Source organism: Callospermophilus lateralis, chromosome 14, assembly GCF_048772815.1.
Source record: "Callospermophilus lateralis isolate mCalLat2 chromosome 14, mCalLat2.hap1, whole genome shotgun sequence".
NCBI classification, from domain to species: domain Eukaryota; kingdom Metazoa; phylum Chordata; class Mammalia; order Rodentia; family Sciuridae; genus Callospermophilus; species Callospermophilus lateralis.
The window spans coordinates 57,455,583-57,527,671 of NC_135318.1; the positions used below are offsets into that span (position 1 = coordinate 57,455,583).

Here is a 72,089-nt window from a genome sequence, read left to right on the forward strand (position 1 = left end):
CAAGAAGAGCTCTGCCCTGGGTCCTGAGCTTCACAGGGACCTTTCTGACTCTTTCTCTGGCCATACTTCCACAAAAGTGGGGTCAGCAAGGCCAAGGGGGCATACCCACCTGGTACTACACCAGTCTCTGGCTGTCCAGGACACCAAAGTCCCTGCCCAAAGAGTCCTACTCCACAGGTTCCCCCCAATGTCCATTTTTTCCAAGGATTTACAGGGTGGTCAGAGGGTGGCTGTCCACAGGAGAGGCATGGACAGAGCCTGCACATGAGGCCTGGTGTTCATCAGTGTTCACACGAGGCCACTGCGGCAAGGGCTGGACGCAGCGTTGGCAAGAGAGGAGTAACGGGCCTCAGGCTAGGGGGTTAGACACCGGATATCAGCTCTCCCCATACTGCCACCTTCCTCTGTGGGACTCCAGTGAGTCTGCGAAGTCCAAATTAGAACCTGGCCTTCCAGCTCATTCATCATGAATATATACTTTTTAAGGGTAAGGGGGCAGAGTGCATTTAATTTGAAATGCTTAGCTGGATTTGATGTTTAGATATACACTATGTGAGCCTCCAATTAAATTCTTAGCCCTCGGCCAAATGCTCAGAGCAGTTCTGTTGGTTGGAGATGAGCTTTGTGGATGCTGAGGTTGTACAAGGCAAAGACCCACCTCTGGAGATGAGGGGCTCCTGCTGCTCATCCTGAAGTCAGGGTGTGTGTGTGTGTGTGTGTGTGTGTTTTCCTGGCAGTTGAACCCAGGGGCACTCCACTATTGAGCTAAATCCCCAATCCTTTTTATTTTTGATTTTGCAATAGGGACTTGCTAAGTTGCTGAGGTTGGCCTGGAATTTATAAACCTCCTGTCTCAGCTTCCTGAGTTGCTGGGATTACAGATGTGTACCACCACACCCAGCATGATATTTTGAGCAGACAAAACAATGTAAACTAAGACCACCAATTTTATCTTAAAGTAAAGGCATTGGTGGGTATGAGTGCGGTTTTTTTTTTGTGTGTGTGTGTGGGGGGGGGGGTCTTCAAATGTGTATGCACATGCATTAATTTTAAGACAGTAGAAGCCAACCTGTAGATGTCCGAAACAGTGAGGTCTTTATGGTGTCTCCCAGGGAATAATAAAAACTTAAAATAATTTTTAAAAATCGTTACCAGATTCTGATCCCCCCATATGGGTTATTTCTCCATCTTACAGACAAGGGATTGATTGTAGCTTAAGTGACTTACCTAAGGGCATAGAGTTCATGAGTCTCAGAGACAGGATTCATCCCAATGTGGCTCTGGAGTCTCCTGTATGGTATCTTGGCCATGAGAACTTACTGAGGTAAACTAGGACCATTATCCAGAGCTGCCCAAAAGTTGGGGACTTAAAAGCCAGGCAGAGTACTAGATATTAGATGATGTTAGAGCTGCTCTGACACGGTCCTCAGAGAGGTTCTGAAGATTTGGATGAGTAAGGAAGCTCACTGCTCATTCATAATCCCATTGCTGGTGACAAAAAAGGGACAAGTGTTAATGAGAGCACTGCTAGGGCCTACCAGACCCCAAATGGAAGAAGTCTAAGATGGCAGAATGAATCGGACATAATTTCATATGTTTGCATGAAAATACATCACGGAGGACCACAAGAATGGGATCCTAATTAGAATAAGTTATACTCCATGTATGTATAATATGTTGAAATACATCCTACTGTTGTGTATATCTAAAAAGAACAAATAGAAACTATTTTTAAAAAAATTCTGGAAGTCTTTCTTGGGACTTTCTGCAAAGTGGTAGCAGAGAAGGGAACTCTTGCCCTCTAGTGGCCATCTTTGGTATGGCAGTGGAAGAGGACCAACTTTGGATATGGGGTGGGTGGCAAGGCAAAGTTATTAACTCATGTCCTGATGGGGTTTGGTAATTATCTCATGGCCACTTGAAAGGAAAGGGAACTCTGCTTATAAGTTATATTTTTGTCTATTTAATATGTATCGCCGCATTATTCAAATCCTGTGGGTGCGTGTGTGCATGCCTACACACATATATTTGTCTACTTGATTGTGAGGGGAAGAGAGGCATATTAAGATCTCATCTATAATTGTGCTTTGTCTATTTTTTCATGCCCCCATTTAGTTCATCTTCATTGGAAAAAAAAGAGATTTCACTGGGCATTAAATTCTAGTTTGCTAAAAGCACTGAAGATGTTATCCACTGATGTTATAACACTGTTTTTTCACTTGCATTATCATTGTCTCCAACAAGAAATTGTGTGTTATCTTTGTTCCTCTGTATATACTCCCTCCTTTTTTGGTTGCTTTAAATTTACTAAGGGAAATTTATTTATGATGCACTTTACTGTAGTTTTCTGCATGGTGTTTGCACTTGTGATTCATTGAGCTTCTTGGGAAATCATTGGATTGGTTTTTATAACATTTATGGAAATGTTGGCCACTTATTTCTTTAAATCATTTTTCTACCTTACCCTCCTCTATTCCAGCAACTCCGTGCACAACTCTAATAGGTTGCTTGATATTGTCCAACAGCCCACTGCTGTTCAGTATTTAAAACCCTCGGTTTCATTTTAGGTAGTTTCTATTGCTGTGTCTTCAAGTTCACTAATCTTTTCTTCAACATCTAATCTGCTATAAATCCCAGTGAGAATTTTCATCTCACATGTAAGTTTTCATCTCTAGGAATTTTGTGTCTTTTTTGATACCTTCTGTGTCTTAACCTTTTGGATGCATGGAAAATAGCTATCATAACTTGTCGAATGATTTTAAGGTCTGAGTTATATGATGGTTTGCTTTTTTCCCCTTCTTTATAAGTCTTGTTTTCATGTCTCTTTGTCTGGTAATTTTATTAGATGTCGGACAGTATGAATTTTCCCTGTTGGGTGCTAGACAATTCTGTACACCTTTGTTTTGGCATGTAGTTAAGTTTTCAAAACAGTTTGATCTTTGAAGGGTCTTGTTTCTAAAATTTCCTAGGCAGGAGCAAATCTGCTTTTTTTCTAGGACTAATTAATCCCCACTACTGAGACACAGTACCCTTCTGTGTACTCTATCCAAATGCCCCATGAATCATGAGATTTTCCTGTCTGAGAAAGAGTGAGAGGCTCCCGACCTGAGTTGGTACCAGCCACCACTTCTGATCCTTTCAGGTATTTATTTCCTTGGCTGTATATCATTTTTTCACATACAGAGGCTGACTGGTATTCTGCTAATACTGCAAGGGAACCTTCTGTGCATCTTGAGTCTTGTCAAAATATACTCTTTCCTTTCCTGGTATTCTATCCAGCAACCTCCAGCTATTTTGGTCCCTCAGGACTCTCAGCTCCATCTCTTTAACTAAGAGCATTTGCCAGGCTCCACTTGGGTTTGCCCTCCCTGCACCGTGACCTAGAAACTTTCTTAGGGCCCTACACTGGGACAACCAGCGGGTTCACTCCATGTATTTTACATCTCTCTGGGATCACTGTCTTTCACGAAGATCATGATTTCATATGTATTTTTCTTTTCTGGGGTTATTTTAGGCAGGGTGGTAAATTGGTCTCTTGTTACTGAACTTCAGCTGGATTTCGACTGATTCATTTTTCATTGCTGTTTCTAATGATTTGGCATCTATATAGTCTTTTAATTAAGACTCTCTTTAAATGTTTACAAATCATCTCTAGGCTCACAACTATTATGAACTGAATGTTTGTCTCCCCCCTAAATTCAAATGTTGAAATGGATTGACTAACACAATTTTATATGTAATGGGATCAGCATTCTTCTAACAATATAAAAAATGAAATAATCTAGTAAATCCCTTTTGTCAGTGAGAAATTTAGTTTTACCTCCTTGCTGCTCCAAATTATTCTTTATTATATTCCAGTAACTACTTTTTAACCACTCACATTTTGTTAAATTAACCATAAACAATTAGACTCAGTTACATGTTTAATTGAATTGCTCACTACCTTATTTCAATTGCACGTCCTTCCCATTGTTATTTATTCATATTAATTTTCCAATCAACAGGATACATGATTGACTAGTTTTTTTCCCTTGCTGATGGATTCTCTCACACCTAAACATATATTTATGTTCTCATTCATGACCAGTAATATTTAACCTGCTATTAACTGTTTATGCCTCATTTGAAAATGTAACTGTGGTTTTTCATCATCTAAAAATATTTTTTTGACTTAAAGTGCTTCTTTTTCATGACTGGCTGATCTTTCCTGATAAGCAGAATACTGGATGTGCCTAACCTTTCTCTTTTTGTAGCAACTTAGATTAATGGAGGGCAGTGTACTATGGTTCTCAGATTGCTCTTCTTTTAAACTACAAAATTGTTACCAAATTATCTTTCTCCGTTATTTTTCTTGACTAAGTGAGATCTCTATCCAGATTGGAGATGGCCCTTGTCCCAGAGGTGTGGCCCCTGTGCAAAAGCAGAGGAAAGAGTTTGACCTCTCAGAGTGGCACTTTGCAGACTGGAGATTGCATTATCTGAGTGGCCATGGTGGAATTCCTAGTAACTTGGCTGAAAGTTTCCTCTTTCATACTTTTTCAGGTAATCAGGACTAACTGGAGCCAAGGCACCATTCCATGACCCTGTCAGGATTCTGGTGCTAAAGCTCCCTCTGACCCTTGTTACTTAACACTCATGCAACAGGGTTCTACCAACACCCTGCTCACTAGTCTTGAGGGCCAGGACTGGCCCTGCCACATTTCCCAGTGTCCCTTGGCCCTCTCTCCCTGCTATCCTCACTGCTTGCTCTGAATGAGAACTGCCCTCCATTCTGGGTCCTTTCCACTTCCTCTCCAGGGACACTTTCATGTGCAGTGATTGTCCATCGGCTGGCAGTGAGTTTAATGACTTCTTCCTGCACTGGAGATATTTCTCAGCATTTCTGGCAAGTAGAGGGCACTCTGCTTCCACATTTGCATCCCTTTAGTCACTTCAGTGAAAGTGGAGGGGGAATAATTCCAGCTGGGGGTTGGTTTGCATCCCCATCTTAAATGGCAGCAAGCTTTACAAAGTGTAGTCAGCACTTTCTGTTGTCTTTGACCCCATCAGTGCACACAGCTGTGAGAAGACAGAGAAGTCGTGCTCCTTGCGGGTGGTTTTCTTGTTGTCTTCAGCAGAGGGGAAACTGAAGACATTGGGGCAGATGAGGGCCTGGGTTCTTTGCTGCTAGGTCCACAGGAGCCTGGGGGAGTTTCAGGGTACCCGGATGTAAGAGCAAGGTGGGGCTCTGACCTTGGGTGCAGGCAGCATGTGGGGAACAGATCTGCCTGGAGCAGGGGCCTGGGATGGAGGACCATTGCTCAGGATGCTCAGGCCATGGGAAGCCGTGGAAAGAGCAAGGGCCGGGTGACCCAGAAGACCTCAGTTTGATTATGGACCTTGCTACTTACTTACTTGCAGCCCAAGAAAGTCTCCTTGTTCCAGAGCCAGCGTCCTCATCTGCAAAGTGAGTCATAATAATAGCACCACCTCTGGGGCTTGTGGGGATTAAAGAGGAGCTATCCTTCAATGGCACCTGGCATCTGCTGTGGGTATACTCCATATTCCAGCAGCAGCTGGAAGGGAGCCAAATAGACTTGGTCCTCTTCTCTCTCTTCCATTCTCCCATCCTAGGAGTAGCTCCATTTGCCTTACCCTCTTACCTCTCCCCAGCCCTCTGATTCTAGCACCATACTCCGTTCCATTCCAGCTCACCAATCTGCCCCGGCAGGGCCATCCCGTTTGTTTTTACAGTCCCCCTCTCAATCCGACTCTGTCAGTCTTCCTCCACTGAGCTGTGACTTGTGCCTTCTCAGAGGATGCTAGTATTTGTGACCTCCCTTCCCATGTCAGCGCTCAATTATATGTGCATTCTGCTTCCCACATGTGAGCAATGGTCACAAGGGTAAAGGTGTCTCACATGGTCACTGTTTCCAGAAATAGACCCCCTTTCTGACGTTTGCTTTCCTGGTATCTTGGAGAACCAAGCAGCCAACAGAGATGGGTCACACACACCGGGAAGCCAAGCACGTTAGATTTACTAGGGTAATATCCGCAGGTGAGATAACAGCACATACATACAGAAATCCACGGGCAGAGATACCACCCCAGCAACACAGTCAGACACCAAAGCAGCAGAAGGGCTCAGGAAGTGGCTTTGGAAAGTTCTCGTGAAAATCCAAGGGCAGCTTTGGTGCTCAGAGATTCAAACAGAAAACTATACAAAACCATCCCATAAATATATTTATATATATATTATATATGTGCATATATATAAAATTGCAAAATAAAAGCCCCAGAGACTAACCGTCCATCTGCACGTTGGTGGCTCAATATACGTGTTAGCACACAGAAAGGCAAAACCGTTTGTGGGAAAGGTGCGTGACCCAGGGGGCTGGCATTTCAGTAGCAGAGAGAGTATTTACATGGAACCCCTATTTGAAACCTCACAATACTAGGAAAAGCTAAACACAGACAATGTATGTACAAGGGAAGACAGTAAGTAGTACTCCCTAGTGACGATTGTCAGACACAGACAACTCACTGAAACCATCCACAGCTTTAAACAACACTGCACTCCCTACCTAGGCTGGGTTCCTGCTGCCCTGCGCCCCAGCCGGGCCACCCCAGGCTCCCGACTGCTTGTTCTTCCCACTTCTCAAACACTGGGACTCAGTCGTTAAGAGCAGATCATGGGAATTTAAAGGTGGGCACAGTCCCAGGGGGTCAAATCATCACCCACAAAGCAAGACCATCACCACAAAGCAAGACTGTATTTTAGGGAATCCCCTCCTTAAAATATATTCTCCTCCCATTGTATATAAGGGGCTGGGATGTTTTCCTAGTGAGGCCCCTGTGTCCTTGGTCTGACTCTCATCATCTTTCTGATTAATTTTAAAAGGGACGATCTGGTCTTTGGGCTTTTAAAATGGAGAGGAGAAGCATTCCGGGTCTTCCTAGAGCTATTCTACCACCACCCTGTAAACCCTGGCAATCACCCTACTTGGTGTTAAGGGAAGTGCCCCCATCATGGCCTGCCTCGTCCCGATGCCTGGGAAAAAGTGGGTGGGAAGGGAGCTGAAGACCAGAGGCTACCAGGAGGACCTCCAGAGCCTTCCCAGGCTGAGGCCGATTCCAGCTGCCCCAGAATCCCTCCCTGCTCAGTCGCCAACTCCCTCCTCCACCTTCCGGCCTGTCTCTCATACTGATGACCCAACTTTGGGGGGAAATCTTGAAGGCAAGTGGCACCAAACACCTATCTGGTAAAACCTACAACCACCTAAGAATGCAAACCTTTACTTCCATAATTTTACTTCCACCAACTGGAGGTTCTTCCTAATTGCTCCTAAGATGCCCACCTTCTCCAGGGAACTGCCTATATAAATACAAGGAAAGCCCCTTTCTCAGCCAAAGGATCCCCTACCTGAAATCCCCACTCTGACCCCTGGGTGAGCGTGGCTTCTCACTGCAGACGTGTCTTGATGGCAGAGCCCTACCGAGTCTCTCCTTCCTGACAAAAATTATACCTCATCCACGGAGATCAGCCGGTTGGACAGGACTTTGGGGAATAATTATGTTAATGGTGTATAAGCTTTTTCAGGTTGTGGTGCACGAAGAAGTGGGCACTGATGGCAACTCATGAGCTTGTATTAAATCACCCCTTTCAATGTGGGACAGATATGATGTCCTATCAGGTTTAGAGCCTGGATGCCCTGTCCTTTCTATGGGTGTGGAGAACACAGACTTATCTTCTCAGACTCCTTGAATTTTATGGTCTTAGATCAAGGGTTTATTTGGGCTCAGTGATGAGAGAAGATATAAGAAGACCTGTTTCCTCCATGCTCAGAGTCAACCGCCGCAGTGCCAACCAATGGAGGGCCTCTGCAGACCCACGTGGGTAAAATGAGTGAGGGGAAAACATTTCCTCACCTGTTGAATAGTCAACAAGGGCTTTCTCTTGACCTAGAATGTAAAATTCACACTGATGAAAAAGCTTGGTGTCCTGGCCTGTGATAGGCTGTGTCTCCTTCTGTCTCCAAGCATGGCATCCTGGAAATATCAAACTTATTTCTAATCTTTTGACTTTCAGAAATTAATCGTGCCATGGGGTAAATGGTTCTTTTAGATCCACAGCAACCAAAGAAGTGGATCGATAGCATTTCTTCCCACGTTGACAAGAGCCATGCCCCTCTGAATAACCACCCTGGCACGTCACCATGGGTGAGGGACAGAATTATCCAGCAGAGGACAGGATCTGACGCTTGGCCTATGTGATTGGTGGTGTAGGGCAGGGCTATATGGTGGGCTTACTACTATAAGAACCTGCAACCCCTCATCCAAATCCTCCCAAGTCCTTTCGACTCAGAGGAATAAACTCATGTTACTCGTAGGAGTTTCAATGGGGGTTACTTTCATGTAGCTGAAGTCGGGCAGTAACTTGGGTCAGCTGTGGGCCAGGAGGCTCTGGTGAAGCCCAGATCTGGGCTGCAGCAGGGTCAAGGAGTCTCTCGGCGGTACCTTTTGCAGTTTGGGAGGAGGTCACATGGTACGGATGGTTCTCCCACACCACAATTGGCTACCAGCTACCAGTGCACAGAGGCATTGGACCCAAGCTTGTCCCTCTGTGACCACTGACCCCTCTTCCTCTCTGCCCCAGCTCCTGCCTGCCTTCCCACGGAAACAGGCTCAGACGCTTCTCTGCTGCTCAGACCAGCCACTCACAGTGAAGCAAACTGGTGCACATTTTCTTATCCCTTTTCTGTGTCCTATCTGAGCACAAGGGCTCAATTAGAAACTAATCCATTGTCTGTAAGCTTGGAGCTCATGAATATTCATTTTCTCAAGTCAGATACCAAACTTTCAGATGACTCTTATGCAGAGCCAAATAAAATACTCTCTCACCCTCGTGGCCTGCGGGTTTGTCTGGACTGCCTGGCTGATTCTACAGCACTCGGCGCTGGCCCTCCAGCCTGCGGTGGCATGGACCGCATCCTTCACAGGCGAGGGGAGAAAAAAAACTGTCAGGATGGTGCAACCCTTTTCCAGCAGACGCACACCGAGATGAAACAGAACCATGAACTGAGAAGGGGACATAAGCTCTTCCTTCCTTATCAAAAATCTCAAAGGGACTCTGGGCTGGAAACTCACTATTTGCTATAGAAGATAATGTGGCGTGGGCAGGCCAGCAAATGCATTTCAGTGCTGACGTCTCAGACAAGCCTCCCTTCGTCTCCCACGCCTCCGCACCTTCTGTGCTCGGTCACCAGAGGCGTTCTAAGGTGTTAGTCGGAAGAGGACTCTCGCCTGACCAAAGAGCACACAGTGGTTCCTGACTCCTGGCGTAACAGGGTCTATAATCTCCACACTTCGTACATCTCCTTATGAACTGGCCCTGCCTCCCTGTGTTCTGGCAATACCCTACTGACCAGTGGAACTCCATGGAGCTTCATGGATCCTCGCTTCTGTGCAGAGTCTGCCCTCATTTGGCAATAGGAAACCCTTGTCTCTCTGGGAAGTTCTTCTTTGTTTTGAAAACCTAACTCCGCCATCATCACTTTCAGGAATGTTCCCCTGGCCCCAAGTGTTGCTTCCTTATGCCACCTCTCTGCACTCGCCTGTTCTGTATTGGTCTGTGGGCCTCCTACTGTGAGTTTCTTGTGGTAGGAGCTCTGTCCTCCCTTCACACCGGCACCAGGACCCAAGCTCAGTGCAGGTTTTCTAAATACACAAGGAATGAACAGATTGGCCAATATGAGGTGACACAAATCCCACGGATGATGCTCCAGCAAGGCTCCGACATTTTCACATAAATGAGGGCTTGCTAAGGTAAAGGGAATACAGTTTGCTAAGTACGGAGCCATCCACAGACCAACGATGACTCTCACACGTCCACTCCTCCCTTCTCTCAACATTACCTGCCGCCTTTTGTTCTAGTAACCATGACTGCTTTCTTTAAACGTCAGCATCATGTGTGATTCTGAGCAGCCGCTCGACAAATTCTAGGAAAGGATGAATGAGTAAACGGGAACCTAGTTTTTAAAGAAGGCATCAGAGGATTGGCTTTTAAAGGCATTTCCCATATGACAGATTTTTTTTTTTTCTGAGATGTCAGTGCCCCGTTGGGTTGTCCATCCTAAGAGGGGACCCAACCAGGAAGCAGAGGGGCCCTAGGTTTTCAGCATTGGGTTTTCCTTGGCCATGTCAGTTTCCTTCCTTTTCAAGAAATAGCCAATTGTGGATGGTGTTTCCTGCCCCAACCGGAAGGCTCCTGTCTTGTCAGAGGACCACATTCACAGGCCACCAGGAGTTGAACATGCATCAGTAAAAGTGGACATAGGTAGTTTCCTACCTTCATTTCAAGTGCTAACATTATGCAGTGGACACTAGTCTCAGAAATGGTTCATGGACTAAATCATCTTCAAGGATTAAAGTTGTCCATTCACCAGAGATGCTAAGAGCAAGGGCTCAGGACTCAGACTGACCTGGGTTCAAATCTAGACTTTAGGTTTTTCTTTTGGGAGTTCAGTTTCCTGATGATCAAATGGGAATCATCGTATCCAACTCACAGGATTGTTGTGAGGCTTATAGGGTGTCATGTATGTGAAGCCTGCACAGTGTCCCTGGACTTGAAAATGCTCAAAAATGGAAAACTATGGTTCTATGGTTAAGAACTTCTGAAAATATTTTTACAATAGTAGGGACAAAAAAAAGAAATTTTCTTTGAAGACACTGTGCTTTAAAGAGAATGGATTGTCTAGGAGTCAACAATGTTCATGAATCAATGCCCCACAGAAGATCATGAAAAAATAGTGTTGGTATTTAAAACAATAGCTGTAGCTATGACCAGGCCCCAGGATAGACAGAGTGACAGGGCTGGGGACACCCAAGCATTTCTCTGAGCGCTGGTCCAAGAGGATTAATCCTGAAAGACACATTTCTGTTTCTCCTCTGCTGGACCCAGAGTAACTTGGATCTGGAACCCCAAGGAAGCTAAAACTAAGATGCCAGTTCTCTGGTCTGTGAGCAAGTGCTCTGGGTTTGAGGGAAGGCCAGGGGACACCTGGCTGCTGGACAAGAATGAGGCAGGTACAGTGCATTGCTGGGTGTGTCATGCAAAGCTAGAGAGGCAGCATCTCCTGTGCCACCTTGATCCTCTTTATACAACGCAAAGCCAACAGAGGACTTAAATTTCCCTACTTTTCTGCCCTGAGCATGAGATAACATTTTCTTATGCTAAGTTTGGTTTTAGTTTTGAAGCACTTGAGATGCACAATACAAACAGGTCAAGTTCCTGGCTTCTGATACTGATTAGACCATCCCTGATCGTCAGGCTGACTTGGCTTGCCCTCACATCTGCCAACACTTACAGCTCTTCTATTCATCGTTCAAATGGTTCCATGAAGACAGCTCAGGGGTAGTGTTCGGGGAAGTGCAAGCTAAGCCATCAGCCTTGGGAAGAAAGGTTAACTTCTATTGGCGGGGACAGGTCAACTTGTCTCATTACTTTGAGCAACAGGGTAGGGACCCAAAATGGACAAGAGAAGCAAGATTTCTCAACGTGGCCATATCTCCATTGCAGGAGATGGGCTTTCTGGGAAGAAATGGACCTTACTCAGGGGAAGTCTCGACCTGTTTGATTTAGTCTGAGCCTATGAGAGCTCATAGCCCATTTCTTGCCTTCCTGCCCTGGGCTCAGATTGGTGGGCAACGTCCTGACAAAGGTGGCCCACAACTAGGCAGTGTTGTGAAGTGGAAAGAGCACTAGACTGGGGGTCCGAAGACCTGAATTCTAGTGCGGACTCTGCCGCTAACTATCTGTGTGACCTTGGGCAGTCACCTGATTTCTCTGGTGTAACTGTAAAATGAGGGGTTGGTCGGGTGATCTCAAGTTCCCCCTCTGAGTGTGATCCCGGGTCCTATTCTATCCCTCCTTGGCCCTGTGCTTCCAGGGACAGAATTGGGAGAAGGGGAGGGGAGAAGGGAGAAAGATACAAATGGGAGTCCGTGGGTGCCACCGATCAGGACTCCACTTTCTCCTTCTTTTTGCTCTTTTTCAGGAAGGAGGGGGTTCGGAATTTCTTTTTCTTCTTGGAGGGAGACTTGGAGGGTGAGCCCTCTGGGGACATGGGGCCGCTGGTGACTGACTCGGTTTTGTCCTTGGAGGTATCGACGTCCGTGTCGGCGTTGGTGGTCATCTGGCTCAAGCCTCTGCTGAGGATTTCCTCTGCAGTCTGCTCTTCCTCCCTCCCGTTGACCACCACCCCTTCTGGCTGGGCTGTTTCGGGCTCAGTGGTGGCTTTGCTTGTTTCTGTCTCCTTAACATCTTCTAAAAAAAGAACAAAAGACATGACCGTAAGATTTCATTCAGATGAGAGTGTCCACCTGGGAAAAAAACACTTCCGGTTAAGTCTAGAACAATGGTTGGGGAGGCAGACTGACATGGGGATGCGGAACAGGGCTCTCAGGCAAATGGGAGGACAGGGCTGTCATCCGAACACTGCACCCCTTTCTACAAGGCCTGCTCCTACATCCTAGGTAGGACCGTGACTCTGGACTCTTGTCACACACTGAACAGACATGGAGGTTAGAACATGGCAGGAACACCAGCAGAGACTCAGCTCAGGACATTTCTAGGCACAGAGCTAGGGTCATACACGAGGGAGGAGAGAAGCTGATGGAAGGAGGGAACGTATCCTGGACATCTCAGGGGAGGCATCTGAGAATCGCTGAAGGCAGAGCGGTTTCACTAATAAAACCATGGAGGTTGCATGTTTGTTTTACTTCTTACACCAGGCGAGCTGCTTAGGAAAATATGGAAAGTATCTTCCCAAGAGGAAGAGAGGAGAAGGCTGGGAGGATGGAATTCCCTGAGTGGTGTGGACCCTGCATTTCTATGATATAAAGGTTAATCATAAGGGATCCATCCATCTAATGGCACCCGGGGATGGCCAGGTGCCATGTGCAAGGGCAGACCTGCTCAGACCCCAGGAACTAAACCTTCCAGTGACCCTTCCTCCCCTCCCCACCCACATCCCACCCTCCTTCCATGCAAGCTTTGGAATGCCGGCTCAAGAGGGAGGAGGGGAAATGTAAAACCACAGACTTTGAGAAGTAGAAGGCACTGTACAGGTCATCTGGCTCCCTCCTTGTTTCGTAACTAAAAACTGAGCAAAGCTGTAAAACAGTGGGTCAGCCTCGGTTCACTGACTTCTAGTCCAGTGTTGCTCTCACCCCGAGCTCAGAGGAGCATCCGTGTGTGGCATGTGTGTGAGCTCATGGGAGTGTGTGAGTACGTGTGGTGTGAGGGTTAAAGTGAGCTGCATGTGTGTGGGGAGTGTGGAGTCAAGTGTGAGTGTGTGTGGAGGACGTGGCAGGTGTGGTGAGTGTGTTATCACAAGAAGTCAGCCCCGCAGGCTCCTCCATGTGGGAATGTGGGCTCTGGGGGAAGGGATAGCCAGAGTCACGGAAATGGGTGGAGAAAGCGTTCCAGAGAAGCGTGGGGTTCTGATGGGTGAACAGGGGACACGTGTGGTTATGTGGAGGGTTACATGGAAGATGGGCTGGAAGGGGGACCTTAGGACAGTTAGGATGGGCTGGATTAACTGCTTGGGCAAGATCTCCTTGTAATGAGGGCTTTTGTAACTTCTGAAACTGACAAGTCGAAGCCTTCTCCCAGACGCCTTCCGGAAGACTCCCTCCTGGCACCAGAGACTTTGGTCACTGGCTCCCATTCTTTATACTGCCCAGCCCACGTCCTCTCATCATCCAGCTGCCCAGTTCTCCAGCTCCTGATTCCTATGGCCCTTGCCCAGTCCCCTCACCTCTGCCAGGAATTCCTGTGGCCATCACCTAGCATGCTCCTGAATGCCATCCATCAGTCTGGACACAACCTTCTGTCTATCAGTTGTCCCCACTGTACCTGCCATTTAGCCTCCTCAGCCTCTCAGCCCCTGCTGCCACCCCAGCCTGTTCTCTGCTGTCTGGAGGGCCCTTCTCTCCCCTCTCTGTGTCCACAACCTTCACCTCATGCAGTGAGTCAGCTTGAATGTTTCATCTTCCTTAAGGTCCTTCCCGATCCCCATTTCCACTTCTGGGTAGAATTGACCATGGTCTTTGCTGCCTCCACTACAAGAATTTTTAATCACCATGATTATAAAACTAGTAGACCTGGGTGATTTGTTTATGCCTATCTCTTCCTCTTCTGAACTGAAATAAATTTGGGCAAGACTGTCTAATTATCTATGTAACTAGCTCCTAGAAGATACTGGGAAAATGGCTGTGGGAGTCCATGAATAATTGAACGCCTGAGCAAATAATGAACGTGAATGGATTTATGCTACCCAAGGCAATGCCACCCCCTCATTATATTTCCTGTCTACTTCACCCTGAGCTTTCTAAGGATCCATCGTGTAATGCCACCCAGGTGCTACACTTCCTGACCCTCATCATCTTTATTCCCAATTGTCCTGGACCCTCCTCATCTTCATTCCCAATTGTCCACCCCCACCCCATGGCTCTGCAACTTAAATCCAGAGACCCACGACAGGTGCCCACTTGAATGACACTTAAGGATATATTCTCAAGCTTGACGCTTGGTGCTCTTCAAAATGACTTTGGGACTTGTTTTTTAGCTTCACAAATACAACTGTGGATCAGAGGGGCTTCCACTTTCTGTTCTAGTGTCATTTCCTGCCTGGCGATGATGAGGATCCTTGCTCTTCCTGTGCCCTTCATGCATTCCCCATCCATTTCCCTTCCCACACCTGCTCTGCCATCCACCTCAGCTACAACCTTGGCCCCTAGTGAGAGTCTTGGTTCACACCCACGTTCTTCTCACCATGTAGAAAACAAGAGCCACACCCAGTGTACCCACTCTGACCTCAGACAGCTCTCTGATGGTGAATTGTTTTGGTGGGTCGTGGCAAATGGGAGTGTGGAGCTGGAGGAGCCAAACTGAGGTCGCCGCTCCCTCAACTACTGGGATAGAGACCACTTGAGAGTTCTGTCACCAAGAAATGAAGCAGTGGTACAGGACTCCAAAAACATGTATGGGTCCCTGGAAAGGAATAGCTCTGAGAGTCTAGACCCTTCCTCTGTTAGTGACTCAGGGAGTTAAGTTGGAGAGTAGGCTGGGAGGGACCCTGAGAACTAGGTGCAGGTGGGAGTTTACCTTCCAGCATCCGCTAAAAAGCATAGACTTTCTCTCCTGAGTGGGATGCTTGGGACTCTGGGAATAGGGGATGGTGGGGGAGGCAGAGGGTGGAAAACTGAGAGCTATATCTAAGGATGGTGACAAGGTAGCTGGAGAGAACAAGGAGGAACTGAGATAGCACATGACTGGGAGCAAGACTAGACTCGGAGACCAGGTCTACTCCCAGACCCCACAGGGCTGCAGGACGGAGGGCTGAAAGACTTCAGATTCTGAAAGAGAAGGCAGGCTTCTGTAGGGAGGTGCAGAGCTTCCTAGATGCCCTACTTCTCAGACTTGATTTCTCACTATCCCATAGTCTCCATCCACTCACTGCCTCTTGGTCCACCAGTGTCCCTTTGATGATTAATTCTACACATCCACTTGACTGAGTTAAGGAATGCCCACATAGCCAATAAAACAATCCTTGTGGGTATGTCTGTGAAGGTGTTTCTGGAAGAGATCAGCACTTGAATCGGTAGACTGAGTAAAGAAGTTGTACCCTCGTCAAATAAGGTTGGGCATCATCCAATCTGTTGAGGGTCCAAATATAACAAGAAGGTGGAGGAAGGTGAACTCTCCTCTTGAGCTGGGACATCCATCTTCTCCTTCCTTCACACAGTGGAGATCCTGGTTCTCAGGCCTTCAGACTGAGGGTGAATAAAGCCACTGACTTTCCTAGTTTGCCAGCTTGCAGACACTCAATCATGAAGCCTGTCAGCCTCCAAAATCATTCCCTAGTAAATCTTCTTTTATATGTCTACATATGCCCTATTAATTCCGTTTCTCTGGAGAACCCTTATACAGTCACCTCCCAAGAATGTCCTTTCTCCCTGCCTCCTGGCTACCATCTCTGGACAGCCTACCCCACTACTATCTGCGAATCCAAGTATATATGTCCCCAAAGTCTGGCTCAGGACAGCTTGTGCATCTGCCTGGTTTTTGACAATGATCTTGCCCTCTTCTAAACCTACTGTTCACATAATCATTTTGCACTTGCACGCATCACTCTTCTTTTTAAAGACCTCATTTATCACCCCAGTAGACCATTCAGGACAGAGACTGTCTTACTTATCTGGCAGCCATCATCATCCAGCTCAGTGATAACATGTTCAAGCCTTTTTACAGGTGAGGCCAGATGAAGGTCAACAGAGGATACCTTGCTTCTCCTCAGCAGCCAAATCTTCTGTGCCCACGCACTGGAGTGAGGACATGGGGAAGGACAGAGGCCTCGCCTAACTACAGGAGCAAGGATGCCTTTCCTCGCTGGCCTAATGAACCTGGCCTTCTAACATCTCAGGGTCAAATTCCATGACCCCTGGCCCCAGCCCCACAATTAGAATGGCCCTGTCTCTGCAGGAGGGTGGACACCAGAGGAAGGGCCCTGAAGCAGAATTTTCTGATTTGCTTCTAAACTCGGGGTCAACCAGACAGATCATCAACTGTATCCAAAATGCATAGAAAGTTGGTGACTGCCATCTGCTGTTTTTGTTTTCCTGCTGAGAGAAAGCTCTTCTTCTGTATAAAGAACCAAAAGAAAGGTTCATAAAAACCTTGAAATAAACATCTGGGGTCTATGCCAACACAGAGCTGATTGTGTGGCAGCAATCAAAATATCCCACAGGGTGCTCAAGGGACAGAGCAGGGGAGCCAAAGACCAACAGCCAGAACTGCCCCATGGCGGATCAATAAATTGGATGCTGTCCACACAGATAGGTTTGCAATCATGTTTCTGCCCTGGTTTCAATTTTTTTAAAAAAAACATCAGTGAAAGAATTGCAGAGAGCCTATGAAAATACAACTTCCCTGTATTGTCTCCATGATAAGATTCTGAAACAGATGGTGGGCCAAGAAATTTACATTTTTTAACAAATCCTCAGATAATTCTAATGCAAAAGACCCATGGGTCACACAGTGGGAAACGTGGGTTTAGAATGGCATAGCCCATAACCCCAAAGGGCTGAGACAGCACCACTGATAGGAGAAAAAGTAGAGCTTCTTATAACCAGGGTCTCTGTGACTGCCACGCGCGCTCCACAGCCAGGGCACAGAAGCTCCCCTGGACACCCAAATATACTCTCAGTTTGTGGTCCAGCTGGTGTGCAAACACGGCCCCTGTGAGTGATGCCTCCAGGGATTCACGTGCTTATGTAGACCCCGTCCTCCCTGAGTCGAGGCTGGCCCCATGGCTCACCATAACCACTAGAAGACAGACAAAGTGCTGCAAAGCTAGCCTCATGCCAAAGACTAAAGTAGGACTAGAAACTGCTGCTTTTATAGTTTTGTATAAAGTCCAACGACCCTGAGGGAAACATACAGAAAGGCCACATGGAGAAGCCCTGAAACCACATGGCTTGGGAGGAGGGAGAAAGAAAGAAAGGGTGTGTGTGTGTGTGTGTGTGTGTGTGTGTTAGGAAGAGGGAGGAAGGGGGAAAGAGACCCAGACACACCAGTGTCCCAGCTGAGTCCAGTTTTCTCTTGGCCTCTGCCAAGGTACCAGACATGAGTGCACCAGCAGGTAAGTTCCAGCCTAGTCAAGCTCCCAGCCACATGCAGCCCCAGCCAATGTCATATGCAGCAGAAGAACCATCAAGCTAAGTCCGTCAATCCACAGGAGAACTAATTTCCATAAAACCAGTTCCTATTATGTGCCATGATTTAATAACTATCTAGTGCTACCCCAAAACTTAGAGGCTTAAAAGTCAAGTGATGTATTAGTTCTCACAATTCAGAGAACATGGTACATAATAAGACCTAATTTATGTAAATACCTTACATAAATAAAAACCTAAGGACTTTTATATTCCTTAGGTTCTTTTATCCTGGCAACAGCGCCATGAGTTAGGAAGAGCAAGCATTTGTGTTGTTCCCCCATCTGCAGTGTTTTTAAGCGACATATTTAAGATGACTAAATTATTTAGTAGCAGAGCTGATGGTATGATGTCAAATACAGGATTGAGTCTTTGCTGGCCCAGTCAGTGGCCCTGAGGGGTTGCTGGAGGATGGAGTTGGCAGTTGTCAGTCAGTCAAGAGCCAAAGAGAAGACAGCTCAGATGGCCAGATGTAAAAGAAGAGGATTTGAAAAGAGTCTCCTTCAGAGAAGCTGATGGAGTAGGAATCTGGGACACAGATAAGGAATAACACTATGGTAACTCATGGGGATTTAAGAGCACGGTGAAAAATAGTTGTAAAAAACCACCCCTGATCTGACTGGCTAGCTAAATACGAGAGTGCAGATGCCAGCCTGTCTTCCCTGAGGGACTGGCCACCCACTTCACACTGGTCACCCCACCCAACCGAAGCTCATGCCTTCATCATGCAGGGTCTGCTCCCAGGTAGCCATGCTTCTCAACTCTGTCAGTGGCACAAGATGTGTCTTCAGAGAGACTGTGACTCTTCTAACAACTTGACCTCAGTGTGCCCTTCAGGGGCATGGATTTGGACCAGAGAGAACGAGGAGTCCCGCCACAGTGGGTATGATGTCAGGGGTTGGGTAAACAGTTGCCCCATCCCATCACACACCCTCCTGCCTTCCATCCCTTCCAGGAGCTGATAACAAAGTGCTACTCTTTGTCCCATTCCTACCATGAGCCTCTTCTCCAGCCTCAGATTTCCTTCCTACAACTGGTACACACGTCCTCATAGGTGCTGAGGGCTCTAATCAGGCCCAGCCCCCTGTGTCTCCCCATGAGGCAGCTCCCCTGGGGCACTCAGGCTCTGGTCCACAGCCCTAGAGGAGGTCGCCAGCTTCTCAGAGGTACTCATGCATTAGAACAGAGGCGGAGGTGAGCTCCTGAGGGCCACGAGCACTCTGCCCCACAGCCCTCACCGCGGATGCTTGTTGCTTCTGGGTGTGTGTGCTCTGTGTGTACATCTGTGTCTCCCTCGGGGAAGCCTAGTCTATGCATAGTGCAGGTGGAACTGGTCATGAATTTTATATCCAGAAAAACCGAGGAAGGCGGGGGTGTGAGTTGCAAAAGAAAAAACTGGGAGAAATCTATTTCTTTTGAAAAACTCCTCCCTCCCCCATTGCCAGTGTCGCCGTGAGTTAGTAAACAGCCTTTCTATACTTACTACAGAGACAAGTATTCAGAATCGGAGGAAACTCCTTTGATGAAGGCACAAATGGGAAGAGAAAGGAAGACGTTGTGGAGACAGGTTGACAACACGACACCATGATGAGACACAATGAATACAGACCACTGGGGACATCCACTTGGGGCTCTGGCCTCAAGCAGATGGGTTTCCTCTGACAATTCTGGGCCTGTGCTCGAGACAGCGACTGGCTTAGTGGGGCACTCAGGGGTGGGATGGGGAGAGGATTCTATCTGAGTCCACATGTGTGGCCATCTACCCAGGACAGAGAAGATCCCAGCTGCCACCCTGCTCTCCGGATGGCAGGGCAGCCTGTCTGGTGGTGTCTCTGGGAGACTCAGGGGACCCAGGGAGGAGCGTTCATATCCTGGAGTGATTCCAGGAGCTCATTAATGACACTTTTATGATTTAGGGACTTTAACAGTATCAGTGTTTACCATATGGATATTCTTATTCATAACATGACTAGAGCTTACATTTAAAGCATGCTTTTATTCTTTCAAAGTATGTCTTCATCTATACTTCCTTTATGCATGCAAGAACCTTAAATAGGGAGAAAATAATAGTAGCTCCATTTGGCGGACAAGGACATGGGGAACAGAGAGGTTATCTGATTTGGTAAAATTAACAGCTTAGATGTTATGAGTTAGCAATTCAGATGGTTCTGGAACTGGGTTCTCAAAACTACTGTCTCTCTAATGAAGTGGTTCTCAACCTAGTCTACATTCTAGATCCCCCCGGAGAGCTCTTACAACTCCTGGCTCCAGGTCCTCCCATGCCCCACCCCACCCAGGTCCTCTAATTCATAGCTGCTGTGGGTGGGATCTAAGCCCAGTGAAGGCTGAGAATGATATCATCAGCCTCACCCTGGGAAATGCAGAGTCTCAGACCCAACGGATCAGAGTCTTCATTTGAACAAGATTCCCAGGTAGTCCCTATGCACATTAAAGCCTGAGAACTGGGCTTAGCCCATCTGCAAAATTCCATCAGCCAGCTGCATCTCCACTGCAGGTGAGGAGACTACGGGTCAGTCTTTCATTCAGCTTTACTTGGCAGGGCTTAAGCTGCAAGGTGTGCTGTCAGAGTTTATGAATGAAACAAACTGAAAATTATTCAGATTTCCTAGAAATAGCAGAGGGGAAAGTTTTTCAAATGGTATGTGTTGCGGGGGGTGGGGGTATTACACCTGTTGAAAGGCAGGTGCCCAGTGTGCCTAGCTGTCCTGCCATCCACGCAGGCACCTCTCCCAGCTTGTGGATGCTCCCCCCACCCCCCACCTGCTCATCTCCACTCACCCTCTGCAGACTTGGAAGGAGAGACCACAGGGCTCTTTGTCTCTGCCTTCACTGGGCTCTGTGCTGGAGAAGCAGGTGCCAACTTTTCAGGTGAGCCTGGCTCTTCTGTGGCAGCCTCCTTCTCTCCTGAAAACACAGAAAAGTACCTTAGCACCAGGATCAAATACTGGCCAGAAGGGCGGAGAGAGAGGATGTTAGCCACGCTGCCATTTTCTAATTGGTCATCATTCCTGCTGGCAGAAAATGAACCTCCTGGTTGAGGTCAGCCAGAAGCTCCTGCTCCTGCTAAGCTTTTATTTCTGCTGTTTCCTTGGGGAGGAAAATGGGAGAAGAGTGATCTTGTTTCTTTCATCAAAGCTTATGTACCAGTGCAACAGGTCATTCCTGAGTGGACAGCCGAATGCCCCCTCCTCTCTGTCCTATCTCTGAGGAGGACCAGCCAGAAAGACACATCCATGGGCAAGCGCCAGCCCCAAACAAGCACTGACTCCCTTTAAAAACACCCGTGATTTGTTTGTGTGTAGCTACTTTGTTAACTCAGCTAATTTTACATGTCCTGTCCAAACAATCCCTAGGGATAACAAGCACCATATTTTTCTGTTCTTCCAGTTGGTCCACGAGAACTGCAAGCCAGCCAGGTAAGCTTCCATTTTGTGCTTTGGAAGAAGGCGGACCCTGGGTGAGAAGAGGTGGTGGAGGCAGACGCTGCCCTGATGAATGACAGCTTACCCTAGTGGACACTGCCAAGGGCTGAAGTATGTCTCAGATTCCGGGTGTTCTTAAAGCAAAAAAAAAGGGACTGCTCAATTTGGCTGGAGTGGGGAGGGTGGCGGGGAGGCCTTCTTGGCTGGAGGGGGATTTGAGAGGGAGCTGGCAGTATTGATGACTTTAGATCAGGCTAGCAAGAAGGGAAACAGTGCCAGGAGGGTCACAGGCATGGACCAGGGCACGCATCCTATCACAAGGGAGAACATCTGGGAGTCAATATGGAGAGACAGGTTTGAGTGAAGACTCTGAAATAAAGGAGGAGTTAGAAAAGATATAAAGGTGCCAGGCTCAAAGGCTTATATCAGACCTGACAGGTCATTAATGATAATTATGACTCTTATTCCGGCTAACGTTAAGCTGGTGTTTGCCAACCTAAGCCATATTTACAGGCTTAGAATAGTGCTTAGAATAGCACTTTACACAAGCTAACTCTTTATACGGAGGTGAAAGGGCAAATGAGGTCATGCAGCCACCATGTAACTGTGAAGCACAGAGCAACAGAGGCATTACTGGGATTAATAAATAAATGGAATATTATTTGGTGATGGGGCAAGAAGTCCTCCCTGGGTGGTCCTGAGCTCTGTCCTCTCCCCTGGGAGATTTCCAAGCCATGGTGCCCCGGGGTTACTTACCATCCAGTTCTAGTTTCTTCCTCTCCACCTCTTTCTTGTACTCCTCCAGCTCCTGGTCGGTGAGTTGGCTGAAGGGGTTGGGCACCGTCTCCTCTGAATCATCTTTGGTATCCGCGTCACCCTTGGACATCAGCTGGCTCTCTGTCGACTGAAAGTTAACCACAGAGTGTGTGTTGCTCTCTGAACGCTGCAGATGGGGCCCGAGCCAGGGCCTCCTTTCACACTCAGGTGGCTGCCAGCAGTCTTGCTAGCCATAGCGTGGCATGCAGCTCCTTGGAAACAGCTCAGGGCCTCGTGGTAGGGCTTGTTCATTCCTCCCCACTGCTACCTCATCACCAGACCCAGATTTTGCAACTGCCTGGATGAATAATACAGGGAGGCCACTCTTTGCCCCTGAAATAAAATCAAAGGATGCTCCCAAGCAGGAGGAAGACGCACCTTTATTGCAATCCCTTCTATGGACACTTCCAAGCCATTACTATGTAAATGTACAGTCAGTGGCCCAAAGTCAGTAGGCAAGCCCAAGCCTAGCAGGCAGAGTGTTGGCTTGAGCAAGCTTCATGCCAGCCATTCCCCATCAGAGCCCCTGCCCACCCCCCAACAGCAGTGCAAACCCAACACACAGCAGTAAACACAGCAAACACAGCAGCCGCAGCATTCTCAGTCCAAGCCATGAGTTCTGTTTTGCGCATGGTCATAGGTTACAAAGGGGCAAAGGTCCTGAGTCTTGGATTTCCAACCTGCAGGTACCTTCAGGGACACTGGCAAAATCGCTCCATTTCACCACCCCTGTGGGACCCTTGGCTCTAGGGAGCTGATCAACCAGACACCGTGAACCTCAGGAATCCTTTGGCTGCTCTTGCCCAAAATAGGGACTAAAATCTAGATTCCATTGCCCTTTGTCCTCAATTGAGCATCCTCATCGTGGCCTTTAAGAATGCAGTGCTCTGGAGCAAAAGAAAGTGAAGCCCAGGGGCACTGAACCCAGAAAAGAGGCCCAGGGGGCTCCTTCCCAAAGGGAGGCAGAGGTAGGCCTATTGCAGGAATCAGAATCAAAGGAGCCAGATTCTAAGATGAGGGACTCAAAGGAGAGCCCCTGGTATAAATGGCAGAGTTGTTTTTCAGCAATTTTGCTTGCTGTATTGACCTTTCACCTCCCCCAGAATCATAGGCTATTTCCATCCTTGACCCTGTGGCATGCTCAGTGTTCTTCATGTGGCTGAATTTGGGTGGGTGGGAGTTGGATGTAAGGATGTAACATTCACACTTCTCCTTGCAGTGAACCCCCACCTCGTGGGCTGCTGCCTGATTTGAAACCGTCACATCATCTCAATTTTCTTTGTAGAGAACATTTTCTGGACTTCCCCACTTTTTACTAAAGAAAATGCCAGGCCCATTGCTGTCTTGCCTTGAGCAGCAATGACTTCAAACAAGCCAGAATTATGAACTTTACCCCCTGGTTTGCTAAACGCTAGACAAGAAAGACGTCATTCTAGCTCAAGCACTCAAGCACCAAAAAAATGACTTTGCCAGGCACTGTGGCACATGCCTGTAATCCCAGCAGCTTGGGAGGCTGAGGCAGGAGGATTGCAAGTTCAAAGCCAGTTGCAACTTACTGAGGCCCTTTCTCAAAATAAAAAATAATAATAATACTGAAAAGGGCTGAGGATGTGGCTCAGTGGTTATGCACCCCTGGTACAAAAAAATAAAAACAAAAAACACCAAAACAAAACAATGACTTTATGCTTTTAAGTGGGGTTGTGTGGGCAACTGACTGCCCTTCCTTCCCTTCAGGAGCACACACCCTATGTCCACACCCTCTGGGGGACAGGAGCATCTTCCCAGAACTCTGGCCAGATGATGCCATATCCACACACAGAGGTCAGAAACACTCAGGGCCAGGCAAGCCTGCTGCACCTGAGAGCCACCAGCCCTCCACAGGTACTAACAGAGGCCTGAGCAGGATACCAGGGTGGAAGGTAGGGAGCTGGCCAGCAGCACTCCCAAGAACAAGATGGACAGTGGTTTCCCTGCCCAGTGCCTGCAGAGGGCGGGTAGACACTGTCCTCCCAGGACCTCACAGCCCCCATGAGCAGACTTCCATTCTGCAGCAAGAGCATGGGTGCCCAAGAGCACAGAGGAGGATGGGCATGGGGACTCAGAGGTCCTGCTGCCCAGCCCCAGGCACCAAAGCCCCAGAAGGCAAACGTGTCTCCCCTCCAGCCAGGGGCGGACTCTGCTGTACCGGGCTTCGGCTCTTCTCAGCAATGACGCTGGCCAGGAGCTGGGACTGAGGCCCTGCCGACTTCACATCTTGCCGATTTTGTTCTCGAATCTATGTGGAAAGGAGAGAAGGAGGGTGCGGCATCAGAGTGTGGAGCTTGTCAGGGGGGCCTGCTGGGATCCAGTGTCATCTGTGACTGGAATCTAGAAGGGCCCTGCAGGGTGAGGGAGCCTGTCCCCTGTAAGAGAAAGTCCCCAGGTCTGTTCCAGAGTGAATTCACAGTTCATGTAAACACCAAGTTCATTAACTCGGAGAAGCAGCTGTGAGGACAAGAAGAGGGAAGGGAACACAGACGGAGGGTCTCAAATTTAAATATTCCTAAGAAGCCCATGAGAGGGAGTGAGAGGGAAGGTAACTTAATACAAGAGACATGTATTTTAAATATAGATTCCTGGCCCTCCCCATAATACACCTACTGAGTCTGAATCTTGATGGGGAGGTGGGGTGCAGTGACCCAGGAATCAGACAAATGCTGCAGGGAGATTCGGCCACAGGCTGAACACTATTCTGGGCTCTACTGGCCCATGGGCAACCAGATTCTCCAGTTTTAAAGTAACATTAGAAATATGAGTGAATTATCAGGTGAAGGTCCAGAAATAAACATCAAGGTTCTCAAAGTCTTAAAAATAAGACAGATGGCATAAAATGTATAAAAACTCATGTAGTGGGTGGGTCTTGCAGACATACCCAGTGAGCAATGCCCTCAGCCCACTGTGGGAGGGACTATCTAGGACTCTCTTGGCTATCTTGGCATGGTGCCCACAACATTGTCCATATATGGTAGCTTCTTTCTTCTGTGGCACATCTGGGGTGCTAGTAAGGTGGGCATGTCTGGGAACTCAGCCTGTGTTTGCAGGACTGAGGTCCCCTTGCGGGAGGGGAGAGAACAAGGCCAGCAGCCTCCACCTTACCTTGTTCCTCATGTCCAGCACTTCTTGGGGGTCGGTGTAGAGAGGCACAAATTGGTTGGGGTTTTCAATCCGGATTGGCATGCCACTGCTGGATTTCTCCACCTCATCAGCCTTCATCCACTGCACGAGGCAAGGCCAGGTGGGTAAGATCGAGGAACAGGGCCCAAAGACCCTCCCCAGTGACCCGCCCCTTGTGATCTGGTCCCACCAGCCTACGCAGAAGTTCAGAATTATTCATAGATGTTCTCTCTTCTTGGGCCTCTTTGATGCTGTGACAGATGACTTGGCTGCCAAAGAAGCCCTTAGGTCATAACAAACACTGGAGGGTAGGGATCAGAACCTTGGTAACCAGCTTAGACAGGCGACCACTTGGGTTTCAGCATTAAATAACTCAATTTGAGTTTCAAGGGCTTGGTGGAGAGCTATTCTATATGGCTGCCAGCTACTTTGATGTAAACAAAAAATCAAATTGAGAGTCTGTGTGTCTGCGAGAGAGGAAGACGGGGAGTGAGAGGGAAGGTAACTTGATACAAGAGACAAGCCCCCTGACCTCCTGGCTTTGCCTCAAATTTACAATTGAAATGTTGGATATTCATCCCTGGTATTTTCCAGCAGCCCCCTCTGGACATGAGACCAAGAAGTAAAAAAATCAATTGTTCCAGGGGAGAGTAGCCTAGTCCAGCTGCCCTCTAGAGAAATCTACCCCTCAGACCAAAAATTTAGCACAGAGATACAAGAAAAAGGTGGTCAGGCCAGGGGTGGGAAGTGTTCCCAGAGGCCCCACAAGAAGCCCTGAGAGGCAGCTGCACAACCTTGGGCACTGGGGCCATTTGTTCTGCTCCCTTATAAAACTGTTAACCCCCACAAATGCAGCAGCCTGTCCTGGCTTCCCCCTTACTGTGGTCTTGGGCCGGGGACTGCCCATGCTCCTCTGGACCTCGTCAGCCACATTGACCCGCAGGTAGGTATTGGGCGTGTTGAGCCAACGCGTCTTCTCCTTCTGCTGCTTCTGGGCATGCTGTCGCAGGGCGGGGACAGGGGCACCATCCTCCTCAAACACAAAGGCAGTGACTGTGGCTGGGATCTCCACCTCACTTTTGTGTTTGGTTTTCTCTTGAACAAAGGGGTGGCGGTACGGGTAGCCTGTTCTGTAGCCCTAGAAAGGACAAAAATAGAACCACTCATTGTAGAGGAGGAAGATCAGAATATGCACTTGTGTTTGTGAACACACACACACACACACACACACACACGCACACACACACACACGCGCGCACACGCGCACACTTTGCCCCATTCCATTTATAGACTGTTTCAACTCAAGTTTCCGTAAGACAACCTAGGTGCGGCCATTCTCCTAAGGTATTTCAGAATTGTTTGCTCCTAAAGGTCTCCAATCAGGACTGAGAAAATTCCTAGGACCTTGTGGTCCTCGGAGTATGGACACATAGCCACACAGAGTCCCCAGCTTCATCCACTCTGGTGATTCTCAACCCTGGCTGCACACTGGTCTCACGGAGGGGCTTCAAAAAATACTTGTATCTGGGGCCCTAATGCAGAGCTGTGGACTTGACGGGCCGATGGCCTGGCCTCGACCACAGAAGCGTTGAAAGCTTCTCAGCTTATTCTAAGTCACCCCTCCCTTCCTCAACTCTGAAGCTTCTGAACTCCTCCTGGAGCCCTGAGATTGAACTCAAGAACATTTTTGTCTCCTTAAGCAAGACCACGTCCCCACAGGCAGAACTGACCACAGATCAGTGGGAACAAACACTCTGGAAATTTGGCATCTGCCAGAGTGATATTTGGCTCCCCTTGTCTTCTTCTTCTACTACTTTTTAAAATTAAAATGACATTAAGGTATTTTCCTGATTATAAAGAAAATATGGGCCCATGTAAAAAAAATTAAGCAATATTTTAAAAATGAGGAAAAATGCGAATTTCACAAAAGATAACCACAAAATTTTTTTTTCTGGTCTTCTCTGTATACATATGTGGGTATGTGTACATTTGATTATTAGTAAAATTGAATAGTTTTCATTACATATATTGGCCACTTGAAGCCTTCCTTTATAAATCATTATGTTCCCAGCTCATTTCCTGTTGAGCTGGTTTTCCTTTTCACACTGATACACCTCTTTTAACACTAAGAGTATTGATCTTTGGCTGTCAGCTAATGTCACAAACATCCTCCCCCTTCATTTGGTGTTCAGCTTTGTCTATGGCAGGGGAATGATTTATCAAACTACAAGTTTTTAATTGTCTCATGGAATCATACCTGTCAATATTTACTCTTACAATTTCAGACTCTTGCCATGCTTGACAAGGTCTTTCCCAATGTTTTTAATACCTCTGTGAATTCACTTTTGTATTTAAATTTTTGATAACTTGGGATTTTATCTTATTGAAAGTAATGAAGTAGCCATGTTCCTTCCCACATGGCCAGAAATCTACCTTTTTCTCAGTGATTTGTACAATGCCTGCTACCTCTGTGAATTTTCATGTATTTTGGGTCTATTTCTGGATTCTCTAAGCTGTCACGTGAGTTTGCTTGTCCAAACTGTTTAGAAACTGCTCAGTTACTAAAGCTTTATCCTACTTTACCATGGGGTGGAGCTAGTGTCCCTAATTATTTCTTTTTATAGCATTTTCCTAGTCATTCTGAATTTCACATTGAAAGTATTTTTTACGTTCTTTTACCTTCCCTAGTTTTTGACAGAATCACATTCAGTTTGTATTTTGATCTTGGGGTTGTGATCTCTTTACCTATGAACAAGCATAAGTTATATTTTTTTTCATTGATTTCAACTTTTCTGATGTCTACTGTTAAAGTTTTGTGGTTTCCTTTAAATGAGGTTTGCTTAATGTTTATGATTTTTGTTGCCTTTGAGAATACGATTTTTCTATTATATCATTAGCTATTTTGTGCGTGTGTGCGCGCGCGCGCGCGCATGTGTGGTGCTAGGGATCAAACCCAGGGCCTTTACATCACACATGCTAGGCAAGTGCTCTATCACTAAGTTACATCCCTAGCCCCCATTATATTTTCCAAGTAGTTAACATGAAGATACAAAAATTAATGATTTTATATATATTTTCAAAACTGACCACCTTAAAATACCCTCCTTATTTCTAATTTTTAGTTGATTTTGGGGGAACTCTCTAAGCAGATAAGCATATTATCTGTTCCAAATAGTCATCTTATTTCCTTTACAATATTTATGCCTCTTATTCTCATATCTCACTGCCTGGGATTGAGTTCAATATTATTTCAGAATAATATTAAGTAATTGTGCTAAAAGTGGGAATCATTGTTTTATTTCAAAGTTCCTTGGAATACTTCTATGGTTTTACCATAATATTGGCTCTTGTTTTGAGAAAAATCATTTTAATCATGTTAAATAAGTATCTTCCAGTTCTAACTGGTAGATAATATTTTTATAAATTGATATTAAATTTTTATCCATTTTTTTTATATTTATTAAGATCTTCAAAAAGGTTTAATCCTTTGGCCCTTCAATATTAGGAAATATATTTAAAGTCTTATAATATTCAACCATCCTTGAATTCTGGGAATCAGCCCTTACTTAATTAATGTGTGTTATTATTCTAACGTTATGTTCCATACCACTTGCTAGTTTTCAGGCAATATTTTTCATCCATATTCAAAGTAAATTAGTCTGAATGTAATTGTTATGGCTTAGTATCTCTTATGAATATTAGGTGTCCTCCAAAAGCTCATGTATGAGAAATGCAAAAAGGCTTAGAGGTGAAATGATTGGGTTATAGGAGCCCTAACCCATGCCTTAACCCCAGGCCTTTGGGGCATATATTTTATATCTGGTGAGTGAGTCTCTCTGCTTCCTGGCCATATCCTGAGCCATTTTCCTCTGCCATATTTTTCTGCCATGATGTTCTACTTTACTTCAAGCCCTTAGAAATGTAGTCAGCCATCTATGATCGAAGGCCTCTGAAATCATGAGCCGCCCAAAGAAACTTTTCCTCCTATAATTGTTCTTGTCAGGTCTTTTAGCCACAGCAGTGAAAAAGGTGACTAAAACAGTATCCTCCTTTCACTCTTCTTTGACACCATTTAAATAGCATGAGAATCGTCCGTTTCCAAAAGGTTTGAAAGAATTCCTGTACAAAAACCATCTAGTCCTGATACTTTAATTAGATGGAGATTGCTCAGTGCACAAATGGCAGAAAGAACTGCATTTTCATTGTGGACTGGACCTTTCATCATTACAAAGTGACCCTCTTGATCAATCTGGTAATAAGGTAAAGATGACTTGGAGAAAATGAAGGCAAGAAGAAGAGATTTAATTATCACAATGGTCTTGACATGATAAAGGGGGCCTGAGGAGGTAACAGAGGGAACAGGGAAAATGAACCAGATGGAAGTGCTAGGAGGACAGATTTCATCTTTTCCGTCTCTGAGCAATCGAAGAGGTTATTGTCTCCTGCAGCATTTAACCCCTCATTTTAAGTGCTTTCCTCTTGTTCTTAAATTTTCTCCTGTTCGTCAACTAAATTGTTAGTCTCTAGAAGAAAGAAGAATGTCTAAAATTTTTTTGTATCCTTTAACGAAGCAGACCGCTCCTAGACACATACCAGTTTAATTCCTCACATGATCGATTCCTCACTGCCACAGAATATTCTTATAAAGGATAAGGAAATTAATAATATTATGTGCTTTCTGCATTGAAGTCATAAGATTAGACAGGCAGGACTAACTACTTAAGAGGGGTGAACTACACCCCAATACGACAGCAGCTCTGACTGTAAGAAGACGTGCTCTGATTTTTGCTGGATTACTATTTCTTATAGTAATGTGCAGATATGACATCCACAGCACTTAGTAGGGAGTGGCAAAAGCCATCACTGAAGAAAACTCAACTATTTTTAGAAGGGCCACAAATGCCAAGTTAAACTGCCCATCAGTGAAGCCCTCAATGACTTGAAGGTGATGTTGGCAGTTTCTGTGCCACCTCATGCCTTGCACTGCCTGGTTCCAGAGGTGAAGATTCCATACACTGGCCTGGAAGGGCAATGGCAGGGGACTCACCAGGTTGTCCAGCATCCTCATGAGGGCTTCAAACTCGTGCTCCCCCAGCCGGCTCTTCTGCATGGGCCCAAAAGTACTCCCAGCCCACTGCACAGAGCCGACCTCGTGGGGCCGGTGCTTCTCCTGCTCCAGGAGGATGAGGTTCTCCACTCCCCCAGCGCTGGACAGAGCTGACACCTGCAGCAGAAGCAAAGAACCCTCAACCCATGTGCATATAGGGGCCCCCACACTTGCCTACGCTTCTGCATGAAATAGGACATTGAGGGCCACAGAGGTGAACTCAGAACTAGAAATATCAGGGAAACCGAGGAAAAGCCACTCAAAACTCACTGGACATGCAACTATTTCCGGGGAATGAGATATTAGTAATTACTTTGCTAATTTCAGTTTTTAGAGACTGCAAAGAAGAAGCAAGAAATAGCAAGTGTTAAACCTTAGGAATAAAATAATACAGAGAACTGAAAATTTATCTGGGATACAGACCAATTTAGAATTGTCATTATTTCTGAGGAGGCAGGATGAGATTGGAAATGGCTGTAAAGGGAACTTCAATTCTTGTCTGTAATAATTTATTTCTTCAAGAGTTAAATATTTGAATCAAAAATGTTATTAATATTTGTTAAATCTGCCAGGTACAGTGGTACATGCCTGTAATCCTAGCAACTTGGGAGGCTGAGGCAGGAAGATCACAAGTTCAAAGCCAGTCTCAGCAACTTAGCTGTCTTAAAAAGTCAAAAGGGCTGGGGATGTCATTCCGTGGGACAGTGCTGTGCCTCTGGATTCAGACCCTAGTACAGTCTGAGTGGCAGATGTCTATTGTTATTCTCTTTATTTTTCTGTATTTAAACACTTTCTCTGTTTCTGTCTGTCTGTCTCTGTGTGTGTGTGTGTGTGTGTGTGCGCACGCGCGCACGTATATGTGAATCAAGTCATTTGAAAAAAAATAGTGTAGCTTTTAGACCAACCAGGAGAAAATTGGTCTAAAAGTGTAACCTGAAGGGAAGAGTTAATGGTCTAAATAAAGAATGCATCCTCCATGATAGGGTTGGCCAGTCAAAGAAATCCCCAAAAAGAAGACAGGTGAAGTGTCACTATATGGCCAGGTATGGTGCATGGGGCCAAACAGCTTTCATTTATGGACTTGTAGTATTTGTCTCACCATCAAAGCTCTATGGGGAGGGGATGATGCAGGTGGTTGCAGGTCATGGATGTGGAGTATTGGGAGAAGAAGTATGTGTATAAAGCAGGCAGTTTTAGAATAATCCTAAAAAAAAAAATTTACTTACTAAACTAATCTTCTTTTCCAATTCCATGCTTATCTGACTGTTATATTCTATGGACTCCCACATACCTACCACTCAGATATAGCGGGTCAGGATTTGGATGGATCAGTCTGGTTGCAGAGATGGAGAGTGGCTTCTGAGTAATCTCACTAGTGAGTCAGTGTCCCATGCTACCCATTAATAAATGTATCTACATCTTGAGGAAGACTGGATACCACACGTCAGCCTGTTTACTACAGGGGAGCTGCCCCAAGCACATAAACTTGCAGTGTGCTGGCATTTTGTGACTATATTTTTTTACTGAAAATGAAAGGATTCATTTACCCTGCTGATAAATAAATGCAAGCCTATAAACCCATGAGGGTCTGGACAGCCTGAGAGTGTGTGACATTCCAGGGTTATCTGCGGTCCCTGTGCTACTTCTTGAAGCTCAGCCAGGTAGGTTTACCAGGTGAACCCCATCTCCCTGGGAAGAGCCAGAAGTAAGAACATATTCCACACTCATTTCACCCAAGACACACGCCCATATGCCCATGTGATGGTTCCCACTGACCCTTACCGCCCTGGAAAGGCAGTGCAGGGTAGTATTTGAGGGCACGGAGTTGGATGCCAGGTTGCCTGCATTTGAATCCCTGTCACTTCCTTGTTGTGTGACTTTGGGCAGCTATTTGTCATCTTTGTGCCTCAGTATTCTCATCTGTTAAATGAAAACAGCAATGCCTACCTTGTGAGGAATCTTTAAGGCAATGATTGTAAAGCACTTAGAATAGCCCCTGGTCCCTAAGGAGTGCCACATGAATGTTGCTGATATATGAATTCTGAGATGCAACATCCCCTCGGACTGGTCATTAATGGAGGAGGAGGGAGGGAAAGAATGGCCCATAACCTTGCAAGGGCTGCCTCCTCCCACCTCCCTCTTCCTCCACCAGTTTCCATGGTGATGGGTAGCAGATGGAGAAGAACTGCCTAGGCATCTTCCCATCTGCCTGTCAGCAGAGCAGGGAACTGCCTCTCTCAGCTAGGGATGACCCAGTTTTCTGGAACCCCAAACTGATAGGGAGTAAAGAGTTCCCAGGAGAGCTGAACAGGCACTCAGCCTTTAACTATAAACATGACCACAGCCACGTCTGCTTGTTTACCAATGTGACTGAGGGAGAAAACAAGGCCCAGGGTGGAAACTGCCCGCTCTACCTCACATGACCCCAGTACAATCCCCGTAGCAGATCGCTGCTACCTGTGCTTTCCCGTGTCCTAATCCACCACCTTCTGCTCTAATCATCTCTGGGTTTCTTCCACTTCTTCTGGCTCCATGCTTTAGAAGCCTCTCTGCCCCAACAGCTGGGAAAAAGCCCCTGGAGCTTCTCTGGGGGTTGTTAGCCACACCGCCTAAGGTACTTTAACAAGGTCACATCAAACCAGTCTTGAACAGAAAGTGACAGCAGCCATGGGGGGGCTGTCAGGGAGGGTGGCCAGCAGCACTGTCCTTTGATCACACATGACCATTCTGCCTTTGGTTAAGTTGCCCAGTGGCCACTTCCAGGATCCAGGGTCTGGAAGACACATACTTCATTGTGCAGGGCGGGACTCATAGGCATCTGTCTCCATCCATTTTTAGGGCTGAGCTGTCTTTGTGAGGATGAGGAGTTTCCGTGTGCTATTTTCTCAGGGAAGCCTCTTTCTTCTCCAGAGGCAAGATGGGGGAGCCCCTGAGTGTTCAGGTGTGGGGAAGGGCCAGTGGCTTCCCTTTCTAATGAGGTTCTGTTGGTACTGACACCAGCCAACAGTCAGAACTCAGGGCCAGTATCCTTGGTTGGGGGAAGGGTGCCACACCAGGGAGGCACCATCAGGGCTCTGCCCACCTCCCCTGGGTTTCTGGTTCTGGCTATTTGGGGGAAGGGAGGTGGTCTCACATCATTTCCCATAAAACCTCTTTATTATTGGCTACACAGCTTTCTTTTCAAAAAAAAGATAGTCTTCTAAAAACTATTGATAGGACCCCACTAGCAATTCTTCTGGATTCTTCTGGACTGATCTCCTTCCTGCCAGAGTAATGCCTCAGAGAGAGGTAGAGCCTTACACTGAGCTCTGCTCTGCTGGGCTAGCCAGAAGGGGCAAACAGGACACCAAAACCACCCTTCACGCTAGGCACAGCTAGGTGCCACAGGTGCACCCAGGTAACGTGAGCATGGCATACTCATGATGACAGTCTCTCCCTCTTTTAGCTGAAGAGTCCAAACAGCTCCCTGTCCTGGGCTTGACCCCCCAAAAGCTGGGTGGCCAGACAGTGGTGATCCGTTTTGCCAACTCACAGAACTGACTCTAAATGTGAATTTTCAGAAGTGTGAGATGGGGGATTATGATGCCATGATGAGAAATCAGACAAGAGTGTCACAAGGCCAGGTGCAAAGGACTCCCCAACTCACAGCCAGCAGGGCCACTGCCTTCCCCCACAGGCACCCATCAGAGCCAATCCTAGGCCCACTTCCCAGAGGGATGCGCTCACCTGTATCTCACAGGCAGCCTGCAGGTGGAAGATCTTATAAAATGCCTCCTCTACGGTGTCTCCTAGAGCGACCATGCCATGGTTTCTTAGCACCAGGATCTGTGGAGGAGGAAAAAGCCAATTAAACCTCAAGCCTTCAAAACTTAAGAGGGAGAGATTTTTTACTTTACATAGAGCACTTTCTATAGCCCTTCCCAGAGCCCCTCCCCCAGCTCCTTATTCATTCTCCCTAATCAAACATCCCAATGCCACCTTGCATTGAAATTAAAATTGAAAAGGCTTTTTTGGGGGGGTGGGGTACTGGGGATTAAACTCAGGGTACTTAAATTTGGGGGGACAATGCCTGGATTTTTCGGTGTCAGAGAACTCAGAAATCAGAAAAACTGGGTGTATGTATGTGTGTGTGTGTGTAAATGAATGAATTTTTTGATGTCTAATACAAGGGTTCAACCTCAAAAGCATCTCTTGCTCCTGTGAATTAGTTGACTTGGGACCAAAACCCAAGAGGACAGTTCTTTGAGGTGGCTCTGCAAAAACGGGTAAGTGGCATCCCCTCTCTGGGCCTTAATTTTTCACTCCATAAACTCAGTGAGGCCCTGGCAGCTCCAGGATCCCACAGTTCTGTGAAGGAGGCTACACTGGTCTCCCAAATTGATTTTATAGATGTGGAAATAGAAATCTTAAGAAACAGAAAGTCTCCCAGCTAATTAGAGGCAAAAATGTGAACTTGAACCCTGAGGTTCTCACTATTGGTCCAATTTTTCAGACTTGGCTGGGAGCAGGTGGATAGAGGAGGAGACAGAAATGAATTTACACCAAGAGTACCCATCCCCAAGGGCAAAGCCTATCTTCCCTGCCAGAAAGTTTACTTGGTTGGTTTTTCCCTTGAGAACTCTCTGAAGCCAGACAGGGCCCACATGGGAGCTGAGACACAGGTCCATGGGTCGGATCTGTCCTGGCAGAGCCTGGGCTGAGGCCTTGAGGCTCTCAACAGCACACCCTCTCTTGCTTAAAACAGCTGCAGATCCTTTCTCTCAAGTCCAGAGAGATGGAGACAATGACTCTGGCCCACAAAAGACTGCAAACAGTGGACACCCTCTCTCTCAATTTCTTGTAGCACTTTGAAGTGTAAAGACCTCATCCCTGTCCTGGCACTGCTAATGATACTCTGGAAGATGTTGGGAGAGAAAGGTAGGACTTCTCACCTGAGTTAGAGACAGGGAGGCAGGGACTCGGGAAATAGACAGTGAGTGCCTTGCCAGGATGGTGGCAAGCAACCTCCAACCCAGGCTGTTTCCAAGCTCAAGTGTGTGCTATTGTATGTTAGGGCTTTAAACCTCACCCAAGCAATAATGGAGTTCCACTTTTCTCTATCAGATTGAAAATGAATGAATGAATGAATGAATGAGATAACACTCAAGTTTGGGGAGACTGCAGGGAAATAACATCCTCTATATTAGACATGGGGAAGGAGAGAAGAGTTGTTAGGGTGAGGCAACTGATCAATATGAAGCAAGAGTTATAAAATGTGCATCTAGAAATTTGTCCTCAGGAAATTATCTCAAGCATAGGAAGATTTAATCAAAAGGATTTTGATCCCAATGTTGTTTATATGAAGAGAAAATTTGAGAGGGTGAAGACAAGCCTTCTGATGTTCTACCCTAGAGGACTGTTCAACTGTTCAGCTAATGGCAGTCAGCTATTCATATAAGGCATAATTTAATAATTTAAAATAGTGACAGAAAATGTTTAATGATAATACAATATTTTGCTAAGGGCAAAAAAGAGAACATATTTTATGATCCCAATTTTGTAGGTATATATGAGAACACTTAGGGTGTACACCAAAATCTGAGTAGTGTGAAACCTATCTGCAACCTCTAAACATTCTCCAATGAATAAATGTCACTTTCGTGATGTCGGTTTTGACAATGCCACTCCAGAGCACCTTCCCAGAAGAGCTGAGCAAACCTTGCAGGTGGGGCCAAGGCACTTCTGCAGGTTGATGCGATCGGCTTCCTGCTCCATTTCCCCGTTGAAGTCATAATAGGCCATGTCCCCCACCAGCAGGGCATTGTGGGAGACAGGCAGGAGGCCACACTTCATGGCTGAGACCTGTAGGGAGATAATGGAATGGTTGGCACCTGCTGCCCCCAGTTCTACTGGCCTTTTCCACAGCCCAGCACAGTCCAGTTTTGCTCTGGGGCAGGCAGGGGCAGGGGAGCAGCTACAGAGAAAGGCCTGGGTCTCCTCCTCCACCAGCTGGGATCTGCACTCATGCTTCTGGCTCTAATGTCAGTTTTCACACCAATACTCCAGCTGTTAGAAATGCTGGGTACAATGATTCAAGAGAGCTATTGCTTTCCTGCCCCAGCCCGGCTGTGGTCCTATGACTCCAGGCAGGAGGGATGGGAGTTTGTACTAGGTGGAGCAGGCTCAAGATCCCCAGGATGGGGTGGAGAAAACACTCGGCTTTGGTTTCAGTGCAGAAACCGACACGTCTCTGCAAGGAAGACCAATGAGAAACCATTTTATGGCTCTGGGGCTGCAGAAATGCCAGGAACCAGTGGTAAAGCACAGGTAGTGACCCTGACTCCCACCTCTTATGAAAAGCAAGGAGCATAGAGGGAACCCTCACTCTACTCCGTGAGTTGGCCTTGGGTTCTCCAGACACACATGCTTGGCACAACTCCATCATCAAGTCCTAGTCCAGATTCTGGGAGGTCTGACTGCCCATAACCACTGTGCTTCACTGAGAAAAGAACAGGCCGGCCACAAGTCTGCTCCATCCTGGTGAATGCATGGTCCTCTGGAGGTCAGTAGGATGGGGTGAAGCTTAAAGCAACTGGTTTTCTACTCTCTCTCCAAGTGACATCACAGTGTCTTAGATCCATATGGACAAATGACCAGAGGCCCTTGGGGGCAACTTGATCCTTGAGGTTATTCTTCCTATTCTCCCTGAGTTGGGTTGCACCTGGCCCCAGCTCTCAGCTACCCCAGGCTATGGAAAAGTGGGGGCAGTCTAGGTTCTCATCTATCCTCTGTCAAGATATCTCCTCCCAGAGCCTCAGCTGTGGTGGGGGCAGGTGCAGCCCCAGGCCTCACAAGACTGACCTGTGCAGAAAGTCAGGAGAGACAGCCCTGGGATACATGGTCCTGGCTCATGCAAGTAGTAGAGTGGAGGATGCCATGGAATGGACATTCCACATCTTCACCTTATACCAGGACTTTGGCAGTTAGAAATAGGGACAGAATGAAGGTTCCTAAGCTGGGTTCTCTCCTCACCTTGGCCTGAGTTCCAGATCTTTCTAGAACTGTTTTAGATGATGAGATTGCTACTACCTCAGATAGCTTATGTCATGCCTCAGGGAGAATCCTACAGAAGCAGGTGCCCTGGGTCTGGCTGCTGTGCAGGGAGGTGACAGTGGATGAGGACCTCAGAGTGCCAGGAAAGCACCACTCACCGCTGCCGTGGCTGGCGTATGCAGGTGGATGACGCACCGAACATCAGGCCTGGCTGCATAGATGGCCGAGTGCAGACAGAAGCCCGAGGTGTCCACCGGGAAGCAGCTGCTGCCCTTCTCCACCACCTCTCCCAGGATGTTCACCTTGATCTGTGCCAGAGAAGAGTCTCAGAGTAACAGCATGGGCGGGGCCTTTCCTCCTCCCCCAGGAGGTGAGCCCTGCGCTCACCAACCCCTCTATTACCTATTCCAGACCCCAGGAGCAATGGCTGAGCTTGGGGTTGAAGGACAAGGACCCAGGTCCTGCCCTCAGAGAATGAACAATCTTAAGGGATCACAAGATGATATCATTCAGCAGGGGAAATGCTAGAACAGAGTTCCTTAGACTTTTCTGTGCATGTGAATCCCCTGTCAAAATGCAAATTCTGCATTTCTAGCACCTTCCTAAGTGATACCCATGCTGTGGGTCACGAACCCCACTTTGAGTTACAAGAAGTTAGTCATTCACAGAATTCTCTAGAACTAGGTAGAAGGAGTCTTTAATCCCAGCAAAACAGGAGGATCAGAGGAAATCATGTCTAAATTGAGTCTTTTTATTTTTAAATTGAAAAATCATACACAAAGGTAAAGAGACTGAACACCCATTTACCAACCACCCAGAAGGCAAAGTTTAAAAATGAGTAGAAAGAAGTCACTGGCTTTATAATCTACTTTTGACTCTAAGGGGTCAGTAGGTATCACAGCTTAAAAAAAAAGAAAAAAAATCACTTTTTTTTTTTTTTTGGTGTGTGTGTGTGTGTGTGTGTGTGTCCTTCTCTTGCATGAGGAAACAAGAGGGAGAGAACAAGCTGTGGCTGGCCACGGTATCCCTTACTTAACATAGACAATTTCACAAAACGCCAACATCAGAGAAGGTCACTTTGTAACTGACACAACAAGACAAATGACCACTCCTTAAGCATATATAAACAGACTGACTCAGACAACATAGTGCAAGTACAAAATCGGCCAACACCCCCCTCTCCTGGCTCACGGGAGGAACTGCTGCTTCTTTACCAAAGTGCTAAAGCCTCACTCCAAGCCAGGGGGCCCCTGGATAGCAACTGGGAAAACATCCAATCTTTGAATTCCCGCAACAACCCTACAGCAAAGGCTCCGAGGCCACATCCCCACATCAGCCAACTCCAACCCAAATCCTGAAAGAGGTCCTCCTAACACTTGCACTGAAAACTCGCCCTGTTCCCCAGTGCAATTTCCCTCTTGTTGGTAGTTAATCTACTTATTGATTACGGATGTCCCCTGGACATTACTGAGCTAGATTAGAGCTTCTAAAAAGTATGACCTGGGCTTTTCAAGCTGAAGCAGCAGAGCCATCTTCAGTGTAGCCTACAAGGCAGTCCTATAAACTGCCTGCATCTCCATCCCTGAAAGCCCCAGCAGAAGGGGACTAAAGGAAGGAGACAGACCCTGGTGTGGGGGAAGGGACAGGCTACTGACATCATCTGCTTAAGCAGAAGCATCAGTAAGAGGTCCAGTAAATCCCCTCTTACGAAACTTTTCTTTAAGTGAATTTTACAAAATGAATGTGACTTCAACACTTGGAAGTGCAGCAACTCTCCCCTTCAGACACTGTGAACCTGAGTGTCCTGTGATAACTTCGGGTTTCCTTCATCCTAGTTCCCTGCTTGCTCAGATGTGTGCTGAGTTCAGAATTCCCACTCTGGGCTGGCCCCTCTTTGAGTTCATGTGTTTCTTGCCTCGTCCTTGGATGTGTGACCTGTTATCACTCAAGAATCTCCACAGCCAATAAGACAACCACCAACCCATGAGGTGCCTTTGCACAAATGAATAAACAAATATTCCCTCTGAGGGTAGCCCCAGGGGTGCAGGGCTTGGCACATGGATGTTGCTTCTATGCTAATTTGAAGAAACCAAGTGCTTGGATGCATTAGTGAGTGGCACACAGGCTGAATTTCACCCTCTCCAATCTTCCTTGCCAGCCAGGCTCCCTTGTGCAGTATACAAACTGTACAACCATACATTGTAGCCCTAAGACTAAACAGACTCCCTGAGTAACACATGCTCATGACTCTCAAGCCTCTATCTCAAGATTAGGTCTCTTCTAAACCTAGAATACTCAGATGTCAAATGACTTGTCCTCCTGAGTGTCCCACCAGCTCCTCAAACTCAAATCTCAATCCAGTTGATCGCCAGGCCCCAAAAGCCCACAGAACCAAAATGTTCTGCCCGGCTTACTGTAACAGCACTAACCAGTTGTCCTGATGTCAGCTGGCCTCCACATCATGGTCAGTGACCTTTACACAATGGAAACCTGATTGCACCACTCACAGTACTTCAGTACACTTCGTTAAGTGAGGTTTCCAAAATGAACGTGAGTTCCACACTTTGAAGTGGCAGCAACTCTCCCCCTCAGGCCCTTGGAACCTGAGTGTCCAGTGATAACTTCTGGCTTCCTTCAGGCTACTTCCCTGCTTGCTCAGAGGCGTGCTGAGTACTCTAAGTGCTTATAGTATGTCAGTAGCTCTGAAATTCCAGCAGAATAAAGCCAAAATGCTGCAACAAGTTCTTCCAGACGTCTTATCATCTGGTCCCCACCCCGTTTCCAGCCTCACCTCTAGATTCTGAACATCTACGCCAGACTCGCCACCTGCCTGTTCTCCCTGGTATAACGGGACCCATGAATATCAGAGCTTGGGGCACGCTGCGCTCTTGCCAAGGTCAGGACACCTCTGCCAGCCCTCTCCCTGCTGGCCTGGTAAGTCTGCTTATCCTGTGGACTCACCAGGACTCCCTTCTGCACCACTGTTTCAATTAGAAGGCTCTTCCCTCCATGCCTCCACCTCCTGGGGCTGTTGGCAGAGCATGGTGCCCCTCCCTGGGCTCCCAAAGCTCTCCCGGAGTACTCTACACTCCGAGCTGTCATCAGTGACTACCTCGCCTGTCTCCCCCAACCAGACAATAAAGCCTTTAAAAACAGAGCCTGTGTTGCTCCTGTTTCTGTGATTCCAGTTCTCAACCTGGCCGTCACCTCCTTGGGTCACGTACCCTCTGTGAGCACCAGTGTCCTTTTCTGCGTATAACATGGCCTTGGCCAACCTTGAAGTCCTGCTCTGTCTGAATGTTCAGTGGTTCTGTCAGCCTGGACTTTTGACCGAGTACCTGGACTCCATAGTTGGACATGACTCAAGCGTCCAGGTGGTGTCCTCCCCTCCCAGCTGCAAGGAATGGCAGCCTGTGTCTCTGAGAAGCACTGGCTCTTCTGCTTTCGAGACAGTCCTTTCTACTGCTCTCTCCCTTCTACCCAGAAATCTTTCCTGGTCTGTACCACCTTCTGGATGCCGCCTCCCATCCCACCTAAAAGGAGCAGCCTGGGAGGGACCCAGAAGCAACCTCCAAGAGCCCCAGCATCCGTTAGGTCTTGCGTTTCTGTGCTTCTCATTCCAATGTGTCCGCCCCCCTCCCATCCTCCCATTTCTCCACTTGGAGGACTCCAGCTCATCCTTCTCCCTCTTCCCCCCTGCTGTGGAGGAGCCCTCGAGATGCCAAGGGTACTCACCAGGCTGGATGCCGTGACTTCACTGCAGGAAACTCCCTTGGGGCTAATCAGGAAGTGGTCCTGCTCCTTGCTGACTCTCAGCTGCAGGAAAAACACACATTTTTAGGGGCAAATAGGGAAATGGGACATTTCCAAGGACACGTGAATCTCTTCCTTCCTGAATCCACTTTAATGAACTCTTGCCTCTCCCCCAACCATTAAGAGATGAAGAGGACTCAGCTGTACATGGAGCTGGGGAAACAGAGCGAGAAGCGGAATCTCACAATGTTCAAGAACAGCCTCAGGTGATCCTGGTCCCCACCCCAAAATGTCCACTGGGTAGGTTATCTATTTTAGTAATCAGAGTTCCCCTTTTGGCTCTTGTGGGGGCTACATGCAATGTCCCACCCTGCTCCAGGTGCTTTTCTCACCGTAACATAGGTGTCACTCAGCTGGGCCCAGCCATAGAGGTCTAGGAGTCGGTAGACACTGCTGATCTTGCAGCGCATGCGCCGCTCCCCCTTGGCCAGGTTCAGGGTGTCAGTAGTGTGGAGGTCATTGATGGGCGTCATCATGGAAAAGTCTGCAGGGGACAGCAGTAGGGATAGGACAGCTCTCAGGGTCAGGAGCTCCCGTCAGCTCAACCCTCCTATTCCTGCACTAAGCCTCTTCAAATTCTTACAGCTATACAAGAAACATCCCTAGGCAGGTAATCAATATTCTTTAATCTTCACCCAGGGGGAGAAAGTCCATAGAATGGGTTATTTGTACCCCCATAAAGTCCTCTGCTCATGTAATTAAACATGGCGTTGTTTTTGATTTAAAAAAAAAATGGTAACACTCAGATCACAGAATAAAGTGTTCTCAGAATGCCAAGATTACCATAAACCCCTAAAAATGGACATCGAGTAAAACCAAGAATACCCAAATCTTCATCTCATCAGATTAGGCCCTGACTTCCTTAACAAGACTCCTAAAGCACAAGAAATAAAATCAAGAATTAACAAGTGGAATGTACTTAAAAATAAAAAGCTTCTTCTCAGCAAAAGAAATAATCAATGTGGTGAAGAAAGAGCCTACATCCTGGGAGCAAAGTTTTGCCACACACACATCAGATAGAGCACTAATCTCCAGGATACATAAAGAACTCAAAAAACTTAACACCAAAATAACAAACAACCCAATCAATAAATGGGCTAAGGAGCTGAACAGACACTTCTCAGAAGATTATACAATCAATTGACAAATATGTGAAAAAATATTCAACATCTCTAGTAATTAGAGAAATGCAAATCAAAACTACTCTAAGATTTCATCGCATACCAATTAGAGTGGCAGTTATGGCAGTTATCAAGAATACAGACAACAATAAATGTTGGTGAGGATGTGGAGGAAAAGGCACACTCAGACACATTGCTGGTGGGACTGCAAATTGGTGCAACTAATCTGGAAAGCAGTATGAAAATTCCTTAGTAAACTTGAAATTAAACCACCATTTGACCCTGCTATCCCATTCCTTGGTCTATACCTCATGGACTTGGAAAAAATGGATGAAGTTTGATGGGGCAGAGGGGAGGTAGGGGGTATGGGGGCAGGAAAGATAGTGGAATGAGATGGACATCATTTACCCTAGATACATGTATGACTGCACATATGGAGCGACACTACATCATATACAACCAGAGAAATGAAAAGTTGTGCTGCAATTGTGTACAATGAATAAAAATTTATTCTGTTGTTGTATACATCTAATTAAAATAAGTAAATTAATTAATAAAAAATAAGAAGTGAAGTACAGTATTAACATGCTATAACATGAATGGACCTTGAAACATTCTGTGTGAAAGGATCCAGATGAGAAAGGCCACATATGATATGATTCCAATTATATAAGATATCCAGAATATGAAAATAATACAGATCAAAAGTTAATGAGTGACTGCCCAGGAGAAGGAGGACAGGGAATGGGGAGTGTTTGCTAAAGGCATGGGGTTTCTTTTGGTGTTAATGACACTATTCTGGGATTAAATAGTAAAAAAAAAAAAAAAATCAGCATACTATAGTGATGCATCCACAACAATATTTATAGCAGATCAATTCACAATAGCTAAGCTGTGGAAGCAACCTAGATGTCCTTCAATAAATGAATGGATAAAGAACCTGTGGTATATATACACAATGAAACATTACTCAGCATTAAAAGAGAATAAAATTATGGCATTTGCAAGTAAATGGATGGAGTTGGAGAATATCATGCTAAGTGAAGTAAGTCATCCCAAAAACCAAGGCCAAATGTTCTCTCTGATAAGTGGATACTGATCTATAATGGGAAGTAGAGGCATGGGGAAAATGGAGGAACTCTAATTGGGCAAAGGGAGGGAGGGGTGGGGAGGGGCCATGGGGGCCGGAAAGATAGTGGAATGAGATGGACATCATTACCCTAGATACACGTACATATGGTGCAACACTCCATCATATACTACCAGAAAAATGAAAAGTTGTGCTGAAATTATATACAACGAATCAAAATTTATTCTGATGTCATACATACCTAATTATAATTAATTTATTAATAAAAAAACAAGAATAAATTTCTGAGTGGAAATAAAGGTCTATTTCATCAGTTAGCTCTAATGAAGAAGTTACTAGTCATTAGATCTGATATTATCATGCTGTTTTAACTATATCATGTAACAGAATTTTTTTTTTTTTTGTAATTTAGAAAGCCAAGTCAGTTGGGAAATTAATTCCTTGACTTTCCTGAGTCATTCTCAGGAGTCATAAACCCCTGAAGTCAAGGCTGACAAAGGGTTTGAGGCTGCCATCAGGACTTGTCTGTTCCTCTCTGCACACACAGACTCTTGTTTATGTGATGGTTCCTTCTGGAAAATTTCTGGAGAAGGTGCAAGAGACTTGGAAAGAGGCCTAGAAGGTTTGACAGTGTCATCCTCAGGGCACCGAGAGGGGTCTCGGAGTTGATGTCCAGTAATTCCATTAATCATGATGACAGTGCCTCACTCGGGGATGCAGAAGAAGGCATCTGAATACCCTGCACTTGGATGACTCAGTGTCTAGGAACCCATAAGAGAATCAATAAGCAAGGTTCTAGCTTACAATGATGTCTGCCTGAGAGTCTCTCAAAGCTGCCTCTCCCAGCTCCCCACTAAAACTCTAATGGATTAAAAGGCTCTTTGGAAACTTTTATCATATCTGTAACTCCCACCTCAACTACAATGTAATGTATTTCCCGTTCATATTTGCCATTAGTTAAAATGAGAAGGTCTGAAGATGTGAGGGTGGGAGGGTGCTGCTGGGCCACCACACACAAAGGGCCTGTATAAACCATATGAGATGCCCCCCCTCCCCCCCCTCCCCGGGACATGTGTCCACTGAATGCAGCATTGCTAGGGACACCAGTGTTCTAGTTAGATGAGCAAGAGCAATGACAAAACTCCAAAGTCAAGGATTTCTAATACAAAATTGACTAGTCTTAGATCCCTTCCTGTAGGTGGGTTTCCCACACAAGAAACTACCTCTTTGCTTCATCCCTAGCAGCAAAAGGGAAGGACATTAGGTCTTAGGCAAAGCCAGGCAAGTGGGCCTACTGGAGAGAGGGTTCATATCCCCGTTCTTTCAATCCTCTCTTACAAAGAACTGTGGAGTTCTAGGGTGGCCAAGAGGCCAAAACAGGCCTGAAAACTCTCACTCTGTCACATCTTCTGTATCTGGTCTCAAACAAAATTCCCTTCCCTGACTCTGAGGAGTTTCAACTGTGAGGATTCCTCCACCCACAGGACCCAGGGGCAGGAGGTGAGAACAGCAGGGCTTACAAGAGTTCCCACACCTCTGCTCTCAGATCTTAATGTACAGGATGACTACTCTGACCAGCTCCATAAGTGAGTCTGGTTGAACACCATGTTTATGACACAGGTCTAACTGGGCCAGATGGAAACTCAGTGACCTCCCTGAAAGACAATAATGAAGAGCACACTAATGAAAAAAAAATCTAAGACAAATGGAGCTACACAGAGAATAACTCATGACACTGACAACTTCTTCTCTCCACACCCACCTCTGGACATGTACTCATTGTATTTTCAGGCATCCATCTTTCTCCCTAGCAGATGCTAATTGATGAGGCAATGGGAATACCGGTCAGCCCTATTTGTCTCTCAAAAGTAAAAGTGCAGGGACAGAGACGTAAAGACAATGATGGAGTATAGACAGACAGACGTGGGAGACAAAAACCAGAGACAAAGACCAGAAAGCCTGTGTTTAGACAATTAGTATTGATATAATAGAAGAAAAATTTTCTAAACTGAAATAAAGGTTTATGTATACAGATTGTAAGACCTTACTATAATTTAGACCAAAAAAGTCCATAAAAATTATATGTTTACAGATAACATTTATGAACTACATAGATTAGGGGGAAAATCTAGAAACATCTTTAAAAAAAAAAAAAGAAGAAGAAGAAGAAAACTTTTGGTTAGCTCCAAAGGAACAACAACAACAAAAAAATCTGTCTCAAGTTTCTCTATTATTGCCATAGAAAGCCAGAAGACAATGCTTCTATAGAAGGTTAAAAAAAAAAAAAGGCTAAAAACATTGAAGTGATCCAAAACAGGTAAAAATAAAAGGAAGATCCAAAGCTCATCAGGCAAATAAAAACAGAAATAAACAGAGGTCATAACATTAACATCAAAATACAACAATATTCTCTTGGGCAAAGAGAACCATTTTGCAGGTCATTTTATATGGATTAAAGGTATAATCCATAATAAAACTATAGCTATAATGAATAATTGTGCTTTGGACATTTCATTAAGATATAGAAAGGGAAAACTATCATAAATACAAAGAGAAATTAACAGAAATCAAATACAGTGGAAGATAATACAACTTCCATTTTATACAAAAAATCAAATGGAAATGGAAATATGGGTTAAATGTTATGCCCTGAGATCTCCTGTAACTATACATCATTTGAAAACATTAGGCCACACCCACAGGAAAAAAATCTCAATAAATCCTTGACACGGAAATTAAATAGGCCATGTTTTCCAAACATAATGCAATAAAATCCAATATTGTTAACACATTTTTAAAAGAACATGGATTCAACCAATTAGAAAGGAGAAAACACAATCTCTGATACCTCTTAGAATAAGAAGAAAGGAGACTGGCAATGTAGCTCAGTGGTTGAGAACATGCTTAGCATGTCTGAGGGCCTGAGTTCAGCCCCTAGCACCACCAAAAGATAAAGTCAAAATAGCAACTGATAATTTTGAAAAGATCCAGGAAGTAAATAATTTTACATGAAATATATGACAAAAATTCACTCAATAAGCAGCAAAAATAAAGATAAAACTGAGGGGAAAGTGTCAAAATAATCTCCAAAACGTTTTCAGATCTGGATGGCTTTATAAATGAGTAATGAACTTTAAGGAACAAAGACTTCCTATTGCATTCAAAATCCATCAGGGCAAAAAGAAAGGTAAGCACACCCTGGATCATGTTAGGAAACCACAGCCTGAATCCCAATACTGGATTAAGACCACCCCAAAAGTGAACTGTTGAGCAGTCTCACATGTGAAGACGTATACAAAAGATCCTGAATAAAATTTCATCAAATCAAATCCAAAGTATTTTGAAAAGAATATATCAAGACCAGGAATGCTTTATTTCAGGAATGAAAAGAGTTCAGTATTCAGAAATATATAACTTATCACAACAACTGACCAAGGAAACAAAAAATCAATAAATGTCCTCAAATGTAGCAACAACCACTTCTGAAGAAGACCTATAATGAATTAGATTAAAAATATATTTCCTCGGCATGAGAAAGAATAATTACCTCAAACTGTGTGGCAAAAGAATTTCCATTAAAGTCAGAAACAAGACATGGATGATTACTCTCTAATCTATTATTAACATTGTTCTGAAAGTTCTAGTGGATGAAATGAAAAAACTGGAATAATAAGCCAAAGGGTACATTTGTTCCCTGGGATGATAAAACATGGGAAGGTGTTGGAATGATAAAGGCAAAAATATACATTATTTGCAGATATGTGATGTTCTATACACAAACCCCAAGATAATTCATATCTATCTATCTATTCATCTATCTCCCTTCTTAAGTGAGAGCTATAACCAAAAAGAAAACTGAATACAGAAAGATTCATTTAAAGTGACAAAGTGACAAAGTTTCAGGGATTAACATCAGTAGGGACCATATGAAAATAGCCCTTAAATATATGGTGAAAATACCCCTCATATCTGAAAAGATTTAATCAATTCATGCAAATAGTTTTAAAGAGGCTCCTGTGTGCCCAATGCTATTTTTAAGTCTAGGACACTATTCTAGAATACAATATTCTAGAACCAAACATACAATTTTTCCCCATGGAGATTATATTTTAATGTAAATTACACACTTATAATTTCTCTACCAAATCAATCTGTTCATCTAATCCCAGGAAAAATTCTAAAATGAATTGTTTAAGGTAGATGAGGCGTACAGGGCAGAGCTTGACAAAATAATTCTGAAGGCATTTTAAAGAATAAACACATGTTTGAGAAAAAAATGACAAGTGAATAATTAAGGGAATTTGTTCCCTGGGATGATAAAACATGGGAAGGTTTTTGTAAGCATGCAAACAAAAACAGAATACACAAAGGAAAACAGCAATGGATTCAACCACATGAAAATTAAAGAATTCTAGAGATGAAAAATATCATGAAAGAATTTATTAGCAAGGAAAAGTGGAAAAACTTGCAATGTATTTAGTAGATAGCAGGGAAATAGAATTCATTATAAAGATTCCAGGTTCTGTAAGAAAAAATATGCTAATAGGAATATCAGCAAAGAATGCAAATAGGCAACTTACTACAAAAAGAAAATCACATCCAATATATATTAAAATGCATAATATATCTACTCACTAGTAATAAAATAAGTGCATATTAAAATGCAAAGTACTATTTATCACTGTCAAATCAGAATGATAAAATTAATGCTAAGATATATTACAGATCAGGGTGAAGAAATGAGCACTCTGTCGCATTGCCACTGGAAACATAAGTTGATTTTATCTTTCTTTCTCCAGAATGGAGAAAGTATAAAATTTGCCAACATGCACAAAGGTCTTAAAATGTGGATATGCTTTGATCCAGCAAATCAACATTTTGTAACTTTAAGAGAAAATAGTCAAGTATACATTTTAAGATTTTTTTAATCAGGATAATTACTGTATTTTTTTATAATAGCAAAGCACTGAAAATAATCTAAAAGTCCAATAACAGAAAATTGATTAAATAGCATACATCCACCAAAAAATTACATTGCAGAACCAAATTCTATGCATATGAGTTACTGACACACCCTACCACTCTACCACTGAGCTATATCCTCAGCCCTTTTAATTTTTTATTGTAAGATAGGTTCTTGCCAAATTGCCCAGTCTGACCTCCTCCAACTTGCAATCCTCCTGCCTCAGCCTCCAGAGTAGGTGGGATTACAGGAGTGCACCACTGTGTCTAACCAGAACCATATTTTATTATGTAAAATATTAGTTAGAATATATTATTATAATGATATATATAATGTGATTATATTTTTACTTGCATAATATATATGCTAAGAGAAAAGGTAAAAAGATGTACATCAAAATATTTACAGTCATCATTTTCAGGTTTCAAGAACACAGTACAATAATCTTTCTTGATTATTTTCCTGTCAACCATCATCCTATATTTGATGTTTTGTTTTTTAAAGTCATGGTCAGAGCTTCATACACACCCCAGGAAGGTGAGTTCATGTTTAGCCCTGGCTCCTCTGGTTCATCTATCGGGTTCAGTTGGCCTGTCTAATGCAGCATAGAGACAATGGCTTCGATGGCTGCCTCTCATCCCCTGAAGTTACCTCTACCACTCCCATTTCTGTCATCAGGGATAATTCTTCTGTGAGTCTTTAATTGCAGCAATATCAAAAACAGAGCCAGGCACCTCCCTGGCTTCTGCTGATCTCCCCCAGGCCTGCTAATGCAATTGCAAGCTGGTGCTGTCGCCTGGCAACCAAGCTGCTTCTCTTCTCCATGCTCCTTCCTCTCTTCCCCATCACACCCCTCCTCCTCTGCTCCTGGCAGCTCCCCAGACACCCACGTACTCATGGAAGATGTTGGGAAGACTGCATGGGAGGTGCTGGCCATGAAGTCCGCGATCTGCCGCAGGGCCCAGATGTTGGAGGAGTTGTTGCCCTTCTTCATCTGCTCCTGGATGAGGCCTTCCAGCTCCTCCCTGAAAGACTGAAGCAGACCCCAAGGTGCTGGTCCTCCCAGAGTCTCTCTCATGTGAGACCGAGGGCCCTTTCACCCCAGGTACTCTTCACTCATTGAGCTCTGTCAAGTACCCACTCCCAGCCCCTAGGTCAGCCAAGCAGGGATCATGCTTGGGATTCCTGGGTCCCAGGGGCAATTCCAGTGGCCCTCGGAAGTCTCCCTGGATTGCTCTGTGGGGAGCACCAAGGAGATGCTGGGAATGAACTCCGCGTTCTCTTTGCCCTGTGGGCAGTGATCCTGATTTCCATTAGCTATGCCTATGGCTCTTCTGGATCTCAGTGTCCTCGTAAACTTAATAACAATAATAAAAAAAAAAAAATAGAAGGAAGGGCTGAAGGATCTGATGACCTCTGAGGTCACTTCCACTTCTGATACACTCCCCTAAGCCTAGCTTCTCAGACAACAAGGCCATAAACTTGGCATCTTGCCCACTAGGTGGCAGCAGGAAACACTTGAGGTTGGCAATTCTACAAAATCCCAGAAAGAAGCAGAATTCCTCCAGTTCATCTCCTGCTGGAGGTCCAGAAACCAGGTCTGGTGCTACTGACTCTGCCACCCCTTATAGTCATACTCTGGGGATCTCCCCAGGAACTCCTCATGCCAATGCTCTTGGCACCTGCTATCTTCCACCAGGCTCCCCACACAATTCTGCTAAGACCTCAGATCCATTGTCTCCATGCTCATCTGTGGGGTGTGAGCATTCACTGTTCTTCCCTCACCGTGGTGGCATACAGACCACATAGGTGCCCTGGCTCCCTGAAACCCACTTAGGACTGAGGAAGAGCTGGGCACAGGCTTCTGTGTCCATCTTGCCAAGCACCTGGAGATTCCACTCCACCCAGAAGTCCCCAACACTCAGTGTCCATGGGTGTTTCCTAAGGAGCCCCATGTTCTACTTTCCCAGACTCCTCCTTGCCTCCCTCCACTCTGCTCCTGCCCCCACCCAGCTGAACGGCCCCCACTTCAGTCATCCATCAGACCAGCTGTCCTCAGGCACTACCTGCCTCAAGGATGAATTCTATGGTGGTGCCTTCCCCGTGGTGCCCCCTGCTGGCCACCTGGTGATGTGGATTTGTCTGTTCGAGGTTACAGTTCTCAGTAGAGAGGGGAAGGAAAACTGGAAACTGAGGCTCAGAAGGGTCACAGGAAACCGGGCAGGGCTCCTGTCTGTCTCCCACTTTCTGAGCCACATTGCCCGAACACACTCAGCTTTGGCCACATACCGGTGATCAGGGAGAGAATCAAATACACACGTGTCTTGCTTAGCGGGTCTAACTTCCTACAACCCTGGGCACCGGAAGAGGAGTGACTGATCTATTGGGTCCCCTGGAGAATCAACCCTCCCCTCCCCTCCCCTCCCCACCTCCTCTTCCATCTCCCTGACCCGCTGCATCAGACTCCACTCACCGGACTCTGCAGGATCATGGTGACGCGCTTCTTCTGCTCCATCAGGTTGAAGTCCTGGCGCAGGTCGGCCGCTTGGTTGCGAAGGCGCATGTACTCAGGGTCTTCCTCGGAGAAGCGGTCAAAGTAATGCGACCCCTGCGGGGGCGGCGGGGAGGTGGCCTCGGGGACCGTCTCTTCACTCATTTTCCTGCTGGGGCTGTGATCTGCTCCTGGAACCCTGTAGAAGAGACGGGGTAAGCATGATGTTAGTTCCGATTGAGACACACACTTCCTAAGGCAGAGGGTTGGGTTTGGTAGGCTTCACAGTGGAATGCAGCTAGTCTTGGCGGGGGTGTAAGCTGCACTTAGAGGGCAGGACCCTGCCAGGTGTGCTGATGGATAGGGGGCACTAATGCAGCATTGAGCCAAGTGAAAACATGGACCCAGCTTAACTGGGTACACTGGGGTTGAAGTAGATAGTTCCCAGTGGAATCACGACCTGCAAATCTTTTTGAACATTTCTATAATGCATACCCACATAGTAGAAGCTATTTACTGGGACTCAGTATTTTATCTAAAATGTAAGTAAGCCTCTTATGGGGGTGGAGTGTAGCTCAGTGGTAGGGCATTTGCTCAGTATGTGGGAGGCCTGATTAGATCCAAAGCAACACACAAAATAAATAAATGTAAATCCTTTTTATAAGCCTCCTAAAAATTATGGTGGGGAAATCCACAAAAGAACACTAAAAGATGGGAGACACTTTGCTTGGTGCTCTCCCTTCTGGGAAGGAATCACTGTTTTAGTAAAAGGTGTCTTAATGCAGAATCAGATCCTCTTTCCAAGTTTAAAAGAGGTATGTGATTTTATTAAAGGAAAATTTATTCTCTCCCAAACCCCACTAAGTATATATCAAGAAAAAAGAATAAATACTGTTTGAAGGGAGCCATGTTGTGCCCAGAATCCCACATACTGAGGCTTGATCCCTGCATTGAGAACGAGGGCAACCACTGTATTTTATCTACTCAAGCACTTTTTTAAATGCATGAATGAAGAACTAGGACGTGCCTTTTCTTGCTATAATGGAGCCCTTCTGAGGAATAAGGCTACAGGTCTAGCCTTCACTTCCCAGCTGTGCAACTTTGGCTAAGCTGATCTCCCTCCGTGCGTCAGCTCTACTGGCCCTTCAGTCTGGGTCAGGCCATTTTAACACACAGTGCTTTAGCCTTCTGCCTGAGGCCTGATTCCCTTCTCAGCAGAAGGAGGCATGCACCTTGACTCACCCATAGTTAGGTTTTGAACACATGTGTGAGATACAAAGAACATTAACTGGGATTAAAATCCTAGGTTCTCATCCGTAACCTCTCACTCCCTTGCTCTTCCTCTTTGTGGAGATGGAGTGTTCTCCTCTTCTCTGGGAGAACCCTCCTGGCCTCCAAGTCCTGATCTACACTTGACCTCCAGCCTTGCTTCAGCAGTCCTGTGTGTCCCAGCCTTAACCTTCATTCCAGCCAGCAGCTCATTCATTACAAAGGAAGCCGTGCTGATGGTCAGTGGGGCATATTCTTGTTGTCCCTGAGCTGCCTGTGGCCTCTCTTCCCTCTTCTGCCAGGACTCTTACCCTCATCCCTTGCAGTGTCTCCAGGAGAGGTGGGTGGAGGGCGATGCTATAAGTAAGCCCAGGGAGAACAGTGGGAGCCCATCCCATCAACAGAGAACACCCAGATGTTTTGGTATTGTTGTTTGCGTGCTTCCTTTAGGGAAAGGTGGGTAGCAAGTTCAAGGGAAAGCACATGGGCAGAGTCCCTCAAGGGCTGGATGATGACCTGAGCCCTTACCTGGAGCTGTGGTTCTCAACCTTGGTTGCACATTGGAATCGCCAGGGGAACTTTAAAAACTACTGATGCCAGAGATTCTAATATAATTAGTCTTGAGTGTGACCTGGACATCAGGATTTTTAAAAGCTCCCTGGGTAATTCTAATAAGCAGTCAGGGGTGAATTATTACAGGCTCTATGTTAATGATTGTAACATGTAATGTAACATCCACTCCAGGGGCTGCTCATTTCTGGCAAGCCTGACAAGAGATGATATAAAGGCTCATGTTTCTAAACTCATGCTATGTGTCACTTCCCAGAGCTGTCCAGGCCACTCAAACCACCACCTTGCCTCAGACAGCAGGGGTGCTCCATATGTTATCATGACACGCTTCTGCAAGGCTATCAAACTGTGACCTCTCATCTTATCTCTTTCACTAATTAGTCAGCTCCCCATGAAAGCCCTTTCACCTCCCCCCCAGGCGGGCATCACCTTTACCAGTTGTGTCAATGAGATACTTGACAAGAGATGGGAATGAGGGACTATGGTGGTGGAAGGAATCTTTTGGGCATGGCAGCCAAAAAAATTAGTCTAAAGAGAGATTTCGAAACAGATATGGCAAGTTACTAGAACAACTGTGTATTGTACTTAGTAACATTTAAACCCAGACTCTTTCCTCTCATTTAAATGGAGAAAGAACAACTGGGTCTGTCAGGGATGTTTCTGGTGGAATTAGCTCTGGACCAGAAGCCAAAAGCCTGTAATCCTGCCCCAATTCTGTCACTCATCTCCCTCTCTGGGTCTCATTTTGTCCATCACCAAATGAGAGAGTGGAGAGAATGACCTATGCAAAGAACACACATAGGCAACTGACAGTGTCCTGGTGGCCTCAAGTCAATTCTGTATGCAAAGGGCTACTTAAGATTACTTCACCTCACGGGGTACAGTAGCACATACCTGTAATCCCAGCTGCTTGGGAGGCTGAGGCAGGAGGATTGAAAGTTCCAAGTGCAGCCTCAGCAACTTAGTGAGGCCCTAACCAACTTAGTGAGACCCTGTCTCGAAACAAAAAAATAAATAGGGCTGGGGATGTAACTCAGTGGTAAAGTGTCCCTTTCATTACTCCCCAGTAGCAAAAATAGAATACTCTACCTCCATCAGGCTCCCACCCAGCCTGGAGCTTGGGGTAAGAAAGGGCTGCAAGGTCAAACATGGCAGGACTGCACTGGAGCCATGGAGACGTGTAGTCACCACCAGATTGTCCTGGGCAGGCAGTGCTACAGACCAGAATTCCTCTGCAGGCATCACCCAGCTTGACTCCAACACCTCTCTGCTTAGTGACTCATCATGGCAAATAATCATCTTTGTCACTTTCAAAGCTTTGAATCTTGGAATTTATCTATCTATCTATCTATCTATCTATTTATTTTTTTATTTATTTTTAAGTGACAAACAATTCCCCAATGAGTGCACCAGATGAGCATGGAGTCATGAGCTCCCTGTGTTCCCTAGGCCTACAGGCCCACCAGCTCCAGAGCCACCTGAACCCACAGCTTCTCCGGGACTGGAATGTTTTGAGCCAGCTCTGTCTGATACTCAGTGTTCCTAGGTCAATCTTTCCACCCAGAGGAAAGGTGAATCCTACCCCCTTTCCAGGAACAGCTCCATGAGGCAGTTTCCCCCTCCCTGAAGCATGAGGAACTAATAAGTATGGGGCTAAGGGAGAGAAGCCCACACCAACATGTCCTGGCCACCTTCCCTTCTTGGAGCTCAGCCCTACAGGGCTGTTCCAGAGGTGGGCCCATGGGAGTGGCATAGGATGTGGATGCCCTGATTCCATCGCCATGCCAACAGCCAGCTGGACAGACCCTTTGGCTTTGTGAACTGGAGGCATCCTTTTGTGCTCCCTCTTCCCCTCCCACAATGCTGTGAAGGTCATCAAAATTGTGTGCATGCTGCTCAGTGGTTAAAGGCATAGACTCTGGAACAAGAACTCTCTGGGTTCAAATCTCAGCTGTGCCACTTATTACCTGTGTGATCTTAGGCTAGTTAACCTGTTATGTGCCTCAGTTTCCCAATATATAAAATTGGGATTGTAATAATTGCCCCCAAAAGATGGTTGTAAAGCTCAGCAGAGTTAATGGCCTGGTCTGTAGCAAGTGTTATTAACTCTTGGCTCTAATTTGGTGTCGCTTAGGGGCAAAAATCATCTTCGCTTTAAGAACTTGAGTAATAAATAAAATAAAATAAAATAAACACATTTAATAAAAAAAAAAAGAACTTGAGTAATAAGTGGCTTGTGATTCAACTCTAAACAGGTGCACACTCAATAACTGTAATTATGTGGTTTTAGCACAAAGAACCAATCCAGTCTTAAGCTATGTTAACAAAAAGGAAGAACAAACATCCAGGAAAAGATCAATGAGAATATCTAGTTTTCTGATCAGACAATGGGAACATGTCAACCTGAAGCTCACAAGGAAGAGGAGCTCACAAGCTGGATGCTGAAGATAAGCAGAGGCCAGCGTTTGTGGGGCCAAGTGTGATGAAAGAAAGAAAGTATCTGGTCTTTGTCCCCAGGTCCTGGCACAGAACCTCAAAACCCTTGGAATTCTTTAAATGTCCAAGAGATAGCAGAAATATCTTTTACTATTCATAATGACCACTTTTCACCCAAACCTGAGTTTATGCTAATAAGGTGACTCACCCAGGGCCCTCAGATAGTTTCAAGGGAGGTCTGACTACTCTGGAAAGACCAAGCACATGATTAGAGGGTTGGAGCTTCCACTCCACCTCACACGCTCCCAGGAGGGAGAGGGTTGGAGCTCAGTTCCATTAAAGGGCAAATGAGTCCATCAACCATGCTTCTGTAATGAAGGCCCCTGGTTAAAAAACTAGAGATCTCTGGATCCTGAGGCTTGGGGGAGTTTCCAAGTTGGGTAAACACACTAATGTTCTGGGAGAGAGCCGTGCCCAGATTCCACATGGAGAGGGCACGGGAGATCCGTGTGTCCTACCTCCACCCAGGCCCATGTGTCTCTTCCATTTGCTGTTCTTGTCATAGCTCTTTTATGACAGAACTGCAATGACAAGTACAGCACTTCAGGTTCTCAGTCATTCTAGTAAATCACTGAACCTGAAGAAGGGTCATGGGAACCCCCAAACTTATGACCAAGTCAGTCAGAATTGCAGGTGGCCTGGTGATCCCACTTGTGGCTGGTGTCTGACCTGGGGACAGTCTTGTTGGGGACCTCGTCCATTAACTTATGGTAGTTGATCTGTGGCCTTTTAACTGAGACATATAATCCTTCAACATAATTGAGTTGAATCTGAATTGAGTTGAATCAGTTGGTGACATAACAGCACCAGGCAGCTCCCTATTCATGATTTAATCTAGTCCCCAGGACGACTCAATGAGGTACATATTATTGTCCCACAAAAATGAGTCACAGAAGTCCTGGATTCAGTTAGGACTATCTTTGACCCCAGATCCTCATTCTCCACTCTACCATATTGTCCCCAAACATCTGTTGCGCCATCCTGTAGGAGAGGGAATTGGCTGATTTCCCTGAGTCTCAGGGGCCTAAATTAGGAAGCCAAAGTTGTTACAGATAGACAGATGTGGCAGAGAGAACTTTCTAACCACAGGAGCAGCTCAATATTGGGAACACAGGACAGCTGCCTTGTCAGGTGCTCTCTCTCCTCAAGTCCTGGCGCTGCAGAGGGTCTCCTGCCCTTGCTCAAGATGGGGTGGGGGGTGGGGATGGGGCTAGCAACTAGCAACCTCTAAGGTCCTACAGATTCTATAGTAGTTCTTGGGTAAGATAGGGGGAGGGAGTTCAGGGCAACAACCTGAGTGTCTGGAAGCTTGTGCTCATTCTATGGACCCAAGTGTAAAGTGGCATCACCTGTAAAAGCCACCAGCTACTTACTGGGAAGCTGGCCCAAGCCTATTCAAGGCTCTCTCCTCTCAGTGCTGGGTCTTCACCCCCTGCTCCACTCTCCAGGGTGCCAGCCACATCTACACAGCCTCAGGCATCTAGGTGGAAACTGGAAACACAAATACAGCAAACATCAGTGTCTCGTCTTACCACCACGACACAACCCATTTATTTTATGGACTGCTGAGAAACTCTTCAAAATTAACTTGAAATTAATTTCATTTTAAAAACAAAATACATCTATAAAAAGAAAACATTTGTATTTTTACAACTGGGATTGAATTATAAAGAGGTGAACTGGCAAAATCCTTTGCTGGGTGCTGGCTGGAGAGGTCTCAGAACAAGGAGGTTGCTCCAAATAGTCAGGGAGCACAATGTGGGGACTCCTGCAAGGAGCCCAGGGGTTGGCAGATACCCCCAGGCTGGAAGGGATAAGACCCCTTCCTGAGACCGCCACAACACCTCACTAACAGATGGTAGTGTGAATGATTTTCCGAAGTAGTCCAAGAAGCAAAAATATCCTGAAAAATATTACACCCCAGGAAAGTGAGAGAGCCTGAGACCCATACAGGCCATGAAATGGTGGATTCAAAACAACTTCACCCAGAATTTCAGGAGAAGAACTAATACCTGGATAACAGGTCCTAAAGCACTCCTGAAAGAGGAATGTAAAGTTGTTAATATCTAACAACAATGGGTAAGCTGCCACTCCAAAAATCCTGGGCATTGAGTTCTTCAAAAGATTAATCACACACACACACACACACACACACACACACACACACACACACTTTTTTTGTGTGTGTGTGTGGTGCTGGGGATTGAACCCAGGGCTTTGTGCATGCAAGACAAGCACTCTTACCAACTGACCTATATCCCCAGACCAAAATTTTTAAAACCCACATGTGCAGGGCCTTGTACTCCCAACTACTTGGGAGGCTAAGGCAGGAGTATCACAAAGTTCAAGTCCAGCCTGAGCAACTTAGTGAGACCCTGTCTCAAAATAAAAAAGAGCTGGGGATGAGGCCCAGTGGTCGAGCGCCCTGGGTTGAATCCCCAGTACTACAAAACAATGCACAAGTGATAGTTTTCCATTTTCCGTGACAGCCCTATTAAGACCTCTGGGATGGTCTCACCCAAGGCTGGCAGCATCCCTGACTGCCCCTTCAACCCCCTGCCCATGGCTCTGGCTCAGTTCAGCTCCAGCCCTTAACCTGATGCTGTCCCATATATAACCATTCAGAAAGACGTGTCTCACCAATGGGAGACAAGGAGGTGGACCCAGGAGTATGACCTGTCTGTGGGAGTCCAGGACAGTGGCATGCCACTGAGGTACAGTCTGCTTCTCGACCCAGCCAAGGGGTCCTAGGGCTCAGTGTTTCAGTGCCTGGAGGTCCCTAAAAGCAGTCCAGATGTCCTCCTTCTAGTTAGGGCACTGGTGGTTGCTTTCAAAAGCGAGGCTTATAGCTCAGTATGCCCAGTGCCAGCTGGTGTCCTCCTTCCAGTGGTTTTATTTCTATCTAGAACAGAGTCACAACCCCTTGATGCTACATCTTTCCAGTGCCCACCAAGATGGGAGCCCTGTCTTCCAGGACAACTCAGCCTGGGGTTGCTGGCACACTCCCACTGCCCTTCCTAAGGACCAATCCAGGCAAGTTGTCTTACCCCAAGTATCAGCTCCCCCATTTCCCAGTAGCCCCTGGCATAGAGGTCTGAGGCTGTCCTATGGCTACAACTGGTTAAGATTTGAACTGTCAGAGTCTGAGTTCTATCTCATGTGCAAAAACAGAATTAACCCCTTTCCCCAGAAGTAATGTGTACCACTCATATAAGAAGGCAGACATCTGTCCCCCAGATGAACAAAATAATTCCCATCCCAGTCTCCACTGATGTTCAACTCTATATGAGCCCCATTCTTTGGGTTATTCTGTTATCCTGATTAACCCTGAGAGGTACTGGAAGCAAATGCATCATCTGCAAACCATTAATCTGTGGCAACAAAACTGTCAAATCCAACTGCAGAGTCAGGCTGACGTGGGCCAGGACAGGCACCAGAACAGAAAGTTTGATGAGGGGCAAAGGAAGAGAAAGAGACCTGGTACCTCCATATCTCCATCCTTTCAATGGTCCCTGGCCCATGGTTTTTCCTCTTTCCTGCCCAACATCCAATCAGTTGCCAGAATCACTGATCTAAAATTGCAAATCTGGTCCACACTTGCCACTGCCCTGCTAAAACCCCACCTTCTTCACTAGGGGCAATATTCTTGTGACCACCCACCCCTTACTTAAATTCCTGAACCTCCAGCCAAAACTTTGTCGGATTCTATTTTTAAAATGACAGCTATTCTTTTCACCTTTTCTAAATATAAAATTTTAATTCTGAACTTCATTTTCCAATCAAATGTATAGTCCATGTTAAAAATTTAAACTCATTGACCCCCAACCAGGGAGCTACACTTTTACCTCTCTGTCCACTCCCACCTCCACCCCATCTCCTTAAGGATGGCCACCTGCAGGATGAGTTACCATCTCTGGCCTGCCTCCCCCTCTCTGCCTGTCCCACTCCAGGGCTGATTCACAGGACCCTGGGGTACCAGACAGATTCTTTGTCAGCACTGGTGTCTGCCAGGGGCACCCTTTTGTCTGCCTCCTTTCTTTGGCTAGCTCTGGTGTCCTCTCTCCCAGAGCCTGCCCCAACACCTGCCTAATCAGGCTGTCACATTACCGTTACCTCTTCCATTCCACTTGCAAGTGGACAGCAAATATCTATTACCCTGAGCTCCAAGCAGGCAGGGCCTGTGTCACAAGCCTTTTTCTGTCCCCTATGTTGTGTTGTCACAGGGCCTGGTGCGAGGTGGTTGCTGAAAATATTAGTAGAATTCAAACAAATGCCACTCGTGGGACTTTGGGAAGTTAGGCCAGCTTAACAAAGCAGCAGTGCCGTCCCTGGGGTCCTCAAAGCGAGGAAGGCCTGAGAGGCACCTGCAGTACAGAGTGTGGGGAAGAACACTCAGCCACCGGTTTCAGGGTAAGGTGCAGGTATTAACAGGCATGAGTGGCAAGTGCCCTAGGGCCTGAATCACTTCCTCCTAAGCACCTTGCTCTTCTGATATAGAGCCCGATGGCTGGGCCCCTGCAGCCACTATGCTCTTCTGTTTTGAAGCAGGATCCCAGCAACTGCTTGCAGCTAACAAGTCTGACTCAGTGCGATGCTGGACGGGAAGGTAACCTCACATACCACACAGATGCACCGCAATCCTCCTGGCTCTCCCAAGTTCAGCCTCTTCCCTCCAGTACCTGCCCCGTTCAGGATCCTCCACTCTGCACATGGGAGCCCTAGAACTCCCTCTCGGAGTCACCAGTTCGCATCCTCACACTGACCCCCCTTCAGAAAGATCCTCCTTGGGATTCACCCTGATAGTAGGGAAGTGGGGGTGGGTAGGAAACATGCTTCCCGTCACAGAGCGTTTTCTTCCCTATCTCACAAGACTAAGTATGTGTCCCCACTTAAGTATGAAATCACATTTCTACAGATTGCTCCTTATGGCTGTAAAAAAGAACAGGAGGTCTATGGGGGGAATAAGAGACGCCCAAGCTGCCTTTTTGCTAAAACCTGCTTCAGCTCTGTGCATCCCAAGGAGTGGTGGGTGACTGTCTCCTGCCACTTCACTGGCTGTGGGTCTCCAGACCAACAGAACTTGGCACCCTAAGCCCAGAGAAGAAAGACACCACAAGATGACATCTCCAGCTGCCCACCACTGTCACAAGCACAACCACCCTTGGCACTGCCAGCCTCTGAAAGCCCAGGCCCCAGTGCCATAGACCAGCTCCCAGAAGGACAGCACAGCATTTTCAGCAAGCGTAAGGCTCAGGGTCAGAACACAAACTCACCCATCCATGAGTAAGATCCCCAACATGGAACAGGAGCCCGTCATGGCTGTGCTGCTGCTGTTTGGCAGAAAAAGATGGAGGCAGTTGAATTAGGGACTGGACCACACCCTGCCTGGTGTGTTCAGATAAAGAAGGAGCTCAGGCCTCTGTGGCGGGATCAAGGAGGATGCTTATCACCATCTCTTCATACTCTTCTTGAATTTTCCAAAGTTTCAAATTGGATATTAATCACTGAGCACTTAGGACAAAAGTAATTTTGTGTGGGGTGGGATACCAGGGATTGGCCACTCACAAATGGGGCACTCAACCACAGAGCCACATCCCTAGCCCTATTTTGTATTTTTATTTAGAGACAGGGTCTCACTGATTTGCTTAGCACCTCGCTGTGCTGAGGCTGGCTTTGAACCTGTGATCCTCCTGCCTCAGCCTCCTGAGCCACTGGGATTAGAGGTATGCACCACTATGCCTGGCAGAACAAAGGTAATTTGAAAGAAGAAAAGATGGAAGGAGAGAGGCAGAAAAGTCTCTCTATGTCTAGAGAGAAACCCCATAAACTGGAAGAATCCTTTAGCCCTCAACTTCCCCAGAAATTCTTATTTGTGGTCATCCCTGCTGCCTCGTTTTCCAGTAAAGGCCAGTGCATTTTTTTTTTTTTAAGAGAGAGAGAGAGAGAGAAGAGAGAGACAGAGAGAATTTTTTAAGATTTATTTTTCAGTTTTCAATGGACACAACATCTTTATTTTTATGTGGTGCTGAGGATCGAACCCAGCGCCCTGCGCATGCCAGGCGAGCATCTTACCGCTTGAGCCACATCCCCAGCCCAACCAGTGCATTTTTAAAACCTTCCTCAAAGGACCTCACACCTAGTGGTTGATAGACAGATTTTGACATTCTCCTACTACTCTGTTGTGGAAGGAGTGGACCAAGACCTCCTTCTTACAAACATGGAGTCAGATCCACTCCCTCTCACACAGCAGTTATTTGTGGAATATCTATTGATGCCCAGGAGTAAGCAAGAACTGGAATTGAATAGGAGAGGGAAGACACCTGAAAGAAATGAGACATGATCCCTGCCTGCTGGAGACCCACAGCCATGTTTGTTATTTATGAATTCAAATAAAACATAATAGATACATATGCAAATATATGCAGATATGCAGCCAACCGTCCAGGTCAGCACAATACAGGGCATTAAAATGCATGTCAATATTGACCTGAAACACATTGTGTTCAATGTTTGTTGGGACAGGACACTGGAAACTTTGGGTCCACATTTTTGAAAGCTAAGGTCCTGTGTTAGATCTTGCAGAAAGACATTATTCAGTCAGCAGAAGTACCAACGCCCAGTGCTGAGCCCTTCTCCCAGCCCTTCTCCCAGTATTGAAGGACCAACATCCTGCTTTTTCAGGTGGAGAAATTGAGGCTCCAGAAAACCAAGTGACTTTATCTGGGCCATAGCAATGGTAAGGGCCTGGGTTTAAACTTATCTAATCCCAGAGACTCTTTTTCTCCCCTCCTTCAGAGGAAGGTGAGTGGATGCCAGGGCTTGTAGGAGGGAGATGAAAATCTGCAATGGCCATAGCCCAAAACCTGGGCTTCATATTCCTGGCAGAAGCTCCAAGGATTGGCCAGCACCAGAAAGGATGATTCTGGTTCCTCTTCTGGCACATGGGCTCAAAACTGAGCTCTTTCCCAACTCAGAAGAAAACAGAACAGAGGGCAAATGGGGAGGAAGCAGGCACCTCCAGTATTCATTCTGGAAAGGTGGGCTGAGCTTTCAGATAATGAGGATGGCTCTGGTCCCTGGCAGGAAGCCAGGTAGGCTGTGGATGGTGACAGGTGGAAGTGGACCACCTACACTCCCTCCCATGACTGTTGGGTCACTGCAATGTAGGTAGAGCTCACCTCTGAGACCTGCGTGAGCTGGATTCAAAGACAATTCTTTCTATAAATACCTGCCATGAGTCAGTTCCTGGGGATACAAGGGGTATAATTCATAGTCCCTGCTCTCAAAGGGCCCACGATAGGGTGGGTGGCCCATAGCAAGCTCACTACAATCCTTTTTTCTGTTTTTAAATGTGATTGTTAAATCATTTATTTGTTCTTTTTGAATATACATTAAGGTATATTTTGACATATTATACATTCTAATTCAGATCCCATTCTTGTGGTTATCCATGATGTCATTATGATCCTTGATCGGAACGGGCATAGAGAGTGCTTTAGGGAAGGGTCCAGGAGGCGGCCAGGTGGTTCCCAACCTCGAAATTCCAGCTCTGAGCTTTAGCCAGCTGGTCAGATGCTCCTGCCACTGATCAAAAAACCACATGGACCTCATGCCTTCATGAAGGGGAAAGAAGGGGCATCGGAGAAGCCCTGGTGATGCAGAGACATTGCTGAATTAGCAGGGTGGCTGGGCTCAGCCGCCACTCAGTCCCCCTAGAGGAAAGGTCAGCCAAAGCCGCAGATAAAGCTCATCAAAAAGTCGGTCTAATGGAGCTGACACGCGATCTGGTTCACTGTTCCACACCTCCGGCTGTCTGGGAATCCAGTCACAGTTACTTTTAAGCAGTCACTTTGACACCTTTTGCCTTCAGGCAAGATTGTACCTTAAACCACCAAAGCCACATTTTCAAAAGTTTCATCTCCATCAAACGTAAAACGGTGATTCTTCTATTTGGCCCAATCTGATCCCATTTGTCCTTCAACAGGAAAGTGAAGTGTGACCCACTGTCATGTGGCAGGACTACCCTTGTCCCCCATCCTCACTCCCAGCCAAGAGACCCAGGAAGCAGCTCTTGGACCATGTGTCCTGTGTTCTAGCAGAACAAATCAAATCCTCTGGGTCACAAGAGGTGGGACTAAGGGCTCTTCTAGCACATTAGGGCCCACGTTGTTTTGTTGGTTTTGCTTTATTAGGGCTTGGGGATATTTGCGAGGGAGGGGGGGGGGCACTAATAAGGCACAAGAAAAAATTATAAGACCACCTGGCATCCGAGACTGGAGGGGACTCTGACACCATCCCTCCCCTCTCCAGATGGGGGAAACTGAAAATCCACAACACAACTCAAGTGAGATTTGGGACTTGGCTGTTGGGAGCGGAGGAGGAAGAGAATGAGTACATCCAGGAAGAGAAGGTGGAGGCAGCTGCAAGGACTACGTTACAGTGGGAGGCCTGCTGGCTCCTGTGGGGAACTGCTGGCCTCCAGAGCATCCCCATGGAAGGTCGAGAGTGAGGCTTCGGCAGTCAGGTCACAAATAAGATGGGAAAATAGGAGGTAGCTTGTTGACTTTGCTCCTCTCTCGTGGTTCTGTGGGGCTTAAATTTTCATCATGGAGACATTCAGGAAAGAACTATTCCAACTTCTATTTTTGAATATGTTTTTGCACACCCATGTGTCAGAGACAATGCCATGTGCTCCCCAAACCCACTTCCTCTTCAACCTTCCCACACTTCCCAGCCCCTTTCTCTTTGGATAGGGTCATAGGGACACAGAAGCAATAGGCATCGCCTCTAACCTAGGCCACTGCTATAGTTTGGATCTGGAATGTTCCCCCAAAGGCCCATGTGTTTAAGGCTCAGTCCTGTTCGTGATATTGGAAGGTGGGGGAACCTTTAAGGGGTGGGGCTAGTTGGAGGTTTTAGGATATTGAGGGTGTGCCCTTGAAGGGGATTATGGGGTACTGATCTCTTCTTCTCTTTTGCCCTCAGCCATAAGGCAAGTGGGCCCCCTCTGCCATGCACTCCCGCCATGATGTACTGTGCCACCACAGGCCCAAAGTAACGGGACAAATGGGTCCTGGACTGAAACCTCCAAAACCGTGAGTCAAAATAAACCTTTGATTTATCTTAGACATTTATTACAGTAACAGAAAACTGACTAGTATAGCAATTCAGAGAAGAGGTGTGTTTTCCACATCTCTCTCAGTTCCTGCCTCCAACTGGATGCAGAGGAACCAGTGGGCACACTCCCCACCCTGGGACATGATGTGGTCACTCCATGGAAGATAGCCCCCTGAGCCCCTGATTGGCATTTCTGAGGTTGTTGATGCAGCAGGTAACCTAACCCAGAGAACATACTCACATCTTTACTGTAGCTCAAGATGGTCTTTTGTTAACTCCATGATTACTGCTTCCTCTCCATTTATTCTACTGTCCCCTTCAGAATCACCAATTATCTGTGTTGAATCTCTGTCCTCCAAATATATCATTTTTTTCCTCTCACTAGTATTACAGATATTTTCCTTGCCTTCTGATAGTTTGCTCCACTTCAATGATTTTAATTCAGCAAAAAATAACCTGGATTTCAATTCGGATATTTAACATTTTATCTTTTTGAGTACTTTGCTTACTTTATTTTTACCTAGACCTTTCTGTCTTAGTCTATTCCTTCTCTATGATACATGTATCTTTTAACTATACTCAATATGCCAAATAATTTTCTTCTGTTTGCTGTAGCAGAATATAAGAGGTGATTCTTTTGAGTTTTCCAGATGGTTTCTTTTCCTCTGAAGTGTCTTTTCTCAAGAGATTTCTAATTATTTTTCTTTTACTTAATTCTCAGAAAGGGGGAAATCAAGACCCCTAAGTATGACTTTCAAGGAATGCAGCTTCTAAGGCAGCAGGCATAGTGGCCCACAGCTACCACCTGCCTACTTGGGAGACTGAGGTAGGAGGTTCAAAAAGTTTGAGACCAGCCTAGACAACTTAGCAAGACTTATCTCAGAATTTAAAAAATTAAAAAGGTATGGGGGCACTGGGATTGCGGCTCAGCGGTAGAGCGCTCACCTAGCACATGCGAGGCCTTGGGTTCGATCCTCAGCACCACATAAAAATAAATAAATAAAGATATTGTGTCCAACTAAAAAATAAATATTTAAAATTTTTTTTAAAAAAAGGTACAGGGATGTAGCTTAGTGGTGGAGCACTCTGGGTTCAATCCCTCACATAGAAGAGGGAAAAAAGTTTCTAGCCAAATATGATCAGGAAGCCACATGCTCTCTGAGAATGCGATGTAGTGAACACATAATTAGTGGTAATTTTTTACGCCTCCAGGAAATTTCTGCACTGACACAGCCACAGCAACCACCTCATTGATCAGTCCACCTAGCATCGGAGACATGAAAGGAGTACTATCAAGGAAGCAAGTCCACTCCCATATCCAGATTAAAAAATGGGGACTCCTTCTAAAGGAGACTTAATGAAGTTCAACCACACTCTCTTGGAGGGGATGGAGCTATTGAGCTATTAATATCAGATTCAAGGAAATAAAAAGTGAACCCACAAATCTTAAAATATGACCTTTCAATTCACAACTTCTTGAGATGCTGTGAAACTCCTCAAAAGACATAGGTGCAGGGTATGGAAGGTCACGATCATTGTAATGATTAGGGCTATCTGATCCTGGTGACTGTAGTCAGCCTCACAATGCAGGAGGTGAGTGAGTCACACAGATGAACACAAGGAAGACCTTTGAGGCTGGTCTCAGAAGTGGGGAGAAAAGCATCAAATCAGTTATTGATTTGATAGAGAGGGGTAAAAATAAACATTGGCACCAACATGTTTCTTCAAATCTAAGATATCATAGACTGATTGATATACCATTATTTATTATCAAGAAAAAACTACTAATTATAAGTCACCATTGATTGAAGGGTAATCCTAATGTCAGAGATATTGAAACATAAGGGAAATGTGTCTTGGAATTCATGAAGTATGCAAACCCCGGCGAGAAGTTAGGGCCATCCACTTCACGTGGTGGGCAGCATGCTAGCCACTGGGTCAGGGAGCCAAGGGATGACACAGGAAAAACAGGCAATGGGGTGTCAAAAGACAATGTTTCTTGGCTTCCATCTCTACTTCTGCCCAGCACTGTGTCCTGAGATTCAGGACAACAGGCAGAAGGATGTAAGCAGCTTTCAAATGGGTTTTCTCTCTGTGTAAATCCACATTCTGATGAGGAGTCCTCTTCCTCCTCTGTGAAATAGGAGCATGTCATAAGGCAAGACTAGAACGGCACAGGAAGGCCAAAGCTGAAAAGAGGAGATAGAAATGGAGATACATCCACTACCTCAGTTTCTGATTTACTGAGCCAATTAAAAACAAAACAAAACAAAACAAAACAGGGTGGCTAGAATGTTCTCCATAGGAATAGCACATAGCAGGTACTCAACAAATGGTAGTTCCCATCCCCTATAAAGCCTCTCCCTATCTGCCATTTGATTCTGCCCTGTGTTTTCCCAAAGTTGGAAATAGCGACAGCAAAGGAAATTAAGAACTTTGGAGGGTGGTAATAGTCTTGGACTCCTGTTGAGAGTCCAAAACTATCTTTGTACATTATGGATCCAGGGAATTGGTTCTGCCATGAAGCATCATGGCCAAGAATACAAGCATTAAATGTCAGGATTGAATCCCAGCTTTGCATCTCTTTAGTTATGACCTTGGGTAAATTTTTCTAAACTTTGATTTCTTCATTTGTGCCATGTGGAGACTGTGTTTTCTCAGGATTATGTGAGATAATATATGAAATCCTGGAATATAGAAAGGACTCCACAGATGTTGAATGCTACTTTAAATCATTTTTCACCTGTTTTATTGACATGGTAACAACAACAGCAACAACAACAAAAAAAAAAAAAAAAAAAAACAAAAGTGAGTGAATTCTCAATCCCATCCTGCCAGTAAGCATACATTTGGGCTGCCTGCCCCCATCAAATGTTCTCAAGGGAATGTCAATGAACCTGTGAGACTGAGCATAATACAATCAGGCAGGTTATGTCTGCTGCTGAATTTCTGTACTAAATACACTGATGGATTTTTGATGGATTAGCTTTTCAAATGGGTCGCTCCACTTTTCCTTCTGGGTATTCACTATTGTTTGAAAGACCTGGTCCTCATGTTGAAATTTAATTGTCACCGTAACAGTATTAAGAGGGAGAACCTTTGAGAGGTAATTAGGCATGAGAGCATTGCACCAGTTGTCTGGGGAGCAGGCTGTAGACAAAAGGATGAGTTTGGCTGGTTCTGTCTTGTGCATGCTTCTTTGACAGGTGGTGCCCTCTACCATGCTTCACACAGCAACAAGGCCCTCACCGGAGCCAGCACCATGCTCTTGCCCCCCCCCCCCACCTCGACCTGTAAGCTCAATCAACCTCTATTCTTTATACAAAATAGCAAGGTCTCCAGTATTCTTTACAGCAGCAGAAAATGGACGAAGACCGCAGGTGATCTAGAGCCTCCCATGCTGGCTGCATCACTGGTGAGAACACCTGGATTGGGTTGCAGGGTTTTCCTACTCATCCCTGAACCCCTTGGCCTGGCCACTTATTAGAGGCATGAAAGGCTATGGCCAGCCATCTCCTGACGCACTTGTACCTTGGGACTTGGGCCTCTGATTCTTCTTGGAAGTCAAGCTTGGAATTTAAGAGTCAGGGGTGAGATTTTTAGTCTGAGAAAAAGAAAAAGCAGCAAAGGACTGCAAAGCCAGGCAGAAACACAAGAAGGGTATGAAGAGGGGAATCCCACCCACCCACCCAAAAAAAGGGTGGGGGCATTTCAAAGAAATTCCAGAGGCTTCAGATACTGATTAGTAAACAAATGGACCGTGTCAGCTCAAGGCATCACACAGACACATTACTCACCTAACCAACTTCTTTGATGATGAACACCCATGTGGCATTCACCTATTAAATGCAGTCCAGGGGAAATATGAATCTATGTGATTTTTAATGAAAGAGATGTTGGGTGGAATAATTACATATACTTGCAAGTGTCTGCTATGTCCAGGTACCGTGTTAGGCACTGTCTTGCCATAAGCCTTCCCTTCCAGAACCCACTTTGTGCTGAGGGGTGAGGAATAACTGTGTGTAACCTTGAGCAAGTCCCTCCACTACGGAGTACCTCATTCTACATGGCAGTCTTTGCAGAACCTCTCTCGTGAGAAATGTCCCACCTGTGTTTCTGGGTGGCCTCTTCACAAGGGATTCAAAACTTGGCTTGACTGCCACTTCCTAGTGAAGCCACGCCCCTGTTCAGTCCCATATTTTTCTGTCCCCCACCTCCCTGTGTGACGCCCACACTCTGCACACGTAGGCTCAAGCCAGGTTGAGTGGTTCTCTGGGCTGCTCACCCAGGCACACTGGAAGATTACCTTTGGCTCCACTGCTGGGCTATCTCAGCTTTCAGGTTTCCTTGACTTGGATCCTCTCTCAGGGTTGTAGGACTCAGAAGATGATCCAAGTGTCCCTGGGCTAGGTGGCAGAGAGAGTCCCCTGCCAGCTCCTATCCAAGTGTATGCTCCTTTGATACAGATGCAAGGCACCATGCAAGGTGCTAGTCACTCACCAGTGGGTGAGATGTGCTCTGCATTCTCCAGGTGCAAAGAGCAGGAGAGGCACCCAACCTCTGGGGAGTGTTGGGAATGGGCAGGAAAGCTGATCACACTGGATCTTGGCCTTGTTCATGCCCAAGCCTCCCTGGGAAATGGGACAAAGACCTCTGCTATCATTTCTCTCCTCTACCTCCTCCCTGCCTGGAAGATAACCTTTTGAACCTTTCAAATTGCAAAAATATTATTACTTAATGGTGAAGAATGAAGACTCCCTGCAGACTGCCCAGTTTATAGCCCAGGCTCCCCTCTACCAGCTGGAGACAGAACAAAGGTCACTGAACCACCCTGTGCCTCAGTTTCCTCATCTCTAAAGTAGGAATGGTAATTCTGGTGGCCACCCCCAGGGGGAGCTGTTATAATCAAATGAGTTCATCCATGTCAAATATTTAGGATGACAATGACGCCTGATGCTGGTCACAGTAGCAGCACTCAACAATGCTGGCCTTGTTTGGCAGTTTTCTGCAAATGTGGTTGAATCAGAAAATGGCTGCAATAGCCAAGGAGGGTGAGCCCTGTCTGGGAATGACCCAAGGGGATCTACCCACCCCCATACACACACACACACACACACACACACACACACACACACACTGTATCCATGCCCTCACTCCCAGAATCAGTGAGTATGATCTTACTTAGGAAATGGACCTTTACAGATGTAACTAATCTCAGGCAAAAACCAACCTGGATTATCTGTGTGAGCCTGTAGTCCCATCACGTGTGTCCTGGTAATGCAGATACAGAGGGGATGGCTATATGGGGAAGTAGAGCCTGGAGTGATGCAGCCACAAGCCAAGGAACCCCTGGAGTCACCAGAAGCTGAAAGAGGTAGGGAGGGCCCTCGGGGACTCCGCAGAGAGAGCATAGCCCTACCCATATCATGATTCCAGGCATCTAGCCCCCAGAATAGTCACGGTGCTCCTCCAACCATAATAGGCACACAGATCCCCTGAGGATCTTGCTAACTGCAGATTCTGATTCAATAAGTCTGGGTGAGGCCTGAGAATCTGCATTCCTCAAAGGCTCTCAGAGATGCTGCTGTGCTGCTCCACATCACACTCTGAGTATGGAGGGTCTGCTGGCATGTGGCCATCAGCAGCATCATGAGGAGCAGGGAAGCCATGGGAACAAAGGGGTAGAGGTCGTAGAGCACACCCCTCCATAATGCTGGGCTCCTGTGACAGTGGGTAGGAGCTCAGCTTTTAGCTGTAGGATAAAGAGTGATGCACGTCATTGACCTTTGGTGGCACTTGTCCCTGGGCTCAATCGATGCTTCTGAATTGAACAGCAGCTCATCCAGGCAATGCTAATGGGTTCTGACTGCTCTAGTTCATCACCTCTAACAGGGTCAACCAAGAATGGTCTCCTGTCCTTTTTGACAGGGGAAAGAAAAAAAAGACATCCTCATCCTGGCTCACAGAGGCCAGGACGATACCTAGGAAAACAGAAGCTATGTTGGTAGAATCTTAATTTCAATGAACTTGATAAAAACTATGGATTATTATCATTGAATTAATGATTTTAGGGGGTGAAAAAAAAAAACACTTGATTTAAAAAGGAGACAAGAATTTGCCTCAAACATAGCCCGGGCTCTTACATGACTAGGTATTGAGAAGCTCAGTTTGATGGAAAAGACAGGAGAAGCCTCTGGTATACACGCCCCAGAGAGAGAGTGTGTGTAGCTTTATCCCCCAACCAAAGCCTATGTTTAAAAAATAAAAAAGCTGAAGCCAGTACAGGAACAGGTAGAGGCGGCGGGTGCTCCTTCACCTGAATCCTCACTGCACTTCCCACTGGTCCCTTTCTGCAACAGCCCCACCACCACCACCATCTATCCCACATGATTATATTTCTAAAATGCTTTTTAAAAATCCTCTATGACTTCTTCTTTTTCATAGCCAAGATGGTTCCAAGGCTTTATATCATGCACTGACACCAGCTGATTGGTAGCAAGCAGCTCCCCTCAAGAGATTGAGCACTTTAGGGTGTTCGACTGGGAAGAACACTGGGCTTGGATTCCAGAGCTTGCCCTGGGATCAGGGCAGGGCAGGTGGCACTATGCCATTTCTTCTGGACAAGAGGATAGTCATCTTGACTCTCAATCTCCTCCTATTTCCATTAAGGTGTCATCTTGTCCCTGAACCCAGGTTCAGAGGCTCATCCCATGGAAAATCCAATGTCCAAAAGAAAATCCTTGGGGAGAAAGATGGGCTTTATTCAATGCCAAAGAATGAAGGAGAGCGAGCTTTGCTCACAAATCAGCTTCTCAAGTCTAGGGGGTTCCGGGGTTACAGATATAAGACAGGAACAATGAGCTAATAAACGGGAGGAAAATTTATGTCTTTTCTGGAAATGGGTAGAGATCTTCCGGGAACTCAGATGTCACCTTTTGTCATTCCTTTCATGGTCTGGTGCTTCTGGTCACGGTCAAGTTAACCTTATATAATAGTTTTGGATAAACATCCTGTATCTCACATGATCAGCATGTCTATGCACAGTGCTGAGTAGAATGTGACCAATGGCTAGGGCAAGAAAAGAGACAGGCACAATATGAAAATAGATGTCGAGCATTTTCACCTGTTCCAGCCATCCCTTGGACATCTGCAGGCCCAAGGGAAGAGTGTTTTTGGCAAAAGTGGCCTTCAGATCCCCAGTGAGTAACCTAGGCAAACATTATCATCACAACTCATAGTCAGAGGTGGGATCTACAGCAAAGACAGTGGAAGACTAATAATGTATCACTCAGTCATGTGACCTCCAAAATTAGTAATTTTTAAGTCAAATAAAAGCAAATGAAATCTCCAGGCATGGGTGGCCTGGAGTCTCCCAGAGACTTGGGAGAAGTTGAGGCAGAGGATTCCAAGTTCAAGACTACTCTGGGCAACTTAGTCAGACCCTGTTTTAAAATAAAATAAAATGATAGATAGGGCTGGGGGTGTGGCTTGGTGGTGGAACACCCCCGAGTTCAAGCCCCAGTACCTGGGGGGAGGGGGAAGGCAAGTGAAGCTAGAGTTTACTTAGGTTCTTTCCTCTGTAACCACCTCCCGCTCTTCTCCTTGAATACTCACTGCAGACAAATGGAAAGGCCTTCTCCAGCCCACACCAGCACCAATATGTGACAAACGCTGCCTCTGTGACTTGGCTGAGACCTGACCTTCCTTCTTCCCCTGGTCAAGGTCATTCCAATCTCCAATGCCTAATTCTCTCTCCCTCTCCTCAGGCTTCAACCTCTCATTCATCACCAAACTGCCTTTTTTTTTTTTCATGCTATGACTCACCTCTGTGAGTCAGAACAAAGATGATTA

At 46.0% G+C, this 72,089-nt stretch overlaps 1 protein-coding gene across 2 annotated transcripts; it reads right to left on the bottom strand.

Annotated features, from left to right (window-relative positions):
- Nucleotides 1–10,917: 10,917 nt before the first annotated feature.
- Nucleotides 10,918–50,951, bottom strand: Add2 (adducin 2). 2 transcript variants are annotated; one of them, XM_076832533.1, is made up of 14 exons: nt 50,769–50,951; nt 49,190–49,328; nt 41,454–41,605; nt 41,044–41,124; nt 37,467–37,616; nt 35,974–36,117; nt 34,003–34,101; nt 30,217–30,393; nt 26,050–26,307; nt 25,152–25,271; nt 24,202–24,291; nt 21,957–22,104; nt 20,557–20,682; nt 10,918–12,301 (listed from the first exon to the last, which is right to left on the bottom strand). In XM_076832533.1, exons 1-14 carry the CDS (start codon nt 50,949–50,951, stop codon nt 11,997–11,999), a joined length of 2,172 nt encoding a protein of 723 aa, XP_076688648.1. In that variant the 3' UTR covers nt 10,918–11,996. The 2 variants fall into 2 exon arrangements, with proteins under 2 accessions (XP_076688648.1, XP_076688647.1); XM_076832532.1 differs by having other exon boundaries at nt 10,918–12,304.
- Between the last annotated feature and the right edge of the window lie 21,138 nt (nt 50,952–72,089).

What these genes read in the sequence shown, in the direction of transcription:
- Add2 (XM_076832532.1), bottom strand. Translation starts at nt 50,951, where the DNA reads ATGAGTGAAGAGACGGTCCCCGAGGCCACCTCCCCGCCGCCCCCGCAG. An exon ending in GTCCCCGGCCCAAGACCACA is followed by an intron (nt 25,272 to 26,049) that starts GTAAGGGGGAAG and finishes TGCCTCGTGCAG; the next exon opens with TGGATGAAGGCTGATGAGGT. An exon ending in TGCTGGACATGAGGAACAAG is followed by an intron (nt 24,292 to 25,151) that starts GTAAGGTGGAGG and finishes CTTTCCACATAG; the next exon opens with ATTCGAGAACAAAATCGGCA.